This window comes from Pollicipes pollicipes, unplaced genomic scaffold (assembly GCF_011947565.3).
Source record: "Pollicipes pollicipes isolate AB1234 unplaced genomic scaffold, Ppol_2.1 Scaffold_4740;HRSCAF=5597_pilon_pilon_pilon, whole genome shotgun sequence".
NCBI classification, from domain to species: domain Eukaryota; kingdom Metazoa; phylum Arthropoda; class Thecostraca; order Pollicipedomorpha; family Pollicipedidae; genus Pollicipes; species Pollicipes pollicipes.
The window spans coordinates 25,104,377-25,176,465 of NW_023596545.1; the positions used below are offsets into that span (position 1 = coordinate 25,104,377).

The 72,089-nt window shown below is 49.9% G+C and overlaps 2 protein-coding genes across 3 annotated transcripts in view; one reads left to right on the plus strand and one right to left on the minus strand.

Moving 5' to 3' along the window:
• Positions 1 to 29,839: 29,839 nt before the first annotated feature.
• LOC119099389 (uncharacterized) lies at positions 29,840 to 40,476 on the minus strand. The gene is made up of 9 exons (XM_037222531.1): positions 40,393 to 40,476; positions 38,969 to 39,068; positions 36,424 to 36,912; positions 34,158 to 34,393; positions 33,724 to 33,907; positions 32,777 to 32,961; positions 32,275 to 32,512; positions 31,127 to 31,288; positions 29,840 to 30,657 (listed from the first exon to the last, which is right to left on the minus strand). The coding sequence occupies exons 2-9, from the start codon at positions 39,056 to 39,058 to the stop codon at positions 30,265 to 30,267; spliced, it is 1,977 nt and encodes a 658-aa protein (XP_037078426.1). The 5' UTR covers positions 39,059 to 39,068; positions 40,393 to 40,476; the 3' UTR covers positions 29,840 to 30,264.
• Positions 40,477 to 62,155: 21,679 nt separating this feature from the next.
• LOC119098605 (transcription factor AP-2-epsilon) overlaps positions 62,156 to 72,089 on the plus strand; it is a 43,288-nt gene continuing 33,354 nt past the window's right edge. For both annotated transcript variants that reach the window (XM_037221576.1, XM_037221578.1), the window contains exon 1: positions 62,156 to 62,432. In XM_037221576.1, the coding sequence (XP_037077471.1) occupies positions 62,403 to 62,432 (30 nt within the window). In that variant the 5' untranslated portion in view covers positions 62,156 to 62,402. The remainder of the gene's footprint in view (positions 62,433 to 72,089) is intronic.

The window sequence follows — 72,089 nt, forward strand, 5'->3', positions numbered from 1 at the left end:
TTAAAAATCATTTGCAAAGTTGGTTTGCGAATGAAAGAAAGATGTTTTGAGAACACAGTATATTGATAGAAATAAAATCAAGCGTTGTAACATCAAATCGTTGCAATATTACGCGCGGCAAGAGGTCATTAATGCCCGGGAATTAGTACGACTGAAATGGTCAATGGGTATACAGCGGTGAAGCGATTTAGAACAGCAAGCGAAGGTATGAACAGCAAGGAAGGAGAAATCGCGTGAACGTTGCACGTAAAAGAATATGCGCTGCCAAAAGTGACTTTGAGACAATTCGAATCATTTGACAATCATAATATGCATTGGTAAATACGTGCCTGATTCTTTTATCTGTCCTAACCTATCGATAAAGGCACTCGTCGCGAGGTGCAAAGGCTAAAGCATCACCTTAACCTATCGACAATCGCACGCATCACAAGATGCACGAGCACGAGCACTGCCTTAGTCTATCAATAACGCACACGCCAAGAGATGTCCGCCCTTATGTACTACCTTAGTCTATCAATAACACACACGGTACGAGATGCACGAGCTAATACATAACTTAGGTCTATTAATAACGCATACGTCACGAGATGCATGACCTATTGTACTACCCTAATCTATCTTTAATGCACACACCAAGGGATGTCCGACCTAATGCACTTCCTAAGTCTACCGATAACGCACGCGTCACAAGACGCAAGAGCTAACGCACTTCCTTAGTCTATAGATAGTGTACACGTAACGAGATGTACGAGCTAGAGCACTACCTTAGTCTATCGATAAACGTGCACTCCACGAGGTGCACAAGCTAGAGCTCTACCTTAGGCTTTCGGAAAAACTGCATGCGACGAGATACACAAGCTACCGCATCCTCCGGACGCACCACTCTGTCCTCACGCACTAACGCACACCCGAAACTTATGGATATGAATCGGGACGACGTTAACATTCAAATTCCAATGCTGCCTAACTTCCTTTTTATAGGCACATACTGCAAGATCTTCTTTCGGCAGTGGTATTACACATTAGCTAAATGACACAGAGACTAAACTAAACGGATCCTGTCAAAGAGCTTCCGCAAATAAACCCACATTGGACGACACGAGTTATCCTGTTTTTAGCACACACCGCTGAATTGAAAACGACCGCAGACCTTACCACTAAAGACCTATGATGAACTCCACTGCCGGTACCCGCAGCTCAGAGAATTTCGACGCGTAAGCAAGTGCAATGAGGCCTCAAAAGTGACATCGACCTGACTAAGATAGACACGCAAAGATCGCCTGTTGAACTACTCGCGCTGACAACACCAACAACACTCAGAGATCGCCTTGTAAGACCAAGCACATGGAGAACGCTAGTTAAGCCAACAGAGACAGACCGCCTGGCAAAATACGCAAGCGCAGACTCAGACCGCACAATGAAGTGCACAAACAGCAATCGCCGAGCAATACCAACCACCGATACTTGAGCCAGTTGTGGCAATGAAGGGTTTCGGCAGTGATTGCGACTTTGGAGCGCGGCGCGCGCGCTCCTTGTACGGGGCGGCGGCGGGCGGCCGCCTGTCTCGCGCGGCTGGCGGCCCTGACCGAGGCGACTCGCCAGCAGACGATGTCGGCTCCCCGCTCCTAACTGTGGCTGGCGATCGATGTCGGCCTCAACTGTTTGAGCCCATAGTGGCGACTAGGGACTCCGGTGACGAGAGGGGTGAGCGTGGCCCAGGGGACGGCGGCGGCGTGCGGCGGCCGGCACGTGACGAATTCTATCACACAAATAAATGCTATCGCATGCTGAAATGATCAAAAATGCTACTGGTGGTCGTAACCATATTTCAAGTAGAGTGATGATGTCCAAAGCTTTGAGCTATTCTTGGACCTAAATGCCATAAAAATGATTCCCTTGTGACATACCCAGACTGAACCATCAGCACTTCCTAGTGTCATAAAAGTTCAGTGCGGGTCACAAGTTCAACCCAGTCATCGCAGCGGTATATGTCATGTTCACCGGGAGTGACGCCCCCTTCCCCCCCCCCCTTTAACACTCGGTAATAGACTGCAACGTTTTACGTTCGCCGCATCGAATATTCAATAATTTGCATCAGACCTCAGAGATGCGCGCATGCAAGTCGCCGTGAGGAGGGTATACGCGACAGATTTAACCAAGTTCAAAGGGTGAGTTCAAAGTTCAAAGTTCAAGGAGTTCAAAGCGGCCTGCGGAGCCTGCGACGTGCAGGCCGCGTGCCGTGTCCGTGTGTTTCAGCGGTCTCATGCGTGACACGATCGCCACAATGACGAGACGCCCGAAGTTTCTGGCAGGCGAACATACAGACACCGAACATGCATCGTCGCTGGCGGAGTCGCGCAGCGCGTGGTGACGGCTCGTCGCCCGAGGCGGGTCGGACCGCTGCCACGAGGTGCCGGGCGCGACCGAGAGCGAGGCGCTCAGACTCGGATGACCTCTGACCCCATGACCTTCAGCTCTCGGACGCGGAGGGTCGAGCGGGCCCTCTGGAGGTGGACGAAGCGGCCGACGATGGGGTCCGGGCAGCTGCACTGGCGAGCTATGCCCTGTCGACGAAGCAGACATCACCCAACGCCGAATCATGCTACGGTCGTAACCCATTCTAAAACACTGTGTGAATGTGTGAAGATGCGATGGTGAATGCCAATTAACTGCGCACAGAGTGGACACGTCGGGCTTTGGTTGGCTGACCATCGCTTACGCCTGTACATATGGGCACACATTACATTGGTAAGAAGGAACTTCACACTGAGTGGCCCAGCAGGATCCATGATAGATGATGGGGTCTTCTTTGAGATGCTATTCGTCGGTGCTCATCCCGTATGCCTTTGTCTATGAGGAGGATATAATCTTGTGTTTCGTCACATCTTAGTGTTTGTATTTGTGTTTGAAAAATGGCACATTCACAACATGACGTGGCTATTCTTGCGCTGGCCGCTGCAAGCACGACCGATAAGGGTTCATGTGGGATGACATTTCTGCCATACACCGGTGCAGGCGGGGGGGGGGGGGGGGGGCATGGTTAGGATGTAACGTGGTTGCAGAGAAAAATACGGAACATGGGGAAAGGGTTAAACATGCAGTAACTTTGGGGTGTTATGCCAGCTAAGGCACCACGCTCAACAGTGTCATCTCTGTGTAAGGTGAGGATCAATCCGTTGCCGATGTGCCAATGGACTGATCTGCCCATATGCCGATATGCCGATCCGCTGATCTGTCAATCTGACTGCCGATCAGCCGATCTGGACGCCTTTCTGCACACTTGTATTCTCCTGCGCACAGCTTTTCTAACCTCCTGATGCGTGCCACCACTGGGTCATTTTGCCACTCGTGTCGTGGCTGTCGATGCTGGTTCCGTACGAGTACGTAAGCTGCAATAAGCATCCTACAGTCTCCCATTCAGATCAGATAATGGGAGCAGCAAAAGTCTGAGCCTGCCACACACAAACACACACACAACAACAACACACAAACCTCATACTGTGCCCAGAGTCCTTTACGCATGAGGTGGCTTTGGGGGTGATGTCATTGAGTCCCATTTTTCAAAACGGTTGTTAATCAAATGTTACCGAGTCACCGTCTGTGGGATTGCACCATCTTCTGGGCCCTGGTGCTCCATGAGCACCTCCTACCGGGACTAGTCTCCTACCGGGACTGCTCCATAAGCACCCCCACCGGGACTTGTTGCTCCATGAACACCCCATGCCGGGACTTGGGGCTCCATGGGCACCCTTACCGGGACTTGGTGCCTTATAAGCACCCTTTCCGGGACTTGGTGCTCCATAAGCACCCCTACCGGGACTTGGTGCCCCATGAGCACCCCTACCGGGGCTTCGTGTTCCATGAGCGCCCCTTACCGGGACTTGGTGTCCCATGAGCACCCCCTACCGGAACTTAGTGCTCCATTGGCACCCACTACCGGGACTTAGTGCTCACGGAGCGTCATCAACCGGGACCCGGTGCTCAATGAGCATCAACTACCGGGACCTGGTGCTCCCTGGGCACCACCTATCTGGACCAACTAATCCGTTGATACCACCTACAGGGACTAGGTAATCCGTGGACACTACGCACCGGGGCCTGGTAGTCCGTGGGCACAACTGCACAGAGTCGCTCCCAGTCGGCGCCTGTCATGTGGCTGGTTGGTGTCACGTACACCTCGATGTCCTCGCCTGAAATACAAGCCAGACCAGTCAGTCCTGTTCCAGTCATCATCAGTCAGTCAGTCAGGTGCCGTGTAGGCCAATGCTCCAGCTGAAACCCAGTTCAGTCAAAAAATCAGGCACCGAGCCAGCCACTGCATCATGCTCTACATGCCACTGTATGCGCTAGCTACTGTCTCATCAGTCACTGTAGCCGTTACATGAATGCACCTTCCTACTCAGTTGGGGGAGGGGGCTTCGGCCCCCTAGCTTGGGCTCCAATTCCCCAACTTTGAGGAGAAAGTGGCATTATCATGCCCGGGTAATAAACCCGCTTAATGGTACATTTTGGGGTAGGTCGGGACATATTTCATCTTTCAAGTCGTTTTGCGGAACAGCGCCCCTGTGCCGTTGCTTTCATTGTCATTACACCAGCTGCCGTGATGGTTATTGTCTCGCTCATTGTCCCGATTATTGCACAAGACTGGGTGCTAGCCGCGATGGCCGGCCACGACCACGCACATGCTGTAGCGTGCCGGCCACTGCACAGTGACCTACAGCGTCTGACAAATCGCCGGTACTTCAACGCGGCGACGAAATGATGCACAATAACGTTTAGGTGGTGCACCCTTTTCCATTTTGGCCTGCATCGCAATGAAGCTTTAACGCCAAACCGATAAAGGCGGCTGCGCGTCCGGCCTCTGGAGGCCCCGTCACGGCGTGGTGCTTGAAGACAGTTACCGAGGTGGTCCTCGAGACCAAACATGACCGACGTCACGGCGTAGAACGTGGCCAGGTCCACCGTGAGGACGGCCGGTGCCATGAAACCGGACCGAGCAACCCCGTCGGCAAGAGTCGCCCCGTCGAGCGTCACCAGATGGGTCCAGCCGAGCTCAACGGCCACCAGGGGCGACGACAGCGGCGGTGCCAGGTTCTCTGCAACATACCAGCCGGCCCAGGGCCGATTGAGAACGGCGCCGGCCAAAGGGGAGATTAACACCCTGGTGGTCACAGGGCCGGTCAGTGTGGAGTGCTCAGAACGAGAATCGGCTTCAAGCATTCGGCTATAAACCCTGCGCACTGTTAACTAGAGGCTTCTCAGGTAGGGTAAGCCCATGAGTAAGGCGGAGTCAGATGAGTCCCAGCAGGTCCATGTAGCATCACGGAGATTTAGTCTAAATATATGCGACTGATGCCGGCCTTGCCGGTCACTATCAAGGGCTGAGTGACATAATTTGCATGGCTTATTGTCATGCAGAAAATGGGTCGGCATTCACAGTACATATGCAGATCCATAATTCCTACCTGAGCAGCCGAAACCAAGTTGGCGGTAGTTGTGCGACAAAAACTCATTGATTAGAAAGGGCAGCGATTTATCATGTCGCAATCACGATGAATTGCAAATTAGCAGAGACAAGGTTTGTTGTTTGCGTATCGAAATGCATTCTGCTTGCTTCATTCTGCTTGCCACCTACTCCATGCAAGACAAAATGATACAACTTTCCCCAGTGTGATACAACTCACCCAAGGGTGGGAACAGTTGCATTACTCACAAGAGGACTCATGCAGTGATCATTTACCCCCCCAAAAAAACGGGAACGTGCTCTCCATAATTTGACTGTAGCACATGTACCTGACAGTTATAGCTGCCTCGAGCTGGAGGCATCTTAGTCCTATCCTCTGTAATTGTGGTATCAGAGAGCTAGGAGGAAAGGGTCCGGTCCGGTCCGGTTAAAACTTTTACGAAATTTGAAGCAGATTTTTCCCGGGGCGTTACAGAACGTTATTGCTTGCGCCTCTTTCAGCCACAACCAGATTCAGCCACAATATCTTTGGACTTATCGACGTGGAAGAATCGTTTCAGATGTAGACCTTCCTGAAACTTTTTGTACCTTAGAACTGAGCGCTAGAAGATGCAAACGGATGGATAGCATACCACTAATTGACAATGACTAGCGGACAACTATGGGCCCCATGCCCCATAGCACCACGGATGGTGGGTGGATAAAAGCAAAACATCTGATCCGTAAAATACTCTACTAAAACGCTGCGACTCAGCCGTCCAGGCCCGCCTCAACACAGCCTGTGACGGGTTGTAGAGGCCACAGACACTTTGGAATCGATGCTTTTTGGCTATCTTAACGCGTACACCACTCTGATTCTAATGACAAATTTTCCCCATTGCAAAGGTTAAGACCTTTTATCCCAGCTTCCACGCATTTACGGAGACTATACTGGGCCACATATCATGCACTTATGTATGCTCGTAACGTCTTCACGTGGGCAATGACACTGGTGTTCCCACACGTGCAAAAAAGAAAAAAAGAAAAAGAAAACGGGTATTCACCGGAGAAAGGCACATGCCTTGCAAGTGGACACCATTGACCTGAGACGGCTTAATAGAATTGCTTGATGCGGCCATCTGAAAGCCCGTTTTTCAAGCAGTCCTTATGCACGCATGCGCCTGTTAGTAAATGCTGGCAAAAGCTATCGAGTCTACAAAGTCCTGCTGCAGCGAAACTGCAAAATGACGGAATGCCGCGGTCATTGCTCGATATCACACTTCCAACGTAGCAGCCGCTATCTAAACACAATTCTAACGTAGCGGCAGCTATCTAGACGCAATGCCAACTAGCAACGGCCAGCTAGACACATTCCAGCATAGCGATAGCCAGCTAGACACCATTCCAACAGCTAGACACACTTCCAACATAGCGACAACCAGCTAGGCACACTCTCAACGTAGCGACAGCAAGGTGGACAGACTTTCAACGTAGCGACAGCCAGCTGGGCGCACTCTCAACGTAGCGACAGCCAGCTGGACGCACTCTCAACGTAGGTACAGCAAGGTGGACACACTTCCAACGTAGCGGCAGGCGGAAGACATGCTGCGGAGGTTGACGCAGTCGTGGAGCAGGAGGCTGGCCGTTCTCAAACAGCCGATAGTTTCGTTGGTACCTACGGTAGGCTGCCCATTACTTGAATCCCAGATCGGGTTGGCTGCGGGCAGGCAAGAGCACGTTACCGGCCCACTGACGTTCAGGTGGCTGGCGGTTCGACTTCAAGACATCGTCAGCAAGTAGCAGTATTCTTTGCTCCACGGAGCCATTCTGTGGGAGAATTCGCTTTAGCAGAGCTACAGGACTGACAAAAGTTCAGGTAAAAGCTCCCGACGCGTTCCCCGGTGCCTTTTGGGTTTGGGGCATCAGCTCAGTTGAACATGAGCATCTTATTTGCGGCTGAGGATACTAGTATACGAAAAGTATACGCCAAGCGCGTGACGCCACATAGGCCAGGTATTCCGATCTCCTTTGTTAATAGTTCCAGACCGCACACCGAGAATCCATCTCGGCATCTTCAGTAATCATCCAGATATCGAGTGCACGTGGAGGCTGGTCAATGGTAACTGCAATATGGAGCCAACGGGCAGCCAAGGGCGGGGGGGAACAGAAAGCACGCCCCCCCCCCCCAGGTCCCGTGGGCCCGAAGGGCCCTCAAGTCCGAAGATTAAGGGCTTGATTCGAAGGCCAGAAGGGCCCAAAGGGCCGACAGAAGCAAGGGTTGCGGCCTGCAGGGCCAGGCCCTTTGTGTCATTTGGGCTTTGGGTTTGGTCCTGGGTACTTCTGGTTTGAATGAAGGGCCCTACGTCCTTGTCGGAGCCCTTCTGATAGCCTGCTTTGGCACACTCGACCGTTCGGGGCGCCGTATACCTTGGGTCTCGAGCACTTCCTATTTAGATGGAGGCCCATGCTCTTGTCGGGAGTTCTTTCTGTTAACCTGCTCGGATGCATTCGATCGTTTGGTGCTCTCCGTATTGTCTCGTGGGTGTTTATCATTTGAATGGAGGGCCCTGCGCTCTTGTCTGTGGCCACCATCTGTCAACCTGTTCGGGAACACTCGAGCATTCCTGAACCCTCCATATTGTGTCTCGGGTACTTGTCTGAATGGATGGCCCCATGTTCTTGTGGGGGCCCCATCTATCAAAGTGCTCAGGTCAGCGCGGATCGAGAGGTGGACACGTAACCATGCCCCCCTCGTGCCCCAAGGAACCCATAGGCCCCGAAGGAGGCCCATAACCTGCCGAACGGACGCAGTTTTCTAATACAAAACACAACCAAATTGGACGTCTTTGGACCTCCAGACGAACAAGAACAGTCACAAGCAAAAGTGAAGTGCCTGTGATACAAACAAAGTTAATTCTTCATTGGTTGGAAAGGTGGTGGCTGGGATACATTTGAGGTTCATTGCGATTTCCAGATGAGTTACGCTGTTGCCGAGGCCCTATATGTCCCCTTACCGGACAATCCGACCGCTAAAGAGCCTTTCACGGTCGCCATTGATCGATTTGCATTTTCTCGCAGGGCCCTACGCTGCTGCTGGGGCACTGTCTGCTAACACGCCTGGGCACTCTTGATCGATCAGGGGTTTTCCACGGGACCTTTCCATTTGCCCGAAAGGTTCTATACGCTTTTGCCTCGGTTCCATATGCCGGGGTGCACTCAATCGCTCAGGGGCTCTTCATTTTAGCTTCGGGTTCTGCCCCTTTTCTCAGGGGGCCTTGTGCTATTGGGCCTTTGGGCCTGGGGCCCAAATAAGGTAAGGCACCGAGCCAATCGATGCTTAGTGGCCCTCTACATTGATCTAGGGGTCTTTCCGTCCGATCTCGTTTGCGGAGGACCCCTCACTCCTATCGGGGCCCTTTCTGTAACCTGCCCGGGCACTCTTGATCGCACAGGGGCATTCATTTACGCACACTGGACTTGGGCAACTCCCCTTTGCTCGGAGGACCCTGTGCTCTGGCTGGGTCCTATGTATCAGCCTGTCGAGGCACTGCCAATCTCGTTCAGGGGCTCACCACATTGATCTTGGGTGTTTCTCGCTTACTCTGAGGACCTCATACTTGTTGACGGAAGCCTGTTAATTGGCTAGCCACAGCACCCATGATCGCTCAGGTTCCGTCCCTAGTGGCCTTGGTGCCTTAGCCTCAGAGTAGCGGTGAGACATGCGCCGATGAATTTTTACGCGGAATCGTCGGAGGTGGACATAATCTGATGACGTGCGATCAAGGTGTCGGACATAATCCGACCTGCGGCCGACATCGTATGTGACATCTTTGTTGCCTGTTGAATTTGCCACATCTATCATACTTATGCATCACGCTCCTATGCATTTTAAATGCTAGGATTGTGTATTCCTTCATAACAAACGAAGCAAAAACTCCGTATTAGTGATCAGACGTCAACTGATCACATGGACCAGCCGGTTGGCTACAAATAAGCTTGGAGTTAAATTTGTGCTTGATTTTTGGGTCATTCTGCAACGACTTTGGTTTATTTCGCCATGCTTTACTGATGAATTCGCCCTAAAAATGACAGGATTCACCACGATTTGGAGAAGATGAATGAACTCCATCTTAATGCGTGCGCAGTAGGCTTAGCGTTTTAAGAACGCTCACAGTGAACCGATTCTCCATACAAAACTAACATATCACCGATCTTAAAATGTGTTACCGAAACGGGGAATGCGAGGCTGACGAGTGGAGCCGGTCTCGGACAGGCGATATGTGAACAAATTGCGGGTAGAATTAAGAGTAAGGACAACGCATCGGTGCACCCCGCGCTGTAAATTTTGCCACGATTCTGCCCGCAGTTTTGACGTCAGCGTGTCGTATTCAGCGCCGTTTTCGATACGCCGACATTCCCGACTTGCCCGGCAATTATCGGCGCAACCGTGCGTCGTACAAATTCGTGTTGGGCACATGAATTGCAGACAGTACGTTGGACGGCGCTTTTAAATTGGATTCGCACCTCTACTTGCTCTACCGGCTCCACGTGCTCAAATCTAAACAAATGTTACAAAAACAAAGACAAAATTGAAGACGGGAGCTAATTGTATGCTCATGATGCCAAGACACATAATGGGTAAGAAGTGTCGCTTGGCATTGCCTTGATATAAACGGAAGCTTAGCTTGAAAAAATATAGCATTTCATCTCAAACAGGTCGTTTGTATTGAACGGGAACTTGCGAAATAGTCGCTATCTCCTCTTCGGTCCCGATCAGACAATATGCAAACAAATTTAAGCACCCATTAAGAAGATACAATAGTCATTTAGAAGGCTCTCATGAAGGAACACTCAAATAAATAAGCAAGTGAAAATAATTGTCTCAGCCGCGCACAGCACACGTGCATGCGACTACCCGATGTCAGCGACAGTGAATTGCTGCCGTTTGGCGCAACATATCACTATCCATGGCGATCCACGCTATCCAAAGCCAAAAGAAGTCTCGTGATCACCAAATTTTATAATTATAGTCAGCAGTTTTGTGGTGAAAAATGCTCTTGATCCTGATCGGGCGGCGTAGGGCTAAAGCACCATGTATGCATGTTAAACATATGTGCATTCCACATCGTGGCACGCGCATCGAGCGTAGCTGGCTTGCCTGAATGCAGTAGGGTGCCATCAGTGAATATCCAGGAGGAGCCTCTCGCAATGGTGTCCGCGCCCACTGTTTGGTACGCTCTTGATAGCAACCCCTTTTCCACCAGTACAGCCACCTCTTGTGGGTCCTGCGGGCCACAGTTGAGCGCATGCCCAGGAGCAAATATTGGCAGGAAAACAGCTGGCAAAAGGTCTGCTGCCGTAAAGGTAACACCCAAAAGCGAGAACCGCTGCCGTAAAGGTTACACTAAGAAGTGAGAACCGCGGCCAGAAAGGCTACACCCACAAGTGAGAACCGCTGCCGTAAAGGTTACACCCAAAAACAAGAACCGCTGCCCTAAAGGTTACATCCAAAAGCGAGAACCGCTGCCATAAGGGTTACACCCGAAAACGGGAGCCGTCGCCGTGAAGGTTGCACCCAGAAACGAGAATTTTCTCCCGTTAACTCGGGCACTGCGCAACTCGCAGTGTCGTGCGGTGTATTACACCCTTCACTGTCCTGTCTGGCCATACCGGCAAAGGCATCCGTTGAACCAGGCGGTGTTCTTTGCTCGGCAAGATCAGAGTGCTTGGCAGACACTTTGAATCCAAGGCTACATATGCAAACAATTCTACGAAATGCGCCAAACACTGCTTGTGACGAAACGAATAGCGGAGCCACTGCGTGATTTCCGAAAGAATCGCCACGGGCTTGCCTTCGGTGGGAACAGAATGGAATCTTGACGTAGACATTCGAGAGTGAGCTGCACGAGTAGGTTCGGTGATGTGAGCTGGTAAAACGATCCGGCTATCTCTTGAAACCCATCCGGTACGTCCATGATGGGATTACCGATATTGACCTGAAGATGAAGAGCAGTTTCTGGTTAGCAATGACATTTATTCATTGGCAAGAGAACAGATCTTTCGTTTGACAATACGTCAGTTATCAAAAGCCTTACAGTGCCAGCCTAATCTGAGAATCAACAAAACAACAAGTGCGCTGCGAATAACTCAACAATAATTCAAGCACCGATGCACATGTACGTACCCTCATATCACATGCGACCAAGTGGGGTGTGGGACAAGTGGACCTTTCCGAAGGTTTTAATAAAACAATTTTTCAACGGCGCCGCGTTGCATAACTGCAAGCACTGAATAGCGCATCTTTTGGTGGACAAAAATATAATATTTCTTGTAATGTCGCTGACCTGTGGCAGGTTAAGGACAGCCCATAGCTGTCAGCGAAGGCAATACCGAGGATGTCGCTTAATCTGAGCCGTCGAATGATTTCACCTACAGCCAGGTATGAATGTCAGGCCCCGTCAAAACCAGCCTGCTTTTTTACTCAAGAACTTGCTCAAAGATAGTTCCTGATGTTCATTTCGAATTTCTTGATAACAGGACCGCAGCAAATATCTTTCATTGACCTCTTAAAGGTTGGAGTAGGTCACTGATCTATCAAAACAACCTAACCTAACCTAACCCAACCTAAAATGAACCCAATGACTATTGCTTAGAGCAGGTACTTAGTTTAGAGGCAGTTACATGAGGGGCACATTGGACATCAGTCTTGAGTTTGACCTTGTTTGAGCCTCCTATGGTCCTCAAATTTTGACACAAGTGAGCTCACACACGAACCAACTAACCAGGGAACTTGACGTCTTTATCTCTCCTAGCTCTTTAGCTCTAGGTTGAGTACCCGAGCAAAGGGTACTCAACCGACCATCCGAGCGCGTGTTGAAGAGAACTTGGGAGATTTAGAGGTCATATGTGCTATATACTACACCTAAGGAATCGGTGATCATGGTACGCAGCGGATGGCAACCAATGGAGTTCAGCTATGATGCCGACCAGGCTTGACGGTCATGGTCAGGCATGGCTGCTAGGTCAGGTGGCCGTGAAGCGGAGCCGACGGGTACCTTGGCGCGGCGGACACCGCGGCGAGCGGCACCGGAGACTTCAGAGCTCCTCACTCCTCAGCAGGGTGTCAAAGCTCTAGGACCAAAAGCTGTTACGTGGAATTTCGAATTTCGTTGTTTTGTTGTTGCAATCTCTGGAGTAGAATAAGGATTGAACTTGCATTCATATCATCTAGTACATGATAGTACATAGTCGTTGAGCATATGAACAGAATAACACGCTTACTTTTTGTTTGCACATGACAGCAGCGTTTGTTGCAATGCTTGCCGTCATGCGTGCATGGCGTCAGACTTTTAAAACAAAAAGACTCAACGTACGCGGCCCTAGACTTTCGTTTCTTGGGGGCCATCTGGATTGCTTGACACCAAAGGAGGGCCAACGTGTGTGGTGTTGTCACATCCGTCGTAGTTACAGGTCAAATGTAGATGGGGAATCCAACTAAACAACCGTATGTATACACCACGCTGCACCATATGCATTTGCATATGCATCATAAATATTTGGCCGGAGGACACAAGTCACTCAGGTACTCAAAAGACAGACCGCAGACAGGATTTTCTTAAGAAAAGGACCCAGAGCCCGGTGAGCACGCATCACGCTGATTTTTAACTTTCTATGACATGCCATCTGAGGTGAAAAACAAAACAATGCGGGCCTAAGTTAGAGTCCGAGCCCCTCGGATCCCCCCCCCCCCCCCCTGACTGCGTCACGGCTCATAGGTGGGAGAGTCAAGTGGCTGGTTAACAAAAAACTGATGCTCATGATGTCTCCTCAACATGGCGTCCCTATGTGTCTCTTGGATCACCCCTGTGCGATACATGAAACATAGAAATACGTGGTCAGATATAAGTCTGAAGCTTATATTACTCAAAATAAACAGATCGGAGCCAACCTCTTATTACCAAAATTTCTGAATCTACCAGAATCCGCCCATTTCATCCGTCCTAGAGTCGTCCAAGATTTCAATTTCTGTTTTCTGGCTTTAATACAAGAAAGACACATCTTTCTCAAGCCGAACTAATTTTCCCCGCAGAATTTCGCTGTCAGGCATTCTTTGAGGACCTTTCAGAAGTACTCAAAGTTTGCTAGCTTTCTCATCATTATTTTCAATTTCTCTTGAACTTCTGCACCCTAAATTTGTCCCAGGTTTCTTTTCTGAATTCAGGTTTTGATATATGACATACACATATTTTTTAAGATAAACTACATTTTAGTCTGTCCTGTTAAACATGGACGAGTGGCTATCATAATTTCATGGGACAGAATCTGCCCGTTAGATTAACTTAAAGCTAACAGTTCGCAGAGGATAAGACATTGAAAGTCATTACCTGTCGTGTTTGAACAAGAGGACGATAACTATTTTAGAAAGTGGTTCTTTAACCACACAACAATGATGAACATCGGAGATATCACTATATTTGTGTGCTGCCTTCGGCCATAACGTCATGCATTAACATGCGCCCAGATGACAGGTTGAATGCCCTTCACTCGAGTGGGGTGGGGGTGGGGGTCAATTTGACCCCGCTGAGGTATCACAAACTAAGAGAGCTAGAAACATCAAATTCGCAGGGTATCTTGGCCTGCATGTGAACTAACTTGTGTCAAAATTTGAGGTCCCCAGGCTATCACCTTGATTTCAAATAAGGTCAAACAAGGTCAAGCTACAGGCTACTACCCAAAGTGCCTTAGAATCTAGATACCAGTTATAAGTAAAACGTAACTAGAGCTCATTTCAGGTCAGTGGCCTTGCTTGGCCTTTCGCAGGTTATGGTGACAAAAATCACACAAGGCTGCTTTGAGTTTTGTGTTTGGATAAGCGTTGAAAATTACGTTAGGCAGTATGCTCCTAAAAAATAAGTGACCACCTGGGTCATTTCAAGTCAGTGACCTATTCTAGCCTTTCAAAAGTTCATGGAATAAGTATAATGTGGTTCTTATTAAATATTCAGTCGAGATAAGTACCAGAAACTCCCTCATACAGCAAGCTCTAGAGTGACAAAGCAGGTTGGTTTTGAGCTTGGTCTAACCTTCATACCTAATATAATACCTAATATAATACAACCTTCATACATAACCCTAGGCCAATGGAATTTGTGCACTCAATTCTTGTGTTGCTAAGGAAACTATGACAGAGATGTATGGCCTCGTCGAACACTCCGTTGTTGCATCAGATTGAACGATTCCCTACGAATTATTTTCGCTGAATCCATGGTCTGACTTTAGCCTGCCGCAGGTCAGTGACCTTATATGAAACATTACAATTTTTGACACCAAACGATTTGCAATTCAATTGCTCACAGCTTTACACATTTTGGTGCTGCTACACCGCGCCGTTCGGAAATCATTCCGGAAAAACCTTCGGGGAGAGGGGTCAATTTGACCCCTACCCGAGCTTGTGTTTCAACACTGCCATAAAAATACCACCAGAGATACTTGCCTCCTCATAAGCCCGAGTTAATGTAGTGACTTTGCGCTATCACCACAACGTAGGGAGGAAGTCCTTCGCACATAACAAAAACGCACAATTTTTTTTAGGAGAGCAAATTACGACCTTTCAGATATTGAACTGAGCGATGGTTATGTTGTCAGGCGTAATCACTTCCATTTCAGGAAACTCTACAAGGCGTGAAGGATATCGCCATTTATGCTTTTACATGTTAGACTTGGGTTTAAGATTAGATTGGAGGGGATATTTCATTGCTATTTGCCACAGTGGATACTGCTGGAAGTAGTAGCTACAGGCAAGCTCATCTACCGCTGCTGAAACACAGAGCCTTGAAACGCCTCACCAACATGAAGGACGTGACGTTTCCAACATCTTCTTCTGTTGTTTCAACTTCAGATGCGAACAGCTGACAAGTGCTCTCCGCTTCGTCGAAGCTGAACGCAGCACAGAGTAGGGATACCTGAGAAATGTTCCGGAAAATGTTACACAGAAATGGGCAAGGACACACATCCCATACTTGTTTGTTGCGCGTCTGGTCTATAGAATTCGAGCGCACGAAGTCGTGCTAAATGCTGGTGCTACACTGCTTCAGGTTGAAACAACAGAACAGGCCACATTTTATGATATTGAAACAAAAACAAAAGCAAAACACACACACATGCACACACACACACACAAACACACACACACACACACACACACACACACACACACACACACACACACACACACACACACACACATACACACACACACAGGTAAACGCTACGGGGCACTGGTTGGGGAAGTTTAAATAGACGATAGATATAGAGGACGCGTTACCTCCTTATGGCTTGAGGTAAGACATCCCGATTGGATGAGGTGAGATATCTAGGAGCCCTATATCGCTGTATCCACACCAATCTATGCATATTTTAAGTTCCAGAACTCTCACGTCTTGAAGGCAAGGAGTAAGGCAACGCGACACAACTGTGACTAGCTGAATCGGTTTAGCCATATGCTGCCAGATGCTACCAGATGTCAGGTTAAATCGTCTCCGTGACGCATTAGCAATCACATTAAGTCTTCGGACTGCTGGCAATGTTTCGCATCGACGTGCAAGAGTAAAAATGCATCCCGTGCCCTAATAGGGGCGTTGATGCGGCCATCCACCCCAGTATTTTCTGAGGTTATATTTCCGGACGCTTGCGGCTACACCCAAGTTCCGATAGCCTCTGGGGCATTCATTGTGAGTATTTTGACACCAAAAACATGGCTATGGCATTTCTGATTTGTGAGTAACGACAGTTTCTTAGAAGCACTGCGCGGCGATTCACGGGCGGCACGGCCGGCTGGCGGCAATTGATGATTCCGCAGAACGTGCGCGACGGGCCTACACTGTGTCATCAGCGGGGCGTTACACCATACGCGTGTGCTCAAAACACGGCGAAAATCGCTCCGAAACTTAAAAGGTCGCTAGTTGAAAAACGATACACCGGGGCGAGGGTGGCCGGGGCGAGGGTAGCAAAGTAGCCAAATTTCGAAGCATGCGAATAGTTCGCCTTTTCAAGCAACAGTCGCATGCAACCAGCCGCCATGCTCATATTTTGGCCGAAGACCATCCTTGCAAGGTCGGCAGCGAACCTACCGCGATTTGGATTCACTAAGCAGGAGATTGGCATACTTGTGGTACACATGATGTATTCCTGTGCGTGTCCGGCTGTGCGGGCTTGTCCTAGAATTTCTTAAAGACTGCAGTACACATTGGAGCCGCGCTTGGTCCACATAACCTTTGGAAACTTTGGAGAGTGTTCCATCAACATCACCGCGAACCCCGCCGCTTTACTGCCATGGATGAAATGAACTCCTGTCACCCCCTTAACGACGTCAATACTTATGGGGTCTTTGGGTCGGCAGGCTGGACCAGCAGACAGTCTTGGAGTGCATGCGTCTTCAAGAAATGTGTTTGGAAGCGCGTTGGCATTAAGAAACCGACTCCTGCGAGGTGACATTAGGTGGTTCAGGGCATTACATGTATTGATGCCCTTAAAGCACGCGGTTCGTGGACTAATGCACATCTATCAAACGGCGTAATATCATGCGGGCTCCAGGGCAGCAAAGCGAACGTGGGCTGCAAAGCGGACCAACGTCCCGCCACGTAGCATAGGACCCGCACTACTTCTTCATATGGCGGCTTATCCACACAGCAGAGGTGATGCTCTGAAGCCGTCGAGCCGTGGCTTCACATAATGCGCCGTGTACCGCGTGGATTGAAAAGCGGTCGGTTCTATATGTCGCAGTCGCGCAAGAGACGTAGGGTGTTGTTTATTCACCGCAACAGCACAGCCAAGTGTGGATGCAGGCTACTGTTTTCTTTTTCTTAATTTAGGACATACGATGTGACAGAAGATTAGCGGAAGCGACTCAAGTTATGTAATGATTTCAATAGCATTGCTGCATTGTAATCATAACCTCAAGAAACCCGTACCCGTGGCTGTCATTCTATAAAACCTGTGCTGCATTTGCATCCGATGTTACGCACACATCCCATATCGCACTCGGTTTTAGACACAATGCCTGGATTCCGGCATACAAAAGCAAGTCGGATGCCCAATGCATCTTGTCACAATATCATAAAGCAGAACGTGAATAGGCAAACGTTATTCTCATTCTTTTATTTTCACGCAATATTTTAACATTTTCTAAAAGGAAAGCTGTCACCGGTCTTGGTCATTTGGAACACATCACCTTGCAGCGGATTTCGCACTCTTCGACCGAGGGGGCCGAGCTCGCCTCTGCCAGAGCGTGACTCGTGCTGAGCCGGCTGTGTCCTAACGGAACAGTCAGCCAACCCGGTCCTGAAACATCATCAGACACGCAGCAAGTGCATCCAGCCAGACCAGGCCTGAGACCGATGGACGGATCTGTCGCCCAGAACCGAGCGAAACAGACGTATGTGACGTCACGTAGTGGGTTACGCGTCAGATTGCGATTGGTCAAGAGAATCCAGTTTCTCTAAGTGACAGCTTCTTGTAAACTGCACTGACAATCCTAGCAGTGTTCAATGAATGTGCACGATGGGAGAAGAAAGGCTCACTCACGGCCACAACGTCTTCCATCCATGGGCTGCAGATCTCCTGGGCAGGAGCAAACTCCTTCTTGGCAGATCGCGATAGGCGAGATCATGGTACAGTCGCTGGCCTCTTCACACGATTCGTTCAGAGCGCCTGCAATGTAAGATATAACACTGTATAGGTGTAAGATAATAGCGCTCCAAAAAATAAATGTGTGAGCCACAACTTTCACGAAGTTAGCATTGAGGCCTTTCCACTGGTTAATAAAAATGGGCCATTTTATCATGGCTCTGAACGTTTCGACTTCGCTCCCCTTGAGGCCTCTGGGCCCCGGAAGTAGCTAAATGGCAGATTCTGAAAAGCCAAGCCGTGATTAAATCTTTCTAGACAAGGTTTACTTTTCGAGTGATCTGTGACAGATCAATAGGGGCACTGCACCGAACGATTTATGTTTTGATAAAAGTACACTCAGGGGTTGTCCTATGCCCTGAAATATACTGCGCGATTTTCAGAAAGGCCAGAGTAACACTTGAAGGGCTGGCCCCAAAGACCAGCTACGATATATTTGAGCGTTTATTTTGAGGGCTTACCAGTAGCGCGGGCAGGGGGTACAGGGAGCAAGTTCCCCCTTAGGTTCTGAGGGACCGGAACCTAGGATAAAGGGCTCAATTTGGGGGCCCGAAGGGCCCAAAAGGCCGGCAGGAGGTCGCATTCAGGGGCCTCGACCCGCAGGACCAGGCACTCAAATGCCAGCCAAGGGGCCCTGCGCGCTCATCAGGGGCCACCCGAATCGATAAGGACATCTATGTCGGTCAGATACCACCAGTAACGAGCGTCCATGCCCATCAAAACAGTGCACAAATAAAACAAAGCGTCCATGAGACCAAGTTCCCAAGCAAGCACGAGGCCGGGCCCGCGATTTACATTGGATGGGATCCCCGCAACAATACGTGGCTCATGTGCCGGTCAGGGGACACAGTGCCTATTAGGGGTCCTGTGGCGGTAGAGGCCCAGAGTCAGCCAGTAGTGGTGTTTGTGGGGGCCCGAAGAAGGGCCGAAAGGTCTCTCAAGACCAAAGATTAAGGACCCGATTGGAAGGCCGAGGGGCTCCGTGTCAGTCTGAGCTTTGTGGGCCCATTTCCCAAGCAGGGACAAGGCCGGGCCCATGATCCACATTGGATGAGATCCCTGCGACAATCAGTGCGATCCCTGTTCCGCTCAGAGGCACACAGTGCCTAACAGGGATATTCCGTGTCAGAATACTGAAGTAAGAGCTGCGACGACGTCGTTGGATCGTCACAAGGTAATAAGCTACACATGTGGCCACCTCCCCGTTGCCTGACCTCACCTTACCTTACCTTACCTTACCCTCATGTCGCAAGTGAAATAGAGCTGTTCACACACTTAACTTATGAACTACACATCGAATGAATCGGATGACCGAGCTAAATTCTTTAGCGGCATGTCCGCACTAGGATTCGCGGAAAACATCTGTGACCGCTTTCACGGGCGCCACTCTCTTCAAGCGAGTGGATTAACCCATCTGCCAAGAGGCTGCAGGGTGCGCCACCCACTGTAGCCGCGTCGTCTGAACACGCGCCAACCGGTGCTCTCCGATCCGACGGACGCGACGGTGCTCTCCGACCCGGCGGACGTGGTGGTGTTCTCCGATCCGACGGACGCGACGGCGCTCTCCGACCCGGCGGACGTGGCGGCGCTCTCCGACGGGAGCCGCCCGAGCAGCAGGCATCCCTGGTCAGCGTCTCTGTGAGCGTAGCCGAAGCATCCCGGGTCCCGGATGCAGGAGAAACGGCACATGCCTGCAACAGTCACAGTTTACTGACAGTTTCCATTCACGCTGATGTGTGACTGACTTGTAAGGCTGGTCGCTGAACGGAATGCACATAATCGAGGACTAAACAGAGCCTGGGTAGATAATGTTCACATAATTATGTGTATCCATCGGTGAGACCAAACACTAAAAATTGGTGCGTTGCGCGACAACCAGGATGATGATCTAAAGTGAACAGGTGAAATACGCCTTTAAAGCGCGCAAATACCGTTTGCGCATTCGAAACACCCAAACATTCACTGCGCTTTTCAAAACCGCATTTTGCTTTGTCTTAAAATTGCCAACGTATCTGAGCAATTAGTGCAGCAATGGAAAATATAGCAATGCCTGCAACCTTCCACATAAAGAGGCTTTAAATCCTACGAGTACGCAAGTAAAGGACACTGCCATGAACGATGTTATGACGTGCTCAGCAGCTAACGCTGAATTTTGCTGCCTCTAGATTTGAACATTATGCACAAGCTATGAAATGGGCGCTAGGATACATCATTCTCATTCATGTGAAGTCTCACCGACACGGTGTGCGTTACATACAACTCTGTACTCTAACTGTTATCAGTTGAGTGAAGTGAGCGAATCAGATGTGGCGTGATTTGATACGTTCCTGGGGCCCCTGCAGCTGCCGTTTGCCAGTGTTCTTACTTTTTTACCATAAGCCTTTAGATGAAGCACGGATTTCTACCTATCCCTGGCATCATCTGGTTGGCCAGTGAAAATTCCGGCAATCCAGCAACCTAGATGGCCTATATGGAGACACGGCAGATTTTTGATTGTTAACCGGTCTGACATCCATAAAAGGTCTGCTAAAAATGCCGGGGTGGTTAAGGTTCATTTTTGTCGCCAAACCAATTCGTGTATGCAAAGTTGTCGCCAGGAGCGTAACGCAATATCACATGACATGAAAAGGCAGTAAAGTTCGTGCCTAATAGCGCAACAGGGTTCTGGCTTAAATTGTCACGGAACTGAAATACCCCCTCTCATCGCTGCAATTTCTAATATCATGCACACACATCCGAAAAGTTTATCTACACGCCATTCGACTAATGTCAGGATGTCTGCTACCGCTAGAAATGCAGACGCAACGGCCCTAGACTATGTGATAGTCCAGTCACAAAACAGTCGCTTTCCACCACCAGAACTAGCCGGGGCTCCAGGTATAAGCTCAGTCTACGGCTGGATTTCCTTCCTTCGAACGCAATAAAAGATAACAGATCTCGAAGGCCGCGACTGCTGAATACATGACATAATTCAAACCGGTGACAGGCACTACTGACTGAGTGATGAAGCTGAATATTCGGGACTTCTGGAGACCGTGCCTCTTCACGGAAATCCTGTGTGCAGCCCGAGTCCAACCCAGCCTTCATTATGCTCCCCACAAGAAGTCCAGTTTCATATTCAGATTTTATTTATTCGGGGGGGGGGGGGGCTGGAACTCCGCAGCTTTGAGAAGAAAGTGCACCAAACCGTAAGAAAGATCTGTTGGCGTATTCTGTGGGTAAGTTGAACCTTTTCTTTACTATAAAGCGCTTCCTCTAGTCATTTTAAGGGATTGCTGAAAACCCTAAGCAGCAAACGGGTTAATCGGTGCTTCACTGAATTAATGACTTGGATAGAAAGACTACCCACATCGGGACATGCAGTTCAAACGAATTTCTTGTACTGGGAGGAAATCACTACCATACACACAGTTGAACTAATTCGCACCATAACAAATGTGTGAATATCACGCCAGGCTACTTCACACTCTGAATGTCTGGCGCTTATTGGCACCACCTTTCACCGCGTGTTTGGACTTGTCCATCAGTTATATGCTCCAACGGCTCTGCGCGCACTCCACTACAGGTATGATACGCGCCGAGCGTATGGAAAACTACTCACAGCCTGTGGCGGCTTCCGGCCGCTGGACGTCCTCTTCATGGACAGCCCCTGAGCCGAACACCTCCCGGAACTCAAAGCAAACCGCAGGGAGGGAGGCTTCGCCCGCCACAAGACGGCGCACCACCTCCGCGACGTTCTTGGGGGGATGGGACCCGGCATCAGCGTTCCCCAGGGCCCATCCCAGAGGCGTCAGGAAAGCAAACGCGACGAGACACGCCCACATGGTGAAAGCCAGACGGAACGGGACCCGCAAAGCTCGTTGGCAAAGAGGACGGCACGGGTGGCGGGCAAGGAATGTCCACCCTGGGCGTACCGCCGCCGTCTGGCGCTGGGGTCAGCTGTCGACGGGGTGCGTTCGTCAGCCAGACACCCAGACTCAGCCGATACTGCCGCCGGCGGTTCGGCCGTGGCGACCATGCGCCCCCTCCCCCTCCCTAGCTCCCAGGCAACCGCGAATAGCGCCAACGCGGGCGGAGCGACCTGCGTTGCCAACTGACCCGCTGGCCCTCAATTGACGAGGGATGTGTGTGGCCGGCGTCGTGGCTTTGCTGCATGTTTACTTTTTCGAGTCAGCTGGATCTGCGTTTCCGTGAAGACGTCCGCAGGCTTTACACACATTCGTAATCGCAACACAGCTGAACGATTCGGAAAGGGAACTTCGTGACAAGGAGTATTTGACTCGCATTGTCACAGACTTTTGAGAACTAAGTATAAACATAAGCCTTTCCAGAGAGCAGACAGAACTTTTGGAACGAAATGGGCGAAAGCCGGCCTTTTCAGATATGGTATAAAAAATAGCCAAATTGGGATCTGAGGTTACGAGGTTACCACATCGTTGGCTTTGAAAATTCCGCTGTTTTAGTGAGAGCGAGATGTTTGATGAGTATTCATAACTGTGTAGCGAATCCAGCGGTATACGCGCCATTGTCCGGTGCCCAATTAACTCCATTTCTTATCCCGGTGTAATGTCGACCACCTGAATGTTTTTTTGAGGCTGCATACCAAAGCGTTAGTGAGAGCACGTTGGTACTTGATATGCCTCCTCAAAGTAAATTTGATGTAGCGTGAACACAACAATCTGCCTTCACCATCAAGGGTATTCAGACCGGCTCCTGGTTCCGAATTCATGAATTTTTATTTTGAATTCCTTGACCATGAAGTTCGCTACCGACATGGTCCATGCTTCTTGGCCTCCGGTAAATTGAACACGCCGCACCAAGTAGTGTGATTTTATCGGCATAAGATCATGCCAGTGGCGAAACACGAGCGCAAAATCCGTTTGCTGATCCCCTGGCATATGTATGAAAATGGCTGAGGGTTCCATAGGTATCATGGCTCCACAAATTTATGCTCAACATTAGCCCCATAGCGACACACGCAAAAGAATCGACTTCAAAATTAATTTGGCCCCCCATTTTCCGAAACGCTCCTCCATCAGTGTCCCTGGGTCAAGAAGCATATACTACATAGTCTTCATGCTCGTTCGCCTCCTGTAAATCGACTACAGCGCGTCGATTAGTGCACGTATTATTGTGAGCCGTGTAGGTGAATAGGGTTTTATAGCATGTCCGAAGCGAATAAACTGTTTTTTTTTTCTTTGTCGCGCCATGGGTGGCATTGTTTACCACCCACGTGTCCCAAAATACTTGTTTGCCTCCGGCTCGAATGACAAGCTCTGCAATGCGCTCGGAGTCGAAAAGTTTAAATGATATGTCAGCAGCCAAAAATGATTGCCGTGACCTATGCTGACCAGTGAGCCATCAAATATGAACACTACGGCTCCCTTGCTCATTTTTTTCTGGTGTGTCAGCGACGGTGGATAATTCTTAACGGGTTTACTGGTGAGCCACGATGCTCATGGTCCACATGCTCCATCCTTGTTTGCCACCGGTAAATCGACCACACCGCATGAAATTGTGCATTTTTTGCAATCTCGACACGGGATGAAAGTTTCTGAACATGTCAGCATTGCTTTTTGAGCGCGTCGGAAGTAAGGTATTATGCTTGTTTTTTCCTGCGAACCTCTGTATGATGCCGGATGGAGCTCTGGAGTAGCCATGAATTTCGATAAGCTTTTAAACAAACATCACAATATTATGAGACCCACGCGTACCGGGGCGACCTGCTCGAGCCCTGCGGTTCAAGCCAAAGCGCCATCAGCCCTACGTGGCGGCAGCGTGTCGGCCTTGGATGCTGGGGGCGGCCACAGGGCCCGGCCCCTGCCCTGTATGTGCTGGTGCGGCGCTGGCCCAGGGTCCGGAGCAGCTGTTGCTGGTGCGGCGCTGACCCGGAGTCCGGAGCAGCTGTTGCTGGTGCGGCGCTGACCCAGGGTCCGGAGCAGCTGTTGCTGGTGCGGCGCTGACCCGGGGTCCGCAGCAGCTGTTGCCGGAGCCCAGCGTACCGTGCTGTGAACTGTGCGATGTCCATGAGAGGGCATGAATGCATGTATCTGATTTTGCAGTTACTCGGTAGATGTGACGGAGAAATCTTTTGAGCTCCGGTGGGAGTATTTCACGCGAAACCGCTGAAGTAAGCATGCGAAATGCAATTGCAACCAACTATCGGGCGTACAGGCCATGTTTAGGCTCAGCTGACGGGCGGACATGCCGTGCACCACACCGACGAACCCAGTTTGACCTACGAAAGCCATCTGTGTGGTAGCGAGTCGTCCACTTTTCGATAGCTGTAATAGGGGCGTTGCACGCGGGCACAGGCGCAGATTTATTCAGAGCATCATTCTTTTGTCATTTAGGGCGCAAATAACCGCCGCAGTTGACGCAGACTTAAAACCCAATAACTCATCATCGTCATTCGTCCTCATCAACATTAGCCATTGACAACGATCGCGTACTGCCTGCCATCGGGAAAGTGGAGTGTTGGGGCACTTGCAATGTAAATCCATCACCAGTGACCACGGCTACTTAAAGCAACATACGCCGCGTCATGAGAACGACCCATGACTGAGCGCATGGCCCTGGAAAGTTGATGCAGAGGGCGCAGCGCGAGGCCACCTGGTCTGTGCTGGCCGTGCTGGCTGTCACACAGGGGCCGTTGGCACCGCAGCGCAAAAGGAAGCACGATGCTGGTCACTATTGCTGTGAGGTGAAGAATGGCATCTGCATGCAAAGAGGCTGCACATGCGGCCCTTCGCAGCCGAAACATGGAGGAAGGACTAACGCACAATATCGTCTTGCTTCTTGTTCGCCAACGACCTAAGCCAACCATCCTCCGGCGCTCATGTCGTGCGATGCGCCGACGGCACGCCAGTGGTGCTATCTGGTCCCAAACTGCCTCTGCTAGCCATCGCTGTGGAGTTGAAAATGGTTCTCGCCTCACAAGTTGCATATTTTCACTTTTGTGGACTTCAGGTAATGCAAATGAATGGGAACTTCTGAGCCTCGCTTCCCATCGAAGCTTACGCACTCTCTCTTCCTTCTCTGTGAAATTTCGTGACTCTTTTGCCGTTTCTTTACCATGCCATAACACGACCAAGGCCAAGGGAGGGTTTTTACAAAGAAGGTGTTGTAAATATAATGCACTCTTTTTTCTGAGTTACACACATGCGAAGATTGCAGGCCATTTCGTGCAAAATATTTCAAGGTTACCCAGACATCCATGCCGCGATAAAAAGCATGCTGCCATTCAAATTCTATCATTTTACTGGTCATGTGGCGTTCAGGGTCTAGAAAATAACATTGTCAAGTCGTTCATATCTGGCGTTCATGAGCACGACTTCCCGATATAACGACCGTCAACCGACTGTCAACCAAGGCTGTAAAATGTATGCAAGATTCTAGCACGACTTTTAATTTTATTCTTTCTCCACTTAGCTTGATGCGTTTCGGCCCGTTCGGGCTATTTGACGCCTTTAAGAGAACTACTTGAAATCGGAAAGAAAGATATGAGATGATGCAAAAAGATACATACACATGAGATACATACAGCAAGAAATAATACAATGGAATAGAGAACCCTTCACGATATTTCAAGCACATCGGCACTTTAAGAAGCTTAAACAAAAGATCAAGGAGATGTGGATGGCCATTAGCTAAGAGGGCTTTTGACGATTACGCAACACTCTGATGACAATATGCCTCCAGTGCCTTTCGGTGCTGTTGAGATTCACCACATTCAAGAAGCATGTGTTTAATAAGAAGGGACGATCACACGGATAACATGGGGACGAGGGTGCTTCAAATATGAATAACTATGAGTGAGCTCTCCGCGTCCAATTTTAAGTCAATACCTTCCTTCCAAACGGTCCGTACAGCTTACTGACGGCCATGGTACAGTTTCTGGATTCATGTCATGTACTTGGCTCTTATTGTTTTGCTCCATGCCCATTGCGAAATTTGTTGTGGCAAAATGTGAATGGCCATTTCTATAGAAGCATGGTTAACAGGAATGAATGCAATGTGAGGGGCCATCACGGTTCCCTTGGTCATTTAGTCAGCCCGCTCATCTCCTGTGATTCCCCGATTACCAGGAACCCACAACATTTTCTGTCTTGATCTGGTGTGCGTAAAGAGCTTGTTATCCATATCATATCTATGAAAGCTTATTTCATCATATCTAATGCCTGCTTCAATACCATCAAATGTGGTGCATTGCCTTTAACGCTCTGCTGAGGGTCCAGTGCATATGGCTGACATTTCCTGGGAAAGGTATTGACCTGATATTTGATGGCAACGGCTCTGCCGCTAATTTTATGCTCTTCACAAACTACTGAGTTTTGTCGCTTGGGCTGTTTCCGGGCAAACAATGTCAACACTTATCGGACTTGCGAGGGAGAGCTTGGTTTAACGGATACACCAGACGTGGTGTATCTCCAGACACTTAAACATATTTATTAAGATATGTAAAGAAGACATTATGGTCAGGACACGTCTCTTTCGGTCCCCACATTAACATCTTTAAAACTACTGGGTTGTCTACCTGGTTATCAAACTAGTGACAGAACTACTGCGTGGGTATCAAGACCGGTCGGCGCTCAATGCCCCGACAAGATCTCAATTCATAAAAAGAAAGCCTCAACGTAGGTGGATCGGGGGTTTCGCCAAGGGAGAGGGTCCAGCTTCACTGTGGTGCCCCTGGGACTCAGTGCCCTTCCTGCCACCAAAAAAGGCATCGAATTTCAACCACTTCACTCTCATATTCTTATTTTGTTATTGGAAACTCCACCGGCGCTTCGTGGAGGGCAAGGCATAGAAGGTATTCATACATTATGAGTGGATTTTTTTGTTGGGTTTACGACCTTGGACATACCAAGAGGTACTGATCAAGCGACGATATAATGTTAAACGACGATTATATTGACGGTGCTCAATAGCTCAAACTATGCTCATCGCTATGGCAAGGCCACTCAACACTAGGTATTGCGCTCCGGGCCACTTAACCCAGGGCAATGAGTGCCAAGGCTGGATAAAATTGTTTCGTTACAATCAAAGATAGCTTTCCTTAGTATCATATTGCATCTAAATCAATGCCAAGAATTGAAAGTTTCCAGTCATATCAACGCTAATACAGCATTGATTTTTAGAAATTCAAAAAAGGCGGCGCTGGTTATCTGTGGCAGCGAGCCGAGGGTGACCTGGCAGCAATGCCAAAGGAGGTTATACTTTTTGGCATATAAGTTGGCGTATAGCAAACAACTGGGACTAGTTTCCATGGCAACGGCGTGGGGCGCCCTGTGAAGTGAGGATAATGAACAATAAGTTTGTCGGTATGCATCGTCTTGGGTTTGTCCATTTCACTTTCATGAATTGATGAATGTGCTGAGGGATGTCACAAGGTAACGTGTAAATGGTCATTTTGGCACTGCCACCTCCTTATAGGGACATCATGCAAAATGTTTTAAGATGTTTGAAATGTTTCAGAAGGTAATGTTCGAGTCGTCGTTTTGTGTTGGCTACGTTCTTTGAGCTTGACATTCTTGAAGTGCGAACGCCTACAATGCCACTCAACTTCCGCACGCTTGAACAGGCTGTTAATACGTTAAGATATTATATGTGTCTCCACAAATGTATATAGATGCTTCATTTGCTCATTCACACAGAAGGCAAAAGGGAAAGAAACTACGGCAGTAAGTTTTTAATGATTTCGAAGCGCAGGACATTCCAACTACATGACCTATCACAAATATAAAATCCGACCTAACCCACCACTTCATTCAGATCCATTTTAAAATTTAGGCCACCTCATGCTTTCGTTCAGATGCCGAAAACTGTCAAGAACTGACCATGGTACATAGCAGTGCTAAAACGGGACAAGAACAGCTTCGAGTGGGGAGGAAAAAAGGGACGGGGCTGGAACCTGAGCTGTGTCCATAACGCTTCCATTGCCAGTGCAGGGATATATTCAGCATGCAAGCAACCTTTGGAAATAGGCATCGTCCCGGGATACAAAACGTGCAGCAGTTCCTTGAGCCGCATGTCAAGCATCAAAAGCACAATAAACATTTTTGTTTGAGACGCCGTGTGGCTGCCATAGCCATGTCATTCCAGGTAGGGAGTACCTGTACCAGTACCAGTACCTGTACCAGAGTACCAGGCACCTATGTACCAATCACATATGAATATGAACGACACTGCTTTGTTGCGTCAGCGGAGAAGGAGCATCTGTTGATATGGGATAGGGAACGAACGTGAGCTAACCTCATTTCCTTTAATGCACTGCCGTAGGGCTGAGTGTTAAATGCTGTGCATCCCGTAAGTGTTGCCCGGAGTTGTTAGGACACCTGCATCCAGTCCCCGCGCATGAAGCTGTACTCACTTCATGCTGTCGTTTCTTTAGCCTTTGTGCGATATCGCATAAGATTGTTTATATAATTATCATCGTGGCAAGGCACAAACGTACTCTCAATTATCAACTGCAGCAATAATTATTTTGACCAGCGTGAACGTAAAGCAAGGTAGCATTTCCGTCACGCACGACGGCTTTTAATTCAGTAGCATTCATTTTCTTCACGTCTCCTTCTTGAAAATCTTTCATGTTATTTCTTCGGAGCGGCGGACCAATCATCAGCCTGCTCGGCATTGTTTTCTTAGAACCGGAGCGAATCTCCCAGTTCAAGGTTGACTAGATCAAGATGCTACGATGATCAAGGCGATCAAGATGTTTGATCAAGATGGTTTAGCAAAATTTTACTATTTAATACGATGTGTGAATCCAGAAAATGCTCCCCAATCAGCACAGATTCTGCTAATAACAGGTGCGAAAAGTACATCATTTAAATTTTCGGCATCCCGCAAACAGCTGCAAAACCCCATGGGGCTTTTGCAGCTGTTTACGCCGGATTTTGCGAACCCCTAGTCTACAAAATTCCGGCATAGAAAATCAGGGTAAAAACATCACTTACCGCGTATCATCCACCACGAACACTGTCCGAGCTCTAGGAACGTGCACAAGCTAAAAATGGCAATTTAAACGGGTTCCATGATGAAATTTGTACGTTCAGCCCGGGGCAAAGATTTCGAATGTGCAGCGATTCAACATCTGAAGGTCCGCATTGTCTTTAAGCGTAACTAAGTCGTTTTTATGTCGGCACGTGTTGCGCTGTGCTTCATTGCACGTCGCCCCACCATGTGGATCACTCTGTGGTGCGTATGCTTTGTAGACGCGGCATTCTGTCTCCAGGGTGTTCATTAAATCAGTCAATTTAAATCTGTCAATACCAGGTTTGTTTCTACTACATAGGATATTCCTGGGCAAAGGGTACAAGACATCTCGTCCACACTTTTCCACGTGCCCTTTTTCCGTCCACCGCATATGTATGGCAAGCGCTACTCAGTCTGCTGGCATCAGTCAGCCTAAATCTGGGCCAACCACGGGCCGCGGTTCAGCGCGTTCAGCGGCGTGTTCAGCCCATGGCGAACATGCTGTCCAATGTTTGCATTACATCCGGCCGATGTTAGACTGGTAGGGGTCCATTGCGCTTTGGTCATCTGTACCAAAATTTGTAACACTTCAATGCACGTAAATGCATGCACGTGATGCACGCAAACTTTCAGGCATAGATCAGGTGGGGGAGGGGGGGGGGGGAGAATAAGTGCACAAGCTTGCGCACTAAATTTCCACATCGCCTATCCATCCAACCATTCAACACACGCACATTAAGCAAAATATGTGTATATTTATAACGCACGGCCCACCGATTAGCAGTAGCATCGCAAAGACGTGGGGAATTAGTGGTAAGTGAATAGGAACGTGCGAGCAACTTCCAGAGGGCAAAACAGCCGACATGGAAATGTAGAAGCACAGATAATTGTGAAGACATCGCCAGAAACCGCAGATCAGTAACAGCCTCCACCATTGGCAGTCTCATTCACTAGCCCCCGCATGGCACCACAGCTCACAGAACTGCAGCGAACAGCTTCAACACTGAGGACAATGGTTCTAGATATATAGAGCGAGGCACGTAGCCAATAACGAGCCTGGGTGTTCAGGAAACGGAACAGCCCCCAGTAGCTCTCCAAACAGAGCTGGAGCAGCATTTAACAAAACGGAGAGCCGTGAAGAGCCGCAGCGCACACGGCGGTCAGCGACACTTCAGGCGACAGCGGAACAGACCAGCGCGCTGCACCGCCGCCGTGGCGTCGACAGCTAGAACAGCGGCCAGAAACGCTGGAGAGCAATGTAGCCGCCGGAATAGCAGAGCGCAATCAGCGGCAACAGGACGTACATCCAGGGCGCGGCGTTGAGGCCGAACACGCGGCCGGTGACGGCCGGGCAGCCCTGCAGCGCCTGGCGCCACTGGGCCGGCGAGCGGGCCGGCGCCGGCTCGTCGTCGCCCGGTCCGGCGCGCGGCGAGAGCGGCGCCACCTCGTCCGCCGCCTCGTCCGTGTCCGGCGTGCCGCCCGTGGCGAAGTTGGGTCCGGTCGACACGTGGCGCAGGTGGTGCGCATGTCCCCTCCTTCGTCAGCTGGCAGCACTGAGGGCGGGATCGGCGCGTTACCGCGCACCGGCGAGGACTCCGGGTATGAGAGGCGCCATGGCTCTAGCGGAAACACACGCGTCACATAGATGGCAGCACAGTACTTAGGTGTCGCCGCATGCGACAAGTCCTTGGACCAATCTGATGGCGGTACGCTACCCATCCGCAGATGGCAGCACGGCGCACAGGAAGTGCTTTGTGCTGAATACCGCCCGTAGCAGACAGTTGGCAGTATTGCGCCCAATCACCTCCTGAAGGGAAGGAAACAGTTTCCCTTTGCACGTGAGCCACATCAACGATCAGCACGAAGAAGGTCAGAAACCCTGCTGAGGGCAGTCCACCTCGTGCGTGCATCCTCGTACTAAACATAACCACAGGTCAGAACTGGGTCCAATACCCTCGCACACGTGTCCGCCGCCGTCGCAGCAGGCGTCGGCGTCGACGGCGGTCGAAGCAGCAGACTAACCCGGTACAGGTGGTGATACACGGCTAGCGTGTAGGCCAGCATGACCGGAAGCACCCCCAGGGACTCTGTGTGCGGCTTCTTCGCGGTCAGGTCGAGGGTAATCAGGGTCACGCCCTGGCAGACCCTCAGCAGCACCAGCAGGATCACGGCGGAGACGCACGCCTGTCGCACACAGAGACGTGATCAGGATGGACACGGACACCGCGACGCCAGCGATATCGCGACGCCCCGTCCATGAGAGCCCCGTCAATGTGAACCCCGTCAATGTGAACCCCCCCGTCAATGTGAGCCCCGTCACTGTGAGCCCCGTCAATGTGAGCCCCGTCACTGTGAGCCCCGTCACTGTGAAGCCCCGTCACTGTGAGCCCCGTCACTGTGAGCCCCGTCACTGTGAGCCCCGTCACTGTGAGCCCCGTCACTGTGAGCCCCGTCACTGTGAGCCCCGTCACTGTGAGCCCCGTCACTGTGAGCCCCGTCACTGTGAGCCCCGTCACTGTGAGCCCCGTCACTGTGAGCCCCGTCACTGTGAGCCCCGTCACTGTGAGCCCCGTCACTGTGAGCCCCGTCACTGTGAGCCCCGTCACTGTGAGCCCCGTCACTGTGAGCCCCGTCACTGTGAGCCCCGTCACTGTGAGCCCCGTCACTGTGAGCCCCGTCACTGTGAGCCCCGTCACTGTGAGCCCCGTCACTGTGAGCCCCGTCAATGTGAGCCCCGTCAATGTGAGCCCCGTCAATGTGAGCCCCCGTCAATGCGAGCCCCGCCAATGTGAGCCCCGCCAATGTGAGCCCCGTCCATGTGAGCCCTGTCCATGTGAGCCCCGTCCATGTGAGCCCCGTCCATGTGATTCACGACCGCCGATGTGAACGAACGCGTAAAGTCTCGTCATTCAATGTCCAATGCATGCCAGTTGTGCATGACAAACAAGCACAATGTGGAGCGACTGAGCACTCCGAGACAACTCGCGTACATTTCAACATCCGGGACGCAAGGCTGAAACGATGAACATAAGCCGAGATGGCAAGAGAAGCGATGGCACTGTTGTTCAACGCAGCTTATAAGGCCAGTCAGCAACGCTAAACACTGACGTCCTTCCATGCAACCCTGCTGTGTGACCATATGCAGCCCCGCTGCAGCCATCTTTACTGACCTGGGACTGGATCATCAGCCGGTGGCCCTTCTGGTAGTGCGCCTTGACATAGCCATCGGCACTCAGGTGGGCCTGGTCACCCTGGCTAGCCAGGTGCGTCTGGGTCTTGCGCAAGATCAGGTCGAAGTACTTGATGGACAGAGTGTATGAGACTAGGGAGAAGAACATCATGCTGTCCATGATCAGGGTAAGGAGGAAGGTGAAGACCTCAGAGGTAACGATGACTGCTGGCTTCGGTCTGTAAGAGATGGTTATACACGTGACACGGACGCTTCGTCAGGTCTTTTCGCCCAAGATCCTCAAAACACCACTGATGCGCATTTTCTAAGCAACGGTGTCGGGACGAAATCCGGGGTAGACCACTTGCATGAACGTCTGCCCCACACGGCCGACGCACGCACCCGGATGTCACATCCGAGGTGCAGATGGACAGACGGCGCAGCCATGCGTCCGATAGAGACGCCCCAGTGTACAGCTCGCCCGCGCTCTGCCCACCGCTGACCTGGTCGGACTGGCCGACACGACCACCGGGTGGACGACGCCATCGCCGATCAGGGTGCTCGTGACGGAGAGCGCAACCACGAGCACGAACAGCATCATCATCAGGTGCCGGTCTCGCCGGCAGTACCGTATGAACAGCCCGGACACGGCCGCGTACTCCATGTTGTCAGTCATAGTGAAGAACACCTGGCGGACGCAGCAGAAGCTCGGATTACGTGACATGCGGCGTATCCCTCCGAAAGCGAGATTAGCCGATCAAATACGGGTTGTTCGCTGTGTGCACCACACGAGGCGGTGGGAAGCAGTGACATGACCTAGGCAACGCCGCCAAACAAGTCAGCCGGTCGCGGTGTTCAAACCAGTGTCCTTCACAGGTTCCGTTATCCAGTCCACCAATTCACGCATGGGGTAGCAGTGCCCATACCCTGCCCATACCCACATGCCACCCATCCGCAATAGGCTGTGCCCACCACTTTCCAGCCAAATAGCGTTTTTCCAGCATTCTAGTTCAGACCCATTGCCGGCAGGGAAATACACGCAGGTGGTGATTGCAGCAGTCATGAGTAAAGGAAGCGTAAGCGGTGACATTATGTAGTTCTTAAAAGGATGGACCTCCCATCACGTTAATTGTTACCCATAAATATACATAAGGGTGAATAGGCCCGTACCCATACCCGTAGTATTACAAATATGTACCAACCCAGCCAGTTACCCGCTTCACCCGGGCGCTCATCTGCCTACCCAGCCGGTGGAGTTCTCCAGTCCGAAACGGTTGGATGCGCTAGATGGCATTGCGTAATGCAATACGCACTGACAGCGTCGGGCGCGATTCCTCATGGGTACCATTAGTCGAGCACAATGAACCTGCGGTCGGAGCGTCCATTTGCGGCAGACATGCCCACACGTTTCCGGTGAAAACGTCACGGGGTTCTGGAAGAAGTGAGTCACCTCTCCCACGATTTGGATCAAGTCCGGCTGCTTGATGCAAAACCAGCAGACGAAGACAGAGATGTAGCCGAGGATGTAGATCAGCCGCGGCAGCAGATACGTCCAGATGAAGGAGTGCTCGCAGACATACTCGGTCGTCGTGTTGTGTGCGTGTGGAGGCGGCACCAGGTGCCCCAGGTAAGATCTGGTCACATACGGAACAAATGACTCATTTATGAGCACCACCCACCGCTCGGTGTCTGGAACATTGGCAGGGTCATTCATGCCATTTCACTTACCCTTATAACACATTATCGTAGCCGGCCTGTATAAAAACAACCCAGGCTAAAATGACAGGACAGGTCACAATTATTTAGTTCAGAATCCCTACCAGGCAGACGCCAGGCTAGGCGGGGACGGGGGGGGGGGGGGGGGGGCACCGCCCGCGCACTCACGGCTGGCAGCGCGCCCACTGCAGCCCGATGCTGCCCAGCGACATAAGCAGGAACGCCAGCATCCAGACGGCTGGGCAGAACCGGCGCAGCGCGCTCGGCTTGGGCGGCACGCGCTCGGTGACTGGCGGCAGGCTCGCGCACGCCGCCAGGCCCAGCAGCCGCTTCCACGCGTGCAGCAGCAGGCGCAGCGCCTGCGCCTCGGCCTCCAGCGGGTCCGGTGCAGCAGCCCGGCCAGCCTGCCGCCAGGGCCGCACAGTCAGTCAGGCGGACGGCGGCCAGGGGGGAGCGGTGGCGCGGCATTGTTGAATGGGTCGAATGGATGCCAAGTGTCTAGGGCTGCGGGCAAACTATGGTAGTTTGAGCACTGTGCATGTATGCTCTCTTGGAGATGATTTTAACAGCTGTGTGCTATAATGCCAGTAAAAATACAAACCTTTTACAGTGGGACGAAAGAGATAAGTCATGGCTAACATATCATAGTTGAGACACCGAAGACAGTAGCGAATTGGCCCATCGCATATGATAACCGATACGAACTGAATTATCAATGTTTTTCAATATCCTTTCGAGTTTTCAGATGCAGGGGCACATATGTTTAGCGTCCGCACACGTGCTTACAAACGATATTGGAAAAATATTGGCCGCCTTTGGCCATGGCAATGCATGTCAACCAACTAATGAATCGGACGGACCTTGGAACTGGTAACCGCGCAGAGAGTCATGGGAAACATGCTTATATTCTGGTTGGATATTAATCAAAGCAGGCTGGGCTTATGCAATGTCCAGTTTAATGGTTTGAACTATCTTTGTATACTTGCTTGCTGCTTGCGTATTACATGCGCACCAGTGGGTTGTTCAGTGTTAAGATCGCCGATGATTTGTTGACTGTGCGTTCGTAGAGAAGTACAGCTGTTACAGCTTTATTCAATCGTTCTTTTAACCTTCAGGGCTACACCACTACCAGTTGTCAGGCAGGCGAGTCGTGCCGCTGAGGCTACGGCAGCTCTGATTTGGTGGCTTTTTACTTGCCGACCATTCAGCCTCGCTTGTAATCTGGGTTGGATTTGCGCTGCATTGGGTACTCAATGGCGAAAGATAACATCCCGCAGACACATATTTACTTCCAAGCACGCGTCATATAGACGTTTGAAGCTTTGACTGGATGCGTGGCATGCTGTTCTGTCAGAGGTGCTAAAATTGCAGTTAGTACGAAAGATCAAGGAAAACGCGAAGTTAAGCTAAGCAAAGCACGGGAGTCTAAACTTTTTAACTAAAACCCAGTTCAGCGCTCCGAGTACGCGCAAATCGTAACGCAACATCGCGTGATTTCTGATCAGCTTAGTATCACGAGTGCATCTCTTTACTGTGCATCTTTCTACTTTTACTTTTTACCGAGTGCATTTGTTTACTGTCGACATGTACACACATAATGCATGCACGAATTCCATGAGACGTGGAGGGAGAGGTACGCACGTGCCCTGAAGACTATGCGCGAATACACCACAAGTTATAGCAGGAGACAGACAAATGTCTGCCAGTGGAGCCAAACGGCCGTTCTTTGCTATCGACGGCCTGGACTGGGCTGCCACAATTTTTATAAGCTTTGTCCATTGCACGCCTTCCGACTTGGCAAGGTTTCAAGACATTAACAAAAAAAAAAAAAAAAACGTGCGGTAGTTTGCTCCCAATGTAGCCTAGCGAACCACGTGTTAGCATACGGTGTCAAGTGGACCAAAATGATGTAAAACAAAAATCCAAGCAGAATGTGCTTCAAGTACAGGGAACCTTTTTTAGAGGCCGGAAAGCGTTTGGCGACAAATTTCAGGTTTAAAACCTTTGGTGAAAATACATGAAACCACAAAAAGTCTCCAACCGCAAGCGCAATTCCAGTTCAGTCATAGGAAGATTTACGTAGCCAGAGATGACCATTTGACCCCATCAGTACAGGTCAAGCCAGATATTGCTGGACTTCACCCATCACGGTATCCCCTGGTCCACTTTGTTTCCTGGCATGAACCCTCGCATGCGCTAAATGTCGAGCGGTTGCCTCCATGCGTCACCGGCGAGAGAACGCAGCCTCTCCTTCATCCAGCGCAGTAGAAATCCTTAAGATGTTAGTCTTACATCGATGGCAACGTCTACGCATCGATGTCCAGAGGGTCAGTCCATTGCAACAGGGACAACGGAAGGTAGAAAGAACACGAGCCCAAGCCGAACAGCGGGCGGTATCTCGGCTCGACGGAGCCTGCGGCGGCCACCGACTCACCAGTCGGGGCCGGGCCGCGTCCAGGCGCCGGATCAAGTACTCCCGCGGGGTCTCCCTATGGGGCCTCTCGCTCTGCCCCGCCGGGCTGCGCGAACCGTGCTCCGGCCGCGGCGTGGACGAGGAGGAGGGCGCCGCCACAATGCTGTCCTCGTCCTCGGCGACCACCGCCGCCGCCGCAACGTGCGGCTCCTTCACAAGCCGTGCCGCGTCGTCCGTGTCCTCCTCCCATGGGAATTTGTCCTGGCGGTCAGAGCCCTGAGGACTGGCGTTGGGGTCGGCGGCGTCGGCGGCGGCACCCCCAGCCGCATCCGTCTCCTGATCCGCCGGCTCTATCTCGACCTGAACGCTCAGTGGCGCCGGCGGCGGGTCGCCGCCTCCGGCGGACCCGTCCGGATCACGCGCGGTCGCACTCTCGTCTCGGGCCGCGACGAAAGCATGCTCGCAGGCGGTGGGCGTGTCCAGCTCTTCCCAGTCGCCGGGCGTGCTGTCCTGCGGGCAGCGGGACGCCGTCAGAGCCGACGTGCCGGGCCGGGTCACCCCGCCGGGTCACCGTCCGTCCCAAGGCACAGCGTGGCAGAAGAGCAGCTCTTCGACAGCCAGACCTCGGGCTTCGGGGCCGCCAGACTTGTGCTAGTCTTGGACCAGCTGTGGCAAGACGCTTTATGGTCGTCGTCAATGGCAGAACTTGTTTGCATAGCCACGACGCCGCTCAGACAGCCGTGACGGGGCTGAGCAATCTGTATCAAACGTCTGCCAGATAGTCCAATCTCGGCCTTCCTCTGTCCGGAGTCACGGGTTTCCTGGAGCTCAGCACGTCCAAAGGACACCGGTCTTTGGAACATGTGACAGATGCACTTGGTACGGCCGGCCTGGTGTTTCAAGCAAAGCAGAGCCTACGGCAGCTATCGTATTTCTGTTGCAAGGCTGTCTGTGCAAAGGAGGGGGAAAATGGGATGGAGGCGTCTAATGACGAACTAGCGCGCTCGGCCAGTGGGTGCCAAGTGCCAAGGATCAACATGTCATCGGCTGAAATGTTTTGAGACTGGTCAGAATGATGGTGCACATTCACACATTTCGCAAAGCCAAACATAAGATAAATTTCTTAGGTGCTTTAGTCAATAGCGTGCTTTTTTAATTCCATGATTATGATGGTGATAAGTTTTCGTGTACCCATACTCCCGCGGAACAATCTGTTTAGAGCGTTTGCCTCATAAGTCACCCGTGGTTGGATACGGACAAGAGTGCTCCAGTGAGCGGGCTAAAGGGCTCGAAGTGCTCGCTGTGCTGTTTACCCCCGACTAGATGGCTTGCGGCTGGCGACAAAGACCGCTGAGGTCAGGCAAGGTCAAGGAGCGGGGCGGACTACGCCGAGCATGGCACCATGCCCAAATTTACTCAAGAATCTTCCGTTCAATTGGAAAGCGCAGCGTAAACCACACGCGCGCATCTTGCATGTTTGGCGAGAACCATAGGCTACACCAATCACTGTCCTGTGGCGTGTTGTATCTTGATCAGAGTAGCATATCTGTACCCCCCGTAATATTTGCTTCGCTCGAAATGTCGAGCGGTGTGCCAGCCCCGAACTATTCCGCTACCAGCCATCTGACCCTTCATAAACCCCTACTCGGTTTGATGTCTCCCAAATCCCCACTCTCTTATAGCTTCTTGGCACTGCTCAACATTCTCGCATAGCGACTCCTGTTTTTCACCACGTCACAGCTTAACTATCCCACGCATTTCGACGGCACAAGGCCAGTCACACGTGGTTGATGCCCTGCTACAAGTACAGACAAAACACCAGCGCAATGGAATCAGACGTACTCAGCGCAGTGACTGCACCAGCCGCAGCGTACCGCGATGCCTTTCATATGAAAGCTTCATTTCAGGAGTTGGCAAACATCGCCTTCCTGTCTTGCTGCATGAAAACAACGTATGAACAGCTAAATAGACATCTCCAGTCATGTCGGTCAAAGTCAGAGTCATGAGTGAGCTAGTCATGAGTCATGAGTGTCAGATCCAGCCAGTTAAGTCATGCGGGCCCAGAAACCGACCAGACACGGTCTGCGACATGCTAATATGACGTGCTGAACAACTGCGGCAGATAAATGCGAGAACAAGGTCTGGGTAAACGCGCTATCGGGGATAGTGGGAAACCGAAATGAAGGAACGCTAGCGACAAGTTGACTTGGCTGAACGGCAGAGACTGTCACCGAAAGTGCACGTGACTGGCTGCCCCATAGAGCGACACGGTCCAGGCGGTAAGTGCCGGCTTCGAGCCGTCCCAGACAGTACAGAGGATCCCCTGTCCTTGACAGGATAGAGGATCACCTGCCCCAGACAGGATAAGGGATCGCCTGTCCCATACAGGGTAAGGGACCACCTGTCCCAGACACGATAAGGGATCATCTGCCCCAGACACGATAGGGGACCAACTGTCCCAAACAGGACAGAGTCCTATCCCAGACAGTACGGAGAGTCTGTCACCAGTGTTCCGTCCTCAGTTTGTCATCAGTCATATTTACCAGAGTCTGGCTGCGCCACTGACCTGCGGGCTGGCGGCGGCACTCAGGTGCCGCTCTCGGGGAGGAGGGGCCTCCTGGATCTCATCATGCCGAGCAGCCTCCTCGTCGGACATAATCGAAGTTCTGGAGAAAGCGCGGGGCTAAGTCGGTGTGGAACAAGGTCGCCATGGCGAACCTTCATATGAATGTTTTTCCTATCGCAGCGAGGTTAAGACGTCTACACATACAGAGAAAGTGAACGATTCGGCCATACTAATACCAAATTTGAGTTTGAACTACTCGCTTACCATTATTCATCAGTTAAGTTCATTATATTTGCAGGCCTCGCTCACGCCTTATGACAGAAGCAGCCTCTGGCCGGTAACCAGGCTCGAACCAGAAAACTGTACCCCCAAACCATCAAAACTGTACACAAACAAGACCAAACTGACCAGTATACGACCTTGCGTTGAACGCTCTCGACTGAGCTACGGGGGCTGATTGGGCCCTGGGACAATGCGGGCACTCTATCGGCCAATACAGGGCAAATCAGTACCGAAGGCCATAAAAATCTCAATCAACACCAAACAGTCGGCCCAGTGTAGAGCTGCGAGCCCATTTCCGCCAAGCGGGGACCAGGTGGGACCTGGACTGTCAGAAGACTTCTTGCACCGGTGGGGCCCCTGTATTGGTCAGCGGGCCAGCCAATGTCGGGATCCTTTGCCGTCAAGTGGCCTTGAGCCAGCCAGGAAACATTTTCTCTCGAACAGGACCAGGGGTGGGTTCACACATGTTTCAGAAGGCTTCTTCCGTTCGTTTGCCCGGCGAAAGAAATCATGCATGGCGAAATGGTCCTCAAAAGTCATGATAGGATACTATTCCGGTCAGAGGACCCCCGCGTCAGGGGGGGGGGGGCTAATGGCTAAAGTATGGTTTATCCCACAGAGGAGCCTGGGTTGACCAAGGAGCCTGTTCCCTCCCCCCCCCCCCCCGCCCTCTCTCCCCACGTCGCCTAGTAACTGTTGGTGCCGTAACTGGCTAAGACGGAAATGCCCGTTAGCCGTGACTGGATCGCATGCCCCCCCCCCCCCAAAGGAGGGGTATGGGATCCAGTGGGCCAATTGTTCTACTCACCGGCTCTGTCCAGGAAGTGCTTTCAAACGCTTCAGTTTTCAAGAAAGACCGAATTAGTCATCCACGGGACCACTTAATGGACGTTGGCATGAATGGGTAAAAAGGAAGTTGGAGTCTGCTCGAAAACGCGACAATTCCGGCTATTTCTGAAAGAAAGTTGCAGGGAGGGAGCGCTTCACAAACCTCTGTACCCCCTCCCCCTCACTCCTAACCAGGACCAGCTGTGCTCAGAGAATATCCAAAACCAGACTGATCACAGTTCTAAGCACGCATACAATGAGACGGCCTCCCAACACCAGCGGGCCGGCAGGAGCCGAGACGCTCCTCCACTCACTCTGTGTCGTCCGCTCCGAACCAGTCCAGCGGCGGGTACCAGTCCAGCCGCGAGCTCCACTCAAGGACACCGCCGCCCGCGCCCGGTCCACCGCGAGTGCCGCGGGCACCGGCCGGACCCCGGCCAGGTCAGCAGCAGCCCGCGGCGCGCTCGGCAGCGCGCCCCTGCAGGTCGGCTGCGCCGCATGGCCCGCCGCCCGCCGCCGGCGGCGCTGGTGGTCCGCTCGCTGGCCAGCCGGTTAAAAAGGGACCTGGCGTTATTTCGAAGCAGGCGACGTGAAGAATTAGTCCAACGGATCGGAAGTAGGTCAGTGTGAAGAAGTAGCGATGTGTGAGTAAGTTTAAAGGAAGCTGACATTGTTTCGAGGCCGGTAACGTAAGGAATTGGATACGTCTATGGGATATGTATGGGATAGGTCTATGGGGTAGGTCTATGGGTAAGAAATATATCAATGTTAAGAAATAACGTTATGCCACCGCGCGCTTTTCATATTGCTATAGCCTGCGATCTGCCAGCTGTTAAGTTAGCGTCCATAACCTGGGCGTTGATGTAGGAAGTCTAGCTGTTCATACTGGTCGTATTTTATGTGCTATGTCGTCTGACAATGAGTTTTGCGCAAGATGCACCTATTTAGTTAATTTAAATTGTCTTGATTGTGTTGTTGGATTATGCACGAATGTACCGATCCAAATCACTGCTGCGGTCAAAATTCCATATCTCTCACGCTAGTAATCGCTTTGGGCTTAGTTTACTTTTAAGAGTAAATTGTGATTTAACTCGGTTCTCCGAGCTGTACTCACCTAACTACTTATGTGAAACAATACGCGAAACACACAACATATATGCCTAGAAATGTAGTAGATAAAACTAGGCTTAAACGGCCCTCTGGTAATTGACTACCTTAACAAGCACCAAGAACATGCAAAGTGTATAAGCGGCAATAGATCGCAGCTAACACATATCTCAAGTGGTAGAAGTGACATCAGGATATCAATTACCGCAGACCTGGAGTGCCCGCAATAAATAGTAACTTAGTTTTGGGCCTTACCAAACTTGACCACTGGGTCATGTATTCATACAAATGGATTGCCAGAAATGAATTCAAGCGCATCATGGCGCCCACTGCCTAGAACGACCGAGTTACGGCTTAAAGACGATTCCCACATACCAATTCGCAAACTATGAAATCAAAACTTGTAAAGCTTTTCTAAGCTGCGAGAAGTAGCAGGTAAAGAAAGGCTTACAGATACTTTTTATGGAAGAGAATGAAAATTAACTGAAGTCGGAACGTGCAAAACGAAAGCACCCATAGAAATGGTAGTAGTGAAAATGTTTACGACAAATTGTGTTCCGACTCATAGGATATGTGGTGATGCTATTCTCTAACGCTTGTGAAGACAGCACCATTTGCATCCAAGCCATTTGTATGCAAATCCTTTCCTCTTTTACAATCTGACAAGCAAAAGTGCATTTAAAATCTTCTAAAAGCTCAACGACTGCTCCAAACAACGCAGACAAGACAATTCCTACCTTTGAAATGGTTTGTGTCGCGAGTTGAACTAAGTTTATGACCTCTTATCGCAAAAATCAAAATCACATACCGATCTGGCTCTAAATGCAGAATGTATGGATGTGAGAAGATGATAAAGAGATAAAATGGAAAGAAGAAACATTTTGGCTATTTGAGCCTAACCAATCTTCTGGGAGGTAAAACTGAATGTTATAGGATGTTTGATTGATGGATATTCTGGGGGGGGAGGGGTAGGGATGGATGTAGTTGTAAGAGTGGATGTTCTTGTTTACTTGCAATGAGCACAAGAAGGGACATTTTTCCGGTAAAAGCCACATATTCCTAGAAAAACATTTCGACATTGTCCAATGCATTTCTTTAGCAATCACAAATATGTTTATCGCTGGTCTCGACGTTTCACTTATAGCAGACGACACGGTTTCACAGCTCATTGAGGCCAGCACCCGCCGCGCTTAGATAATGGCTTTACGGAAGCGGAGTCTTGTAAATATGCTCATTTTAAGCATTCAACATTTAAAACAAAAATAGCGACAATAACAAAAGATGACCAGATAGTCTACTTCACTTCTGCACTCGATATCCACTACGATATCCTATGTAGCTATGTTCGAGTCGCCGAGGCATGCACATAAAAATGACTCCAAAGCTCCATCCAGACAATGTTCCCGCCCCGACCGCTTTTAAATGGCTGGCCATCCGCCTCATCCCCCCCTCCCCCCTCCCCCCAGATTTAATGCAGCTCGCCGTGCCAGTATAGACACGTCGCCGCCCTCAGATGAGCGCGTGCAGCCGGGAAAGGATTCTGGTGTCCTTTTATAGATGATACGCTTATGCTTCCCTAGAGCAGCTGGAAAAATGTCCCCACATTGTGTCTCCACTGCCTGGCTAGTGGTACGCAAAAGGTTAGGCTGGTACTCATACGAGCCACACAGTGATGCTACTGTCAGACCGGCAAAAAGGGCAGGGAAGGAGTTTTGCTGAAAGCTTCTCTTTCATCTTGATGAGTCTGGAAAGCTCGTGCTATGGGGCGAGGAAAAATTGTTTGTTTAAGCAAGGCACCAAACAGACTAAATAAACAATTCTGCGCTCCTCATCACCTAGACGTCGTGGAGGAATGCAAGGTCCAGGAAGGTCAGAAGGTAATGCGCTGGATAGGTGTGCTTCACGGCAGGATAATCATCTGCTGGTCTGTGACGACGATGTGTACTTGGACATAATGGCACCGGTCACGTGAGACCAGTTGAGCTTGCTCTGGTGAACATACCCCATTAGTGTTTCCCCGTGACTCTTTTACTGTACATAAATTGTTCAATGGTGACGCCTCCTGACCGCATTGTGGCATAAACGCACATTGTCTTATAATTCAAGCGTAGTAGGTTGAGGTACGCATATATGGTAGTGACATAACACCAATGAGTGGCAACAAAGTAAAGATATGTCGCGCATAAACATAAGCTTCTAATGAAAATATGCCCTTTTGCTCATTATGAACTACTTGAAACACATTCATATCGAAACACCCAGTAGCTATAAGGGGTAGAGGTTGAAATATAGTGCCAACGCATATTAGCACGGTGAGATTCGGGCTGCTCACTTTATCTACGTGCCGGTAGTCACTAGTTACTACAGCTGGAGACACAATTCAATTACAGTTCACATTAAATAATCCACCCACAATTTGCATTACATATGTCTACAACCTTTTATATCGGATGAATGCACTACACTGCGCACAACGTGCATAGATCAAGTGCGTAAGTAAAGCAAAGTATAGCGGTCAAGGACGGCGCTAGATCCAGCTTTAAAATATCCCTTTACCTCACCATGCAGCCTGTGCGACACTTTAGGTAGAGAAGCACATTACTTGATTATTTTATGAGATGTCATCAGATCAAATGCAGTAATGGAGCTGCTGTCGGGAGTGGTACATGCCTACGCGCAATGCAAATCAAGAGGGTGCAGGTCTAATGCATACTGCCGTTTTCCAGGGCGTACACATATCAACACAAGACCCATTGGGTTCATGTGATGTCTCCAATGTCGATGCATACCAGAAAGCAAGTTGAATTACACCAGATGGCTATCTCTCATTTGATCCACATCCTAAATTTCGTGAGACAAACACTGCAGTTCTTTTCCACCACACCCCTATGGAAAAAACCCACCCATACACATATTTCTGGGAGTGCAAGAACGCTTAAGCTGCAGGCAAATGTCAAGTACGAGCCTTGCGGCAGTTGTCAGAACAACCTCGCAGCATTCCTGATTAATTGCGATCATGACGAATTCTCAACAGCTGGCACCCAGTACAGAGACTCCAGGTCAAGACCAGAAGGACGTGAGGGCCGACATGCAAAGAAACGCTCGTCGTGCATGTCTGCGTTTGGTCCGGTAACTTAAGTCTTAAGAAAGGCAGGGCTGTGAACCGCACCGAAAGGCTATCAAGATGGCTATTTCATTAAAAAAAAACATATAAATGTGGAGCACTCCCTTTAAAGGTGGTGTTCCACATTTGTATAAAGTTTTGAACTGCGATTGTCATTCTGAAGGTCGTTCAGTGCAGCTCACAGCCATGCTCTTTTTCAGTTTTAAAGCCCTCTTGTTTCTGAGCTTGACGCCCGTAAATTTGTGCAAACGTTTTCGTGCAGACTATTTCAAAGTCGTCCAGACATGCATGACGTCATAGAAATGTCACGCGAATGCCCCACCTCGTTGGCCATGTAGTGCTCAAGGTCAAGACACATATGATCATCAAACGACTCGTGTTTGGCGTACAGCAGCGTGGTTGGTGACGTCAACGGACATTAGCTGGCTTTCGACCAACTCGCTGCGTTGAGTTCATGTTTCAAATACGAATCACGTTTTGTGCCAAATAATACATGAGATTGGGCAGTGGTTAACGTTATGATGGAAATTATGCTGAGAATTGAGTAAGAATAGAAAATGTGGATCGAATTAGGTATTGCATCATAACCTAGCATTTGAATCCAGGTAAACAATACACAATTGCAGACAGTATAACAGAACACCACGAGAAAGGGTCAAAACACGAGCAATAAGGATGTTTGGATTCAGCAAATGGGCACCAGCAAACATCCCCACCTCTCGGCAACTTGGAGTACTACAAGTGAGCCAGCCAGTCCGTTACCGTGGCAATTTTGACGCGGCCAGTCTGACAACGAATCTGACGTCATGAAAACGTCCGATGCCGTAATCAAATGATGATATGGTGAGGAACATAATCGCTAATAAACTGTTTTCACCGTGGGTTAATGCAATGACAAATTCTTAAAAAGTTTTTAAATGTTTCTGGGAAGTCTTAGCGCACACCAAGTTCTCTGGAAAGGAAAACATTGCTTCCATGCAATTCAATTAATATGTAGTAGGTGAATCACGTATTTCTAACTAATAATAAGTTACAATGAACGAAATATTTGATATACATTTATTCAGCTCACAAGCCTAAGTTAACCTGAATTCTAGAAAAAAGCACTATGTCCTGTCAATTAGAAACGTGAATCCGTCGAGGGGTTGGACCACTGGCTGCACGACTCGCTGCACTACTATTGTTTACACGTGTGCTGTGTGGAGCAGGGCGGGATTTGAGGACCACTTCATTCAAGGATCATTCATCTTGGACTATGCTACGTAGGCCCTGTAAGTCATGTAATTACTATAAGTCAAGCTCTGCAAGTATGGTAAGTAATCTCTGTTAGTACTGCATGCCTATGGAGAGAGACGCTAAAAGGATACAGGAGTTTGTTTTGTCGCGTCTCCGTCAGAGATGCCAACGAATGTTTTAAATATTTTCGGTAAGAATAGATCTGACATCATATTCGTCTATAAAACTATTACCTTGCTTATAGCCAGTACACCACGGTTTTATCAAACTAGGTATCTTTACAAATATGTTTTTAATCTCTGCGAATCATTTCCAGCCCAAAATAGCTGATGAAAGGTGCATGGGAAGTGAACGAACACTGAAAGTAAAGTTTTGAAAAGTGTTGCGCCGTAATGCTTTGTAAAAATGGCTAATACAGAAGTTTTTTGTCTAGAGCAGTCTTTTACAATTTAAAACAAACCAAGAGTTACAAGTGATCTTAATTCATCACGTCTGATGCTTGCCCAAATGTTTTTTCTTCAAATTTGGAAAGTTCGCTTCAATAGCCTCAATAGACTTTACCCTATGTCCTGCAAAATTTCTCATGCGTCCCATATATAATGCTCACCATACATACCATATGCACATACGGTGCTGACGGTCGTCGCCATAGCTTTCGTGACAATGGACTATCTAATGTTTCGAGCGTGGCATTACTCAGTCAATCGACGTTACGAGGATGCTTGACATGTGCTATGCCAACTATATCTGAAGGCAAATTAGGGCTGATGGCGATGCTCCGTAATCGACGGTCGGCTGCGGCACGTAGTTTCATAACACTGAACATGAATGTTACTAGCAGTTACGCCTGATCACTGGGGGCATAGCACTTTCATGGTTAATGTTTGACAGCTGTGACCTTTCACGTAATTAGGCTGGCTAAAGCCTACCATTCGCGGTTGGCTTAAATTAGATAGCATTTATTGCTTAGATGTTGGTAGATGTAACAAAGTAAAATAGCTACGTGATCTTATTAAATTTGTACACGACACATTAGTTGGTAAATTGTAATTGCCAGAATAACAATAATTCTCACGAAATAATTGAGCTGGTAAAATGCTGCAGACAGCACTCCAGTAAGCCCGAATATTATGATCTCTGTGGCGCCCATGCTGACCATTTATAAACAAACTGAAAGCTGCAAATGTCGGACTCTGGAGTCGGTGTCCACAGTTACGCAATACTTCGCCTGGTGTCTATCGCCGTTTTCTGCTGCGCAGCATCGTTGGAGGCGGAAGCGCCCGAAACCGCTTAACAGAACTCCCTGTTGGTGAAGTGTTACATGTTTCGCTGATATCGCAGAAAGCTGAACTTTTCCGGGAATGTTTCATGTGGTTCTTGATATCTACATAGGTGAATATAGCTGATCTGAGAGAAATTTTTTTCTGAAGAGTTGGGATAGAAGGGCCCATATTTATGTGATAGCACATGGTCTCTGCGGCCTTATATGACCGCTTTTGACTTACTATGCACAGTGAGCCAAAAGAAAGCCAAAGTTCAGATTCAAAGCAAGCCAGGCCCCTCCTAGATCAGTACCATACCGAGAAAAGAGCTTTGAGGAGGAGGGGTATGGAACCACGATCTTCCTCAGCAAAATAAAACCGACGATTTGAGATCTGCCTGCGCTTTTGAGCGACCTCATCCAGCCTTCTCAAGCTGGCTAGCTACCCAGGTCAACAGGAAGAGGATCCTGATCCCAACCGGTCCATAAATGCTCTGCTTCAGCCTAATAAGCTGCAATCTTCAGGCGGCGTGGTTAACAGCCTCGTGATGAGCGTACTGGCTACTCGAGCTTGCAGCGTCCTCGCCGTAGCCTGAGAATGGTCGCACATAGCTGTGGTCGCGAATTCGTCACAGCCAGTGGCCATGTCGACCGTACTGCGGAGGCGAGGGAAGCCATGGACCGGACGTGAATCACATCATCCACTTCACACCCAGCCACGCAGTCCCGCATGCTCACACACACGCGCGGACACATACACACACACACGCGCGCGCGCGCGCACAAGCACACACACACACACACACACACACACACACACACACACACACACACACACACACACACACACACACACACACACACACACACACACACACACACACACACACACGAATATCGAGGCGCAAAATAACGAGCAGACATCTTCAGCACGCACACGCAGACAAACATGCCAATGTATAGATCGGAAACCAGTAGTAGCAGTCAGTGTCATAAGTCAGAATTACCAGCTGCGTCCGAGCGTCTGGGCAGGGCAGTTTTCTGACTTCGAGAACCAGCGATGTTGACCTTTACCGAATGTAGAGTTCCTATATTACCTACGAGTGTTTTACCTTTCAAACTTTGTTGGTTTTGGGATTGTGGTTGTTTATTTTTGAACCAACTGTTGTTTCTAAGCAGGTACTTGTACAATGCACGAACCAGATTTTGTTACGAAAGGTTGCATTTACGTGCAAACTCCTATGATATAAAGTCCTTCTCCCTTTCTCCATTCCTCTCTCTCTCTCCCTCATCCTGTCACCTCCGTCTTCCTTTTTATTTTTCTTTTCTTGGTGGGATTATGCGTGTTAAGAAACGCCTTAGGTAACTTCACAACCATCGATTACACCTTGCAAAGGAACAAAGTTGTGCAAAATCACCTTGACATTTCGGGCGCCAAGTAACACAACTTAAAGCGTGCGAACGCTGGATGACTCGGTAAGAACAAGAGCCTCACCACTCTCACCTAAAGTCGGAGCACAGCAGCGATAGCACGAGATGATGCCATAGGGGTCAGAATGCAGCTACCTCTGCGCTGTGACCCCGTCGAAACGTAATGCACTGCTTGCATTCAGTGAGTATACAATGCTAAGCAGGCACCAGCCTGGGCCAAGTGCACTAACCGTTCAGCTGTCTGCCTTCATCTTTCGAAAGGCGAGAGCGTTCCCGCGCGTGACGCCTATGATTTGAGGGGATCCATCTCCGTACCTGTCTTGCCTATCGTCGTGTAATGAACAGCAACACCCCTCCGCTTCTGCAGGCGCGCATCTCCGGGCGTCGGCTTTGCGCTTACAAATCATCCAAAATTGCTCCCGGGAGCCTATAATTACAGACAGTAACCGGACATTTACGATAGCACGAGTGATTTCTGAGAGCACTTTATGGGACTGGAGCCCCAGCCACGACACGATAAGAAGCCGTTTTGAATATCACAGCCTCTATCATTATAATCCAGGATCAGGACAAGCACACCATAGCGTTCATCGGCCGGTTTTTCCGAGCTTGCCCGGTGTGTGGGAATTCATGCGATCCATCCGCTTCAGAGATACTTTCTTTTTTCCAACAATCATTGCCTGAGTATCGCGATATTGAAATGTGATCACGCCATCTTTTCATCTCTCGGACCCATGGCGAATAATAATTGATGCGATTGATGCCCCTAGATTGTAGCCTCAATCTACTACACGCTCCTTATTGTAGTGTAGGTCAGAGTCGACCCCGTGATGGAGGCTCAGATGACTGTCCACGGTTATCCTTCCCTTCTATCGCCCCCTTCTCCGAGAACGGGGTTGGGGTTGCCCGGTTCCCCGAGTGCTGGCTTTTGAGCTATGTAAAATGAAATTCTAACGCTCTACTAAGTGACATGCCTCACACCACGGAAATGGTGTGAAACAGTCTTATGTAAAGCCGATGTGCGAATCCAGACTGCTCTGCAGTAGTGCATAGATACTTGAGAAAAGTGGTACTTGTATCCAGCCCAAATGATCATCTTCGACATACCAAGGCGCCCGGCCCCACCTGCTGTCTGCATCAGACGTAGAAACGAAGTCGGTTTCAGCTTTGGCTTTACGGGAGCGACAGTTTTCTTCTAATGGCCTCGGGTTTGCTTCGACTTTGAGACATTTTCCACGGCTGCAAAACATTCCATCTCGCGTCTGACAACGACCACCGGCAGCCCTCCTGAGCCTGAGAACACCTCTTATTCTTTGAATAGTTCTCAACCAAAACGTTATAAGGCTTGTTTTCCATTAGCTGACTTTGTGACATTTTCGCCAGTATTGTCAATTTTCGGCACTGCTCGCGAGTAGGCTGTGACACGTGGGCCATTCGTAGAGGTCATGTCAATTGTGCCTCTTGTCAAATTGACAACCAAGTCCACTTGCTGCCGTTGGGGATAGGTTACTCAGTGGTTTAACAAATATAATTGATTTAAGCGTCATTATTAATCTCAGGCCTGATTGTGCCTGAGCAAGAGGAACAGTTCAGCCGAGGTCAAATCGAGTATGTCCAAATGTTATTTTATGGGGGATTTATAGCATCTACACTCGCAAGAAAGTTGCATTACAATCCACCACATGAGCATCATTTTGACGGGCATCTCGCGACCAATCCCAGTGAATTGCTTGTGTCAGTGTCACGCTGAGGTAGATAAAAATAAAACAAGTCATTATCTATTGGCTTGGTTTGGTGCCGACATCTTGCATTGATGAAAGATCGCTTCGCTTATCGTAACCTGATTGCAAGCGACACTGATCTAGATCTGACGAAGGTCAGGCAAGGTGATGACTTGGCGATGAGGGTGAATAATTAGTGTCTGTACGCAGGATCTGAGCCGCCCTGACATTGCCTGTGATTGTAATTGTGTTAGGGGTCATGTACAGCTTGAGAATATTCGTTCGGCCCTGGCCTTCATTGCGCAACACCTGCATTGTGATTATTGTTCAGTATATTATAAAACATTGTGACCTCATTTGGCCTGACGAAGGTCTTTCCCATGGTTTCAAATCAGTCATATGCAAAAAGTTCGCCATATTGCACCAGATGTCGTTCATCACATCACCTTAAAGTGGGCGGTTATCAAATAGCAAATAGAAGAAATGTTTCGCCTCAGAAGCAGGTATGACCCGGACAAAGGTGATAATCTAAACTATTATCGAAGGCAATTTTTCGGAGCATTATAGCTGTTTTTATCCGACCATCGTTGCAAAAATGCAGAGCGTAAGTAATAACCGTTGCAAAGATGATTGTTGCAAAACAGCCTGTTTGACCCCAACAACTCCGCTCGAGCTTTAGAGGCCACAGATTGACCCAAGAGGAGAACAGGTGCAGTTGAGCAGCTTAGACGATGGTCATTATTTCTTTGTTTTCTGCGTAATTTCACCTGGCTCTGCATTCCTGCTACCGGTAGTGGGACTATTTATCATAAAATCAGATGAACATATAAAATGTGGTGATCTTCCTATGACCCTAGAGGCTATTCAATTGCCACGGGCCCAAAAAACGCGGACATTTTCCAAACTGGAATGCAACAAAAGGACCGTCGTGGTTATACAATTCAGTCTTTTGGGGTTGAATATATATCAGCAAGAGCAATTCTTCTCACTCCCGGCATAACCCCTTTGGGGTTCCTATCGTGACACGGAAGGTCACATTTGACCCGAAAACAAAACGATGTAATTAGATAGCTTAGACACCGATAAATGTGTTGGCTTTTATCTCGATACTCAATATGTCTTATCTCAGAAGCTTGTAGGGGAAGCAGGGGGAGGGGGATAGGGTCCAAAAATTCTGACATGGATATAGTTCAAAGATGGCCTCGTTGGGCGAGGCTAGCCAGTTGATTTCGGATTTGGTTTTTGCTTTGCATTTTTAGTCGATGGCTTGGTTATCGGCTTCGAACAGTTTTTGAGCTATTGCTCCGACTTTGACGTTGTTACGGTGATTTCTTCCCTGCAGTTGCGAATCTATTTCACAGAAAGTCTTGCCGTCCCGTCATCCCGATATGCCACACAGCTTTTCGAGACCGCAAGCATGCATGGCTGAAAATAATAAAAAAAAACAGTCGGGCATCCTCGGGACAATTTAACACCTGAGGTCCGGCTGAGAACCAAATGTTGGAAACTTTGTGCACATACCATGACACGAGATAAGAGTTATAGTTCGAAAACATCGCTATCCATAATGCCGACATATCGTCGTAATGTCTCCGCGAACCACTGATGATGTTTTCTGATTTCATACACTTTCAGCGCCCTAGAACTCTTTGTAGTTGCAAAATTAAGTTGTGCATTACGTCTGGCCTTCGCTTCGGCCTCGTGGTGTTTAACTAATGAGTTCGTTCTTGGCTTCGCGTTTCTTAAGTTCGAAACGGCTAACTTGGACTTCGGCTTCAGCTTCGCGTGTACACAGTTCAAAACCACTGGCTCCCGACTCTGCTTCGCAATACCCAACTTCAAAGTCACTGGCTTCGGCTTCGTCCTCGGCTCCACGCCATCGTCTTGGCTTCGGGTCCTCCTTTGGTATCCCTAGCCTACATTCGCCCCCACGCCTGGTCCGTGTCTTCACTCCCGCTGCGAGCGAGGCTGCAGCTCCAGCCTTTGTACGGCGCCGCGGCCGCCTGCCGTAAGCGAGCGCGTGTGGCCCACTCACGCCGCCGGAACTTCCGATCTCATAAAGTCAGCGGTGTGAACGGCACCTGCCCGCCGATTCACACCGGCCGCCCAGAACGTCCACATTCCGGCGCAAGTGCCTGGGAAATGAGCGGAACGGATCGGCGACCGCGCGTCCCTGCAGAAGGCAATGACCGCGTCCGGTCCAGCCCTGCACGCTGCGGAAGGGGAGCTTTCACGTCCTATGTTCCACGTTGTGACGGTCCACGCGCAGCGACGCGCGTGGGTCAGCTGACAGCGCGCGGAAACGGCGGGGCGTCCGATTTGTGCGCGTGCTGGGATAGCTGGTCGCTAGAAACCGTCATTTAAAAGATGTTTCTTTCTTTTAAAGGAAGCTTTTCCATATACAGATGTTTCTTTCAGCAATTGTGTGGGCTGTTGCTCTCTAGGAGCACGCCGTGCGGATACTTGGTTGTCGTGGTTGTGCGTTCTTTTAGGGAACGCGACGCACGTCGTCACCTCCGTTTCATGGAGCGGCGCTTTGATCTATATTTTTAAGAGCTGAAAAGCATTTTACACAATGCGCACATCTCTTCTAAATGAAAGTATTTATGGACTGGTTGTAAAAGGCACAGCAGAGAGAGCACAAAAACGACTGAAAATAGAGGCATAGCTTTTTGAAGATTGTTTAAGCTTCTACTAGCTCGTTGAATATACATATATATATATATATATATATATATATATATATATACATATATCAACCGTGATGCACGTCGTCATGCCCATGTTGCCGTCTTGTGATCCGTCGGGTGAGGCCGCGGCTTGGTTTTCAGCCTAGGGCATGGAGTTTTGAGAGCTCTCATAAGAAAACTAGAGGAGCCCATTTATGGTGCTTAAGTAAAAAAGCGGGCCTGAGGGAGGGGCGGGCTCCCGGTCCCCTTTTGGCTGCGCCTCCACCGTGTGTCCCTTTGCCGTCGTGTTGTCAATGTTGTGGTCTTGCTAACAATTTCTGTCCTCGGAAGCGTGTCGAGCCGGCCAGTTCCGTTTCTAGCAATGGTCTGAACGACCTCCTACGAAGTAAAGGGCTGACACGCGCACACCGTACAGCGCAAATGCCTAGACAAACCCGGGGGGGGGGGGGGGGGGATAGCGTAGTGTGGAAAAACATGGCTTTGTCGGAGATATAGATCTACGCCACCTCGCCAACTAGTCGAATGGCACTGCTTTGCCAGGCCGGACACAGCACGCCTCCTGCCCCGATCTGTCCGCGTATCCGTCAGGACATTTCACACCTGCGTGAAAATGTGCAGTGCAGACACGCCTGCCCCAGACCAGCTCTGGGCTCGGCTCGTCGTCCATATTCCGGCCGCCGCTCGGGGTCCGGCTAGCGGACTGGCGACGTCGACGGTCCTGTTAGGCGGCCCGTGAGAGCGCCGGGCCGCCCCTGTCGGCCGAATTCCCGCCGCGCGCCCGCCCGAGCCGGCGCGCTGCTGAATCAGAGGCCTGATGACGGCCGCCGGCGGCCACTCGGCTGCAGGCGGCGCCCGAGGCCCGCACCGGTGGAAGCGCCTGGTGACATCTACCGCGCATGCGTGGAATGGCGCATTGTCATCAGTTTTATGAGGAAGATCCAACAGTACGGGTAACAACAAATTCTCGGCTGAAAAGTTTTGGACATTTCGGTGACCTATTTTTGGGCACAGAGATTTTGATGCCAGAGTCGGCTAACTCTACTCGAGAAGCTACGCCGAGCGTTTTACGCTATCTGCTGGTCTCACGCTGCCGTACGGTACCGTGGTCCATCTTGCGTGTCAGGTATGCTGTTACCTAACCAAAAGGCTATGCAGTTATGCTCGAACGCAGCTTTAGAAGTAATTGCCTGGTTATGTGCTCTTCGGATGTTTTATGGATGGTTAATGCACATACCTATCCAATTGAGCCATCCGTGCTCTAGTCATTTTCAGGACACCGCTAAACGCGTTCTTCACAAATTTGATGGCACCGGCTCTGCACAGCTCGTCGAGCGGCCGGGCTGTCCGCAGCGTCCAGTGTCAGGGACTGTCGCGAACTGTCAGGGACTGTCGCGGACTGTCAGGGACTGTCGCGGCGCGCAGCCGCGTTATGCGACGAAACTCGTGCAGCCCCTGGGGGCTCTCCCACCAACTGGGGCAAACCGCAGGCTGGAAACTTTACCGGCGACCGCACATGGCTCGCGCCTCGGGCTGGTTCGCCACCGCAGGAGAGACACGAAAGCAGACGCGAGACTTACAATCCATGCAACTGACTGTGAGAGTGTCCGCTAGAATTTTTTTCCAAGCGAGACTTCGCAGGTGTAATTGAAATGTTTTAATTTTGACTTACCGGGGACACAATAGTGCACTGGACTAAACAGGCCGAACATTCCTAAGATATTTGGTCAGTTGTGCGTGGGCTGCTGTCGTTCTAAGCGGCTTTAAACATTTAAAATTCAAATATGCATGAGCAATGTCGGTGTACATAGTTTTGAATGCATTAATAGCGTGGAAAAGAACGCGAGCACACCACCACCATTGAAAATGCTTGAGTAACAGCCCTCCTGAGCTGACCAAGCTGAACAGTACAAACAACTTTGGTACCGCATGGACAACCGCATATGGTACGATTATATACTTACTCATGTGTCCAAATTAACTCTGGCAATCTCAAGATGTTGCTCACTCGTCACATTAAGCCATCACCATAAAGCCAAAGTACCGTGAATCGACGACTTTTTCCCCGAAACATTTACACCGATCGAATTCTAACGCGAACTTCAGGAGGGATATGGCAATTGTCCACTGACTGCGCTCAAGAACTGCCATCTGTAATTAACTGTTTAAACTGGTCGCTTGATAATAATACGAAGTTATTTTTCTTATGTTGAAGGGTTTTCTTACGCACAACTAAGAGAGGTCTTCAACCCCTGGCTTTTCCGCGATAAGAGCTCATGTCCATAGCTGTCATGCTTAATTATTGACTTACAACATACCAGAATGCATTGGTTAACCGACATCGTGGGGTAAACATTGGTTATGTTTTCAATAGTTCTCGTTTCAAAGTGTTTCTGGTCCCGCGGTAAACAGGGCTTAGCAAAGATGAGGAAAATGCATTACAAAGCAACGGACATAGTAACCCAGAAAATGTTCGCAACTTGTGTAGACACTGTCGCTAAAAGATGGCAAAATGATGACTTATCATTCATTAAAATACCAACACCCGAAACAGTTCCATGCTAAGGGCTGAACAAAACATATCGGCTAAGCCGAAAGGACACAACGCCTTGAATAAAATACAGCTAATGTCGAGAAACCGATTCTAAGCACCGCTTGTGGGTGCCATGCATTTCACGCAAATTCCCCATGGCAATCGCCTTGTGGTCTCTAATTTCGGTTTCATCGTTCTGCCGGACCGTGACAAACTCATCCTTGTCAGAACACGTCCGGCTGATCTCGTCCGACTCGTAGACCAGCTTTACCTTCATTTTGTCTACATCAGGATCTGCTCAGGCCTTTCCTCGCATTGGGAACCTCTGGCAAAAGACTGCAGCTTTTTGAGCTGGAGGTTTTCCCTAACCATCTATAAAGTCGGTTCATAAAGACTGTCTGTCTGATCCAGCGACAACGGTGACAGGATACAGGTAGAGAGCAACCTCTCGTTGTCGGTGCCGTTACGGATCAAAGCGTTCAGCTGTTTCAGCATCTGGTCTACCTGAAACGCAATAAATGTTTAAGATTCAAATACAAACATGCGTATTCAAAGACATCAGCATTGATGCACAGACCCTTATGCAAAACTGCAGACAAATGGGTAACTCACGGGAACATTTCAGACATTTTTTTACCTCACCGAATCGCTATCGTCAGCCATTCTTTTCCCATTCATGGTAGCTCTTCTGGTGTTGTAATCTGTTCACTTAGCAACATTTTCAACTAGCGCAGCAGTGATCCCAACTCCCGTCTGAGCTCTTTGGCTTCCTTCTAATAACCTCTGTGCTTTGGCGAGGCTTTAAATGGATGCAGGGCTATTGCATTGTATAGGAAAAACGCATTTCATTTTACGTCAGCTTTTATGAAAAAGTGAGTGCTCTTCATTTTTGAGCTGAACAAAATAGCAATGTAAACGTCCAAGAGATCCAAACAGGTTACGTGATGTTAGGTCATGATGCAATACTTTTGAAAATCAGGAAAGAAAAAATTGGCTATCCCAAATACAAATTAGAGAGACCCAAAAGATGCTTTGGCTCATTTCGCTTTCAGCGGTATGAAGCCTGCAAGATATTCATGATTGATAAATGAATCCACCACAATAATTCTTGCGTGATTTATAGGCTACCAACGATATCTTCGTCAGTTGGCCTGGTAAAGATACTCAAGGTCATAACTCTTTACCGTTGCTCTGGGTTTTCTGAAAACTGTTGTGTTGGGTGGGATGCGGGAAATAGGACATATTCATAGAAGAATTCTCGCAGAAGATACAACATTTGGTAAGTGTGCCGCTGTCGATATGTCATAACATGATTCTCCTAGCTCCCTCAAAAATCCAAAACTTTCAGCGTGGGCTTGTGTTCAAGTTAAAAACACATGCTCGTGCGATCAGCGTCAGAGACCTCAACGTGTCCAGTTAGGAGCGGGATTTTTCATACATAAAGCTGAATGGAAAATGCACGCACAAGAGTGTAGTGTATAGCATTTCTCGTAACCTCTGCCCGGGCATATTTTATGTAGGAGAGAAAATCGTGGCACTCGTGATCGGTGTGATGAACACGTTGGATAAGCGCGTTTACGGGAAACGTGCAGTCCAATATGAGGACACTGCGGACAGAAATGCAGCAGTGGGGCATACCACAACAATACCAGCTTTAAGATACATGCATATATCAATTTTAGGAAAGCAGACCTCAATATCTCAGATTCATTCAAGATCACTGCATGTTTGTAAAGATCTTACAAGGCTAAACCCACAAACGTCATAATAGGGCATAGTTTGAGCAGCACCATTGAGGTAATGTGCGTTTAGAAAAATATGTATATTCTTTGTGATGAATGCTTTTGTTCGCTTCCCAATAAACTGCTATCTTGATTCTCTGTACGGGTGATCAAAATTTTTCGGCTCCGTCGTCCGTGTTTCGGGCAGCACTTAACGGTTCCGTTATCGGGTGATATGACGTGAAAACCTGAACACACGGGATTTCCCAAGTTTCGTGCAATGTTCGTGGCGTCTGATGTCGATTGCAAGTTATTTCCTTACATGATGCTTGACATGGGTCAACGCATTGGCAGCAGCAGTGGCACGCATTCGGCATGCTCGTGCACGCGTCATAAAGATATAAACCTGCTCATATCCGCTCTCCGCCCTTCTGGCCTGAAATGCTATGGTCTCCTCGGTCACGCTGCTTGTCACACGGGAAATGACTGCGCTGGCTGCATAATGAGGGTGGGGGTGGGGGTGGGGGTGGGGGGTTATGAAGCTTGCTCTGGTGACGAGGAAGAGCCAGATTTGTTTAGTGTTGACCTCTCGGACAAGTTAGCGACGAGGGTGATCCAACTCTTACTGGTATGGATGGTCATTCCACTTCGTACAATTGCAGTCGTTTCTGGTGACCCTGTAGGCAAGCTGTCCAGGTATTTCGTCAATATTGGAATTCATATTTTTAGCTAGTCTCTGCTAACCTGGCTAACATAACACGTATTTCGAGAGTGTGCACGATGTGTTTCTGGCTTAGCTTACCACAGGCGGAGTCGCTTTCACCATGGATGTGGCGAATCTGTATGGCAACACTCCCATACATGATGAAATGAATATGGTGATGTGTCTAATAGAGGAAAACCTGGGTAAATAGAGTCTTATGGTATCAGTACAGTTGAATGTACTAAGCTGCTGACGTACATATTTGGAAATAAACTAGTATGTTTCGAGAACTCGGTGAACAGACGAAATACTCGGCGATGGGCAGCTGCTGTGCGCTATATCTAGCTGTAGGATCATTCCACGCCACCTCAACCAACGAAGGATCACTTTTGACACTTGACCATTTTGAATTTTGACAAAATCTTTAGCTCTGAAAGCGATTATGAGAAAATGCAGCGATTGGGGAGCTGTGTTTGAGTTTAAGACGTTTTCTCATTTGTCTTGTTTTGAGAACAGTTCCTTCTGAACAACCGTATCTAGGAAAGAGCTAAACACAGACTCAAATGTCAACATCGAGACGGTAGAATTTTCAAGCACGGATACATGCTAAGTACCAGAATGTTAAAAATATAAGATACACATGTATGAATCACATGCTAAAATTTTCCAACCGAATTTTCAGGATCATGACGCATAATGCATGAAAAAGCACGGTTTTGGGGTATCCGTACATTTTCCCCTCACCTTGAAGAAAAGCAGCATTGCCATTTTTACACCGATTTATCCATCGAGCACTGAATCAGTCCTGCGTGCAGCGGCAAGCCGCCACTCTCCCCTCACCCAGCTGACCCTCCCCCTAGCGTAGGGTTTCTGGTGTGGTCCGAGGCGGCGCCCATGGGGAAGGGGAGGGGCAGTTGATGATGCGTGGCCCGGCAGGGGTGAGATAAATAACACCTGGGCGCTCCGATCAAACTAATGACTTACAATGTGCGCGACTATTCAAGCCGAGTCTGCGTGACGGAGATCACAAAGTGTGATACTTTGGCCATATACTGCACTGTGACCGCCCGGCTGAGCAGCACTTCTGTGTCTAACGTACTCGCAAGAAGCCAAGAAGCTACAAAGGGCTGGTCAAAATGAACTGTTCCTTTAGTGACCCCAACCATTGCCATCAAAGAGAATTCACTCGAAAGCGTATAATAAAGCCAGTGGAGCAACATTTGCGTGCTGTCCTGGCACAGTGATCAGGCGTTAGTGAAAGTGTGGTAAAAGCAATATGTCCGAAGCACGAAGACAATGTATTTATGTAATATGAGAAAAGGAATACATTGTCCCAGCGGTGGAGACGCGCGCCAGTTTAAAAAAGAGCATCAAAAGATAGAGAAAACGACGGTACTGATTGGTATAAGCTGCATTCATCCGGAAGCACAACTCGCACCACGAGCTTATGGAAGCTGAGGAATCCCGACGCACGTGTTGAAGGAAGCAACCTACCAGGTAATAGCTTCAGGCTGGGCAGTCCTGACGGTACCCTGGTGCTCACCACCAGCAGCATCAACACCTCTTCACCACGCGCGTGATCAGACTTGCTCTCATTCGAACCACACCCGGAGACCGCGATAGCAGCAGAGTAACTCGCTGACATGGAAAACCCCGGAAATCGATCGATGAGCAAACGCAAATCAGTGATTTTGCATGGATGGCCTGCCGTATTAAAGGGAAGGTTTTATCATGATCATTAATGGCAATGGAGATGAAAATCAATTCACTTGATAAACAGCACTTTTTACTTTCCTAAACGAATGCATGCTGCATTCATTTGAAATTAAATGGTAGAGACTTGGTGAACTGAAAGAAACAATGTACGTATGCGTAAAAATGCTCGCAATAACGCGACAGAAGATTAAATGCCACTGCGGAATTTTTTATTGGGTATTTAGATTGCCCCAGAGCAGGCAATTTGTACTGCATCATTGTAACTTCATATCAAAGGCCGCAATGTCCGTACATCTCCTGATCTGGCTCCCAATTCTTCAGGACCTACAGCTTTCTTGATATTCGAATAACAAAAGCCACAATGGTCTTTTCAGCAGCTTGCACGTAAACGTTCATGACGGTGTACTGAGCAATATCCATTGTAAACTTGTATTATCCAGACAGTAACCCTACGTGTTACAATTTCGTCCAAATCCCAAAGGGTCAGGTGGCATCGATTGGTTGAGTTGGTACGAGTTTGAGATCGTGCACCTCAATAAATGGGATAAACACATTGCTAGATGGTGCACGTACCTGAATTTTACGCCCACCAATTCGATCCCATGGGCCCAAATTATCAAACGATAGAATAATAAAGATAAGATGGACCTCAAGATCTCAGAATCACGGCACATTTGTAAGCTCTGCTGGATGCCGAACACACAAATGTCATCATAAACATACCAGCACACAGAGGTCATTACGCAACCGGAATTCGAACCTGGGTACCCAACGTAGAAAATGAAGGCACTAACCGCTCGACCTATCAAAATAGCCGGAAGGCCTCCCTGCGGGACAGCTTTTGTGAAATATGTGTGTTTCATTTTTCATGTTTTGTGATCAACTGTTTACCATTATTTGGTTCGTCACTAATTGATTATTTGCGTTACGTTTTTGGTTCAACAACACAAAATCACAGCTGACTTGAGTATGAAATAACGAATAGGTACATGACAAAATAAAACGCCTCAGCGGTAAGAATGTGCAGCTGTTTTGATGGCCCTGACGGCGAGCCATTGTTTTGCTTCTTCTCACCGTATTCTCTCTGCATTTCAGATTCACTGCCAACTTAACCCTCGTTCTTATATTGCCAGCGTGAACGGGGTTTTATAGAAACATGTCATCATCCAAGACAAATACCATTTTCTCCGAATGCCCTAGCTGAGAACAAGGAGTAAGAGATGAAGTGATTAAAAGTAAAAACTACATAGACAGATCCCCAGCTGTGCTTATATCGATCCGCGATGCCATTCCGACCCCGTCGTGTTGCATAACAATGCAATACGCCGTTCGCCGTAACCCATATCACCAAATTTATCATGTTGTCATATGCTGACATGGGATGATCGCTAACTTTATTTGTTAACTTTGTATTAACTTTGTTTGTTAACTTTAACTTTGTTTGTGAAATTTGTTTGCTAGCTTCATTAGTTTACTTCACATACATTAAATATTGATTTAAATACACTGAACGGATTGAGCTGCTCTCTCGCTAGGTTTGACACTTACATATTGCAAGCAAGCCGCCGTGGGGGAAACGAGCACGGCTGGCTTATGCTTAACAAGCCATGAAGTATGCAGTGTCCTCGTGTTTTTCTTAAACAGTCAATTTCAAGCCAGATCAAGCACGTCACCTTTCTCCCACTGTTTCATTGTATGGGCATCTCGGAGCCACCCGACAAAGTCTGGCCCCTTACGCAGTCCCATCTGCCCTGACAATGCTCACCTTCCCAAATCCACATATCCTGTAATTTCCCACTGTTGCACGCATCCTAACGCCCCTCATCGGCCCGCCTGTCCGGTTACGTCTCACTGTCCCACCTCCATCGGCAGCTCCTACTGGCCCACCTTCACTAGCACCTCCCGGGCCCACCTTCGCTGGCACCTCCTCTTGGCCCATCTTTCCAGGTGCATCCCACTGTCCCACCTCTTTCGGCACATCTCGCCACCTTTCCGGTACCTTTCACCGTTCCACCCCTCCTGGTACCTCCCACTGTTTCATTTCGTCCGGTACCTCCCACTGTACCACCTCTCCCGATATCGCCCCCCCCCCCCCTACCCATTCTCATATATATCGGCCCTTCACGCTGCCCCGCTCTGGGCTCATCACATCCCACCTCTTCCGGCACCTCCCCCAGTTACACCTCTCCCAGGAACTCCCCATCCCACCTCTTCACGGCACCTCCTCCAGCCCCACCTCTCCCGGAGCCACCAATCCCACTTCTTCACGGCACCTCCTCCAGTCTCACCTCTCCCGGGACCACCCCATCACACTCCTTCACGGCACCTCCTCCAGTCCCACCTCTCCCGGGACCGCCCCATCACACTCCTTCACGGCACCTCCTCCAGTCCCACCTCTCCCGGGACCGCCCCATCACACTCCTTCACGGCACCTCCTCCAGTCCCACCTCTCCCGGGACCGCCCCCATCACACTCCTTCACGGCACCTCCTCCAGTCTCACCTCTCCCGGGACCACCCCATCACACTTCTTCACGGCACCTCCTCCAGTCTCACCTCTCCCGGGACCACCCCATCACACTCCTTCACGGCACCTCCTCCAGTCCCACCTCTCCCGGGACCGCCCCATCACACTCCTTCACGGCACCTCCTCCAGTCCCACCTCTCCTGACACCTACCCGAGTCCCCCGTCTGCCCGCTCCCGCTCGCCGTCGCCGGCCGCGTGTTCGGGCTGGCCGTCGGCAGCACCAGGAGCCCCGGGCAGGCGCCGCCTCCGCCGCCGCCGCCGCCGCCGCCCGGCGCCGGTACAGTCCTGACGCGTCAGTACCGGCCCGGCAGCTCAGCGGGTGGCGCGGCGCTGACCGGGGCAGCACGCGGACGGCGCAGGTGTCGACGGTGCAGGGTGCTGGTCCCAGCGAGCTGCGCAAAGGGCGAGAGACGGTAGAGAGGCACCAGTGTGGACCGGACTGACGAGACGCGCGCCGCACGAACGTTACCGCCACCGAAGTGAAAGAGTCAGGAGCTACCGGCGTTTGACGTTCGGTGCCCGGCTCGACAGACCGAAGACGGCGCGACCGGAAAATCGCATGCTCAACCTGGGCAACTACCCGAAAATGGTAAGAGTGAGCACGTTTGATGCACGTCGTAATGGTAAGAGTGAGCACGTTTGATGTACGTCGTAATGGTTGCCTCGAATGGTATCTGGTATCGACTGGTATCGACTGGCACTGACTGGTATCGACTGGTATCCGATCGACAGTGTTTGACGTAGCTGTCTTCACAAACAGGACTTGAGCCGAATGTTGCACGCCTTAAAAATAAATACGTAAATCATCCGGTACTGCTTCACATTGTGGTGAATCGTATGACTTTGTGCAAACCACATGCTTTTGGGATGAGGGGCAGGCTGGTCTTTCCTGAGCAAACCATTTGCTTTCTGTCCGCTCAAAATGACATGATGGGAACATGTGGGGACGAGACATGGGGGCACACACGCCTGCGCGCTGCTCCACAAAAATATCGCTGGGGCTAGAAAGACGCACCATGCGACTGAGGTTTCGAAAATCACATGCTTAGATACTTATTATCCTGTTGAATGGGTGAGTATGCCAACAAATGGTTTAATTTCGGTCCTATCTGGTGCTTGTCGTTTCAAGATGTGAAGCATTTTGAAGCCAAATTTGATGTGCGTGTTCAGCTGAATGAGCCTTATTAATGACTCCTGTGGCTTCATTCGCTTTCTGATGGTGTTCATTTATCTTGGATGTTCATTTTTGTCTAATACGTCCGACATTCACATGAATTATGGTCTTGGCATCGGAAAGTGGTGATGATGCGTGCAAAACCGCACGAGATTGCCAGATAGCGGCTTATGAAGAGGTCGGATCAGTGGGTGAGTTTGATATCAAATCCATCTGCATGAAAGTGGCATTGGACTGCATCCCGAAAGCTATCCAGCATTTGCTGCAGTTAGGTTTAAATCATGCCTTCTCTGCTTTTTTATTCGCAATTAGTGACATAACTCACAAGAAAGCCGCGCCAGGAATCAACGATTGTAAACGCTGCTTAAAGATTAAAGTTTTGGCAATGCTAAAAGGATGTCAAAATGAGACCATGGGTTTCTTTCTTTCGGCCATGCCAAAATGAGACGATAGATGTTGACCGATAATAAGCATTTTGGTTTTCTCGAGAGCCTTTATGCTCCAACGCGCCGCCTGGTGGTTGCAATTTTAAGTCCTTGGACGTGTCTGATGTCAATATCTGGTCAGAAACTTGGGTTATCGAGGTAAGGTCTCAGTGGCGTGACTGACTGCGCATTCGTAGGAGGAGTGGGCGTCCGGAGTTGTCTCACACGCATCGGTGCTGTACTTAAAGCTCAGCACACTGATGCTAATGGATTTGTGCCACATCATAGTAGAACAATTCAAGCTTCGGTTTACGAAAGTTATGAGAAAATATCCTCACACAACAAATGCTGAGCGTGGGTCTTAATTACAAAACCTTTCATATTCATGGTTGAAGATTTGCTTCCGCGGGTTGCTGAGGGATCACAATCCTGTCATCCCAGTACAAAACGGATGTCCTAGACTGTTAATCGTAGACTGGTGGTGAGTCAAGAAAGCTGCCGTGCGGTCCTAGGCTGCAGCAGTGCAATGCACGACTGCGCGAATGTCCACTGTAGATATAGCACAATGGTAATGCTATTTGAGCTGCCCAATGAGATCGGTCCACTTTTGTTCGGTTCAAACAAACGGTGTGTCCAGACAATGTCCAGACACTAGTGTCTGGACAGTTGGTTGACCTGACAGCCATTTTCTTCGTCTGGCAAAAACTAAGTGACAGTTATTTAAATTTCTGCTTTTCAGGTGTTGAACTTTATAGAAAGGTATGCCTCCAAAAGCAGAGATGTGGATCTCCAATGAAATATCGCGAAACCCAAGCTGACCGACCATTTGATTTGCAGATGTTTGCAACTCTATCCGGAATGTAAACCTGGTATGACTTGATCGAAATTTCCCTTTGGTAGCTGGCTAGCCATTTAGCGTGATCAAGGTTGTGAAAGCTGCATTAGGTTTTGAGCTTTTCAGCTTAACGCTTATTAAATACTAAACGCTCGTGGATCGCTGCATTTGAGTTTAACTTATCAGTTTTCTAACAGTTGGATGAAAAAACACACATGAACGGCCTCGCTGAATCCTGACAGCCGGGCAGACTTGCCATCCAAAGCTCCTCTGGCTGCGCATCATCCTCCAGTAGTCGTGAAATCAGGAACAACATATTGCGTACATGCAGCTGCCGAGTACTCCACATAGGCAACAGGCAAAAGATCGCCAGGTAGCAGGCTGTAAAAGTGATGCAAATTACTAAACAATTTCACGACGTGACAGCTCAGTGATCCACCCAGTGTTTAGTAAATTGGTGTTTTTGTACATTCCTAGTGAGAGATGATGGACAGGTGTCTCGCCCCATCTTTCCACGCTCCCCGAGATCAAAGGCACGTACATGAGACGTACGTAGGGTTGGCTCAAGTGTTCCAGTGACAGGAGGCGCAGTATGACCCTTGCGCAATCGGGAACTTATCAGATTTGCATTTGCTGCTATGCAACAACAATATTTGTATTATCAGAGAGGTGATCCTTGAGAGATTGTATTATCAGTGAGGTGACCTTGCATGATCTAAGCGGCATTATTTTACCCATACCAAATTATGTGCAAATGCATCATGCCATGCACATCCGAGTATGGTACCCTTCACACACACACTTCGAACACCTCTAGGGGAAAGTAAACTGAATAATAACTTTATGTGGTCAAATGATGATCTCCCCAATCCAAACACGACACTGACAGGATGCTAAACTATATCTATTACATGATAAAATCTAACAGCAGATAACAAGCGATGCATGGGCAATATTATTTAAATTAACACCTTGTAATGAATAGTGACGAACTACGAAAATAACAAAAACTCCGCCACCTTTTTATGATGTATGGCACTTACTCTTTACTACGGAACAGCCAGGCTGAAATCACCCAGCAAACCGACCTTTTAGAAGCCTTTATCAGCGGCACACCGCTGCATCCCTGACTGAACGTTCCAGAGCAGCCTTGGAAGCAGGTGCACAGCTGCTCGGTTCGTACAGACTGCTGACACCGGCGCCTGGTGCCGCCTGTTTAAACCGTTACATTTTGCCCGGGCAGCATCACGACGTGGGTACGGGCTGCTGTTCGAGGCGCATTGTGTCTGGCCGTGGAAGATTGGAGCATGACGGCAGCCGTCCTGGGAATGTTTCTTCATTAACATGGGTGCCCGTGGGAAGTTCAGCCATATGCTGCAAGAAAGATCATGTCACGGACAGGCGGTGACAACAGACTTCCAGCCAAGGGCTCGTTAGAATGTATATACTTTTGCTTAACATAGTAGATAGGGAGCTTCTGGTGCAAAGCTGGCAATTCCACTGGTTGTTTTTGATAATTCTCTTGTCAGCGTACGTAGCTATCTAAATTTATACTGTGTGACATGCTTCACACGTAACTTACGTTGTGAACCATAATAGGTCGCACGAGCACTCATAGTCGACTTTATCCTGCTTCTTTGGGACAGACGTCCCAAATTCCGGTCAGTCAGTTTTGTTTTCTTCCCTGGAGCCCACTTCTGCGTGATTTGGGCATGATATTGTGTTTGCCTAATTGCTTCAATCTCTGCTTTGTTTTAAACACGCTTGTAATACGCCCGGGGAAGTTCATGACCACACAATGAACATTCCTCTTGCGTCCACCTGTTGTCGACGTTCAGGCAAAGCCGTAGTGTCTACCGATCCCCGGCATGTAGTGTGACGCCTGCTGGACTGCTACCATTTGGACCGCGCAGCTGCCTGCAGCGGCGCCAGAGGGTGGCATCTGGAAGACCCGGGTTGACCGGACAACGGCCGTCGGCCGCTGCTTCCCCAGTCATCACCGGTCTCCGCAGCCACTTTCAGTGATGTCTGGTGGATCCTCATACCCGCCTGTCCCTCCAGCCATAACACTCCACGCAAAAAGGGAAGCCGAAAAACGACCACTCCCGGCCATCCCAGGGCGCTCGGAGGTCATGGCTTCAACAGAAGAGCCGGGCAAAGAGCGGCGAGCGCGGTGAATCATCTGCGGGCTTTACCGATTACGCAAGGGTAAAGACGCCAAATTATCAGTTCCTGGGCAATCTTTCATCACCAATGACACCCTCGGACTCATTAGTCCTACCATGGAATATTTTATGGAGATGAGGGCCCAAATTGTTTACCGCATGCAAATCGCGTCGAAGAAGACATGGTCCTCTCTTTGTGTTGGCTGGCCACGATAACCGGCGTCCAGCCGGCTCGAGCCTGTCACGTGGATGGCTCCGCGGCGCGATCCCGGTCGGAGTGTCACTCCCGCGCGGCCGCCGATAGGTCCGGTCCGGGCGACCGCACCGGCTGCGGCTGGTCGGCCGGCGTCCTCCCGATCCGGCTGTACGGCCGATGTCCTTCCGTTACAGCTGGTCGGCTGGTGTCCTACCCAATCCGTTGGGTCGGCCGGTGTCCTGGCCCAGCTGGCCGGCCGGTATCCTCCCGATCCGGCTGGTCGGCCGGTATCCTCCCGATCCGGCTGTACGGCCGATGTCCTTCCGTTACAGCTGGTCGGCTGGCGTCCTCCCGATCCGGCCGGTCAGCCGGTGTCCTCCCCAATCCGCTGGGTCGGCCGGTGTCCTGACCCAGTTGGTCGGCCGGTGTCCTCCCGACTCGGCTGGTTGGCCGGTGTCCTCCCGATCCGGCTGGTCGGCCGGTGTCCTCCCGATCCGGCCGGTCAGCCGGTGTAGCCCCCCAATCCGCTGGGTTGGCCGGTGTCCTCCTGATCCGGCTGGTCGGCCGGCGTCTTCCCGACCCGCCGGAACGGCCGATGTCCTCCCGTTCCGGCAGGTCGACTGGCATCCTCTCGATCCGGCTGGTCGGCCGGTACCCTCCCGATCCAGCTGGTCGACCCGTGTCCTCCCGATCCGCCGGGTCGCCGCGGTCCGGATGCGCGCGCGGCGCCCGCGGCCACGCGCGGGCGCAATGACACGGGGCGCGCAATTACGGGCCGATCGACCCGTGTGCTCCAGACATTCCTGGTTAATCGCCGTGCCCGCGGGCCGGACGCATCGGCCAGTCAGCCCAGCCGAGACAGCGGCCGCCCCGGACGTAATGCGCTGTAATGGCACACTGGTGATTACGGACGCTCGGATGCGGCACTGCCAGCCAAATGTCCGTCGGTGCACGCTCAAATTATCGAGGACAATTTGACCGCCAGAAATAGCATGGCCTCCTATATTCATGACACGGGAGCTCTTCAGAAGCTTGGTTGTCGGACGCTTGCCTGTCCAGCAAGGCCAGTTTAGCATCTTCTTGAGGGTGAAGACCAACAACATGCAAGATTTGCGGAGCGAGATACGCGATGCGGAACATTTGTGCCCATTCTATGTTCGCCGCTGTGTTTATCGTGAGGTGTTCCGTTGACGACTGCTCTGCGTGTGGCCAACTGTGGCGAGCAGCCTCACAACGGCCAGCCACTGAGTGGCGCGAGATAGGCTGTCGATCTCACCGTTCTCTCATTGCCGTACTCAGTCATCGCAGAGCCACCCAGAGCCCCTCGCTGCTTTCAACGTCCGCACGAACCAGCCTGCTTAGCATGCGGCAGTGAACTGGTGCAGTAAGTCCCAGGAATCCGGCGTCTGGGCCATTATTCTAGGGCGGCTGCTGGACTGGTCCAATTTTACCGTGGTGCTTGCAGTGTAATGCTCTCCCTGAAAATCATAGCTGAGAAGTTTTAACGGGTCAAGGAGCTGTAACGGAGTTTTTGCAAGATCGTCCGGGCCTTGGTGGTGTTAAGGTCGCGGTCCTGGCCGCCCGACTAGGCTCATGTAGCCTGAAACCATTAACATCAATATTACGCAATTCGACTCGCAGCGTAATAAACTGGCCACATCAAACTCAACTTATGCTCCGTCTTGCATGCACTAGATCTCTCAATGAGTGGAATCTCAGCTTCGTAACCTCACTTTGACAAGGCACGTGGCTGGTCTGAGCGATCGTTATTTTGGTTCGTGTGTTTAGCAATGGAGAGGTTGCGTGACGCACATGATGCGCCACGATTACTTGCCGACGTGAGAGAGATGAATCGGAAATGTTCTGTTGCCCATGTCAGCAAAACGGAGCTTGATGCACAACGCTGTTCTCCTTGACACCGGGCGACATTGACCTCATGAGTCACCATCTCCCGGTCGGTGGCGGTGGCGTGCTTCTCTTGGGCGGCGGCCGCTTCAGGGCTGCCACCGACTCCGAGAGTCACGACTCCCCAATCCCGGACGCTGCCACGGCGCTCCTGCAGGAGGTTGAACGCCTCCATCCCGGACAAAGGACGGTCCAGGATATTCACTAATGACGGCCGCTTCCATAAAACATGGCTCTGGGCCGTGGTTTATCTGCAGAAGCCTGCACGGGCGGTATGCGGGCCGGGCCAGGAGCCCCGACGCCCCGGGGCTCGGCCCCGCGTGAGCGCCCGTCGGCACGCCATCCGACCGTTCCGCGCGCCCATCTGAAGCCGACGAGATGTGCACCGACCGGCGCGGCGTCCCCCACGACCGGCGCTCCAGGCAGGCTCCCGTGTGGCGCCGGATGGTAACGCCGCGCGTCGTGAACATGCCGGCTGCTGGAGCCCAGCCTGGAGACAAAGCTTTCATCTGTGCCATTTTCCGATTAATTGGCGCGACATTCGAAGCTTGCCACTCCCCAGATTCCATCTTGGATCAGCCGTTGTCCCGGGGCGACTGAGCCGCTCCCGCCAGCAGCTCCGAATACCGCCCTCGGGGCTGAGGCGTCGGTGGTGCTGCGATCCCGCCGGGAGCCCTTAACGTCTCAAACGGCGCACGATTACTCACTGGTGGTCACGGCCGCTCGCCTGCCGCCCTCCGGAACATTAAAAAATCCTCACTCGGCATGTCTTTGTTGACTGGGCATGGACGAATGGGGACGCAAAAAGCGAAACAGTGCACCGATGCGCGGCTCTAGATGTAATGCCTGTCAACGACGGGTGGTGACAGGTCGATGACGGTCGTCGACAGACGTACTGGTTAGCGGTTGAAGGTAGTGTCGCACCTTTGAGGCTTGTTCCAAAAACATGCTCTAGTGAAACCTTAGGACCGGTTGCGTCTAAGCACTGGGTAGTACCACTGCAGCACCGTCAATACATAATAAAGTTATCAATTTTAATAACTGTCGTGTCCAGCTTACGCTGTCAACGCTTTGAAATAGCACTTCGCTTCTTCCCTGCATCCGCGACCACCGTCGTCAGGACCATCGCCTGGCACCTTCACTGGTGCGAACAAAAGAATGTTTGTGATTCGCCCAGCGGACGGCAGGGGCCTGTTACCGAGAAACGTACTGGTTGAAGTTTGTACTAGTGTGTCGCTTTGGATCATGTGACGCTCCTATTCCCAAAGCCAAAGTGCGTCTCAAAAAGCCTCTGCAGTAAACGCCATAGGGGTGAAATCAAAGCCATCGCACACCATTTCATTGAATTCACGTGATGATATGTTCGTTCGATACATACGTCATGATGATATATACGTCACGTTACGTCTCGTTACGTTGCGATAGGTCACGTTACGTTCGCATATCTTTTTGTGCTCACAGTGTGTTTCAAGCCCTCGTAGCATTTATGAAACGAGCGTTTTGACTCACCGTTGTGTTGCAAACATAACAGAACATACATGTCGGAAAAAAGCAAGACAAATGCAATGCATTTTTTCCATATTAGTGGGCGGGAATCCCAAGGAGACTTCTCTCGCAAGAGCGGCCTACTTCAGATTGAAATTCTGAGCTTTTCAGAAGCACTTCGAGACAACTGATTTCACTGATCACATCGTGATGTAACCATAAGTGAAAAGTACAAAAAGATGGGACGCTCCCTTTAAGTATGCACAATCTTTCCAAAAAGCATCTGAGCATGGTTGTAGACGAGCCGCGCCGTGTCGCTGCGTTTTACCGCGGAGGGGTTAATAGCAAACGTCCCTAGCAGAATGAATCCTGGAAGCAGCCGGTGGCAGACATTTCCAAGGAACAGGATTCGCCATTTGGGGGTGAGGGGTCGCTGGGCACCGACTCGGAGCTAGCGGACCAACAGACGCCGGGCTGAGGCCCGGGGGCACCGCTCAGCTAGCCTCAAACACGCTAGACAGGCTCCGCACAACGGTTTTATGTCCCGCTTCACAACCGAAGTTTGCTCCGGCTATGAGGGGCAGTGCTTCGCCTCAACCTGCGCAGAGCACTGACGAGCACGGAAAGTTGTCGTCTCGCTTCGGCGTCGTTTATGTCTCTCACAATATAAGCTGGGTTGCAGTTTTCCTGACAGGTATTTTTTCGTGCGATCTTACCAAAGCTATATAAATAAAAAAATTACGGGCAGAACCACGGAGCGACCAAAGCCAAAGCACAATTTCGGGTAGGAACAACGAAAATGTTAAAACCCTGACTTTCGTTTGACGTCTCTCTATACTTTTTTGGATTATGATAACAAGGTTCGTGACTACAAATTCGCTCGAGGATGCATGCCACTTGAACATCTAAAACGACAAAAGCAACACTGCGTGTCAATACTGGACGCGCTCCCATCGTCCTGATATCAGGCATATCTCACCGAGGACTGGATCACTTTAAATCAATGCGCTTCCATCATTGCATCATGCGATTCCTTTTATCATGATCACCGTCTGCGATGGTTCAAAAGCCCTCGATTGTGACTTCTTACATACATTGGGCCCGCCCAAACCACATTTTTGTGTTCAGTGAAGCGTTGCGAAATTAACTCTCTTGATTCATACACTGTTCTCTGGAAGTCAAAACATTTTTTTCAAAATTTAGACTTTGATACAAGCCTAAGTGGAGCCAAACGTCCATCGGTTTCAGTTTTGATTCCATTACGCCACGTTTTAAATCCACTGAATTTTCGCCGAAGACCAAGCGCAAAGGTAATACATATTTCAAGCCTACAGGATTTGGTGGCGTTGAAGCAACTGCTTCTTCAAATAAGCATGTTCTGCTCGCTCTAGGGAAATACCATTGCAAGGTTATTTCAGCGGATGTTATCCTTGTACTCGCCCTGGGCATTCATCGCCAAAAGTATCCTCTCATCCGGCCACTGATGGCGATGCAGGCCATCAACCTAGATGGAGGGCTAAACGAACCCCATGGTTAAATGCACCGACTTACTCTCTTTGATGTACATAGTCTCTTAAACCAGAACAGTCTGCAAAGCCCCGAACTGTTTCCGTAACCTGCATATTCAACAGTATTAGCAAAACAAAAGCCATAGCACGAGTATTTACGAAAGTTGTGAAAGCTGGTTACATCATATGGGTGGTTTAGCTGGTGCAGAGCTGGAGGAGGTGGAGAGCTTGAAATCCACATTTGTGCAAATCTGAATGCAAGCTGTTCTGTTCCGTGCTCTGCTGGAAATTGAGCTATATATCCTTCTAAGCCATACTGTTGTTTGAATATTTCAGAGGAAAAAAGATTGGAGGTTTATATTTAATCGAAGAGGCCCTGGCCCCAAATTTTACTGTTAGCCTCCTCAACTTTGAGAGGAAAGTGGACTCATAAATCCTTAAGCCTGCGCCCAATGGGCTCTGCGATGCACCTTGTCCGCGCTAGGGGATGTTGTTACGGTTCCCTGTGATCTTGAGAACTACCGGACCGTTTTTTAAACATCAAACATTTTTT

Bases quoted from the DNA above. Each gene is read 5' to 3' on its own strand.
- LOC119099389 (XM_037222531.1), bottom strand. From the start codon at position 39,058: ATGTCCGACGAGGAGGCTGCTCGGCATGATGAGATCCAGGAGGCCCCT. The intron at 31,289-32,274 runs GTCAGTAAAGAT...TGTGTGCGACAG, and splicing joins GGCTGATGATCCAGTCCCAG to GCGTGCGTCTCCGCCGTGAT. The intron at 30,658-31,126 runs GTTAGTCTGCTG...TCCCGCCCTCAG, and splicing joins TGTATCACCACCTGTACCGG to TGCTGCCAGCTGACGAAGGA.